The following is a 72089-nucleotide window of genomic DNA, read 5'->3' as shown; positions in this document are numbered from 1 at the left end:
CTGCTAATATCTGTTGGTATTTTGCACTGTAGATCTGAATTCCCATTTGTTAATTTTGCAACTGTTCTAAACAGTACCTGAGGATTTTTATTATTGCTATCTATTATTGTAGAATAGTATTCTGAGCGAGCTTTAAAGAGAGCTTTTTTTATATTTTTTAACACTCCCTATCCATGCAATTTTTGAAAGACATGTAACTTTGCTATTCGCCATCTGCACTCCAGTTTTCGACACTCTAATTTAAGAGCTCAAGTGTTTTCATTAAACCAGAGAGAGTATCTATGTGCTTTGATCACTTTTGTTTTAAAGGGAGCCACTGCGTCCAGAGCATCTCTCCAGGTCACATTATAATGTGATGTTAGCTGATCTAAATTGTTTTCCATGTTTACATTTGATGTTAACTGATATAAATGGTTTTCCATAATTACACTCGACTTACTCAAAGTATCTATACATTTTGAAGCAGAATTACAATCTAGATGTCGCACTGTCTTTGTTTTAATCTGTGAGTGCGTTGAGTGGGCAGGCCTAAATCAAATGAAATTAAGTAGTGATCACAAATAACTTCATTGAGTAATATTTAAATTTTAAATTTCAACTTTGTAAGTTATAATTAAATCTATTGTGTGGTTATGATTATGAGTTGGACCTTTGACAATCTGACAAAATCCAACTGAATTTAACAAATACGTAAAACATTTGCTAAAAGTGTCAGTTTCCACATCAATGTGTACATTAAAATCCTCCATCAGTACTGCGTGATCATAATTTATAACCAAATCAGATAAAAGGTTGCTAAATTAAGTCATGAACAATGAATATGGCCCTGGTGGTCTGTAGACTAGCACTGTAATTGTGTTGGAATCTGTTTTAATGTTTAAAATGAATGCCTCAAAGGATGTAAAGTCACCTACATTTTTAGACGTGATTTGCATTTTGTTACAATAAATTATTCCAAGGCATCCTTCTTGACCAGAATCTCTAGACTTATGAAGGAACAAGTATCTGTTGACGCCTCAGCTAGGAGAACAGTGTCACATTTATTAAGCCAGGTTTCAGTGAGAAGACACAAATCAGATTTTGTACTTAATATAATATCATTTACCAAAACAGCTTTACTGCCAAGAGAGCGAATGTTCAATAAGCAGTATTTAAAACTGCATGCCTCTTTCTGAACTAGTGATATATTTTTTGTTTTAATTTGAAGTAAATTTCTATTACAGATGCTCCTGGTGGAGGGTCTAGTTTTATCCCTTGGTCTAATTATACACCTTATTTTTTGGTTATCAAGTAATTTAAGGTTTGCATCAAGACTAAATTTACTGGATGCCCCACAACAGGGATAATGGGTAACAGCTTCAGGATAGTAACAGGTGGGATAAACAACAGCCTGTGACTTAAGATCACATGACTGCAACATGGATGGTGCTCTAATCAGTCAACCAGGCAGTTTTGCTGCCATATTTTGGGATAATACATAAGATCCCCTCCAGTTAGGATAAAGACCATCTCTTTTGAAAAATCCAGGCCTTTCCCAAAAATCATCCCAATCGTTCACAAACACTATGCTTTATTTGCACACCAGGTTTCTAGCCAGCAGTGAAGGGAATTCAATCTGCTATAAATCACATCCCCTCTATATAATCTTAGTAAGGGGCCAGAAACAACTAAATTCCGACATTTTCTTTTAGCTTTGGTGCATAGAGAGATGAAGTTCCTCTTTAATACCTCAGGTTGCTGTAAATAAATATCATTAGTGCCGACATGCAGCAATAAGGTAGATACTTCATCGTCGGTGACACAGTCCAATGCGGCCTCTATGTCAGAAATCTTGGCCTCTGCGAGGCATTTAACATTAACTGCTGGTTTAACATAGATTGGAATTCTAACATTCCACACTATGGAATCGCCAATTATGAGCACTTTCTTATTCTCAGTTTCCACAGGCGCGCTGTTCTGTGTCTGAATTGGTGACCTGGGTGCCAAGGGACTAAATTTTGGCTTCTTAGACCTCCGTCTTACTGTTACCCACTCGTCGAATTGGTGGTGCTGACTTCGGCCGTGCACTGACTACAGTGGGACCTGGAGAGACGGAAGCCGAATCAGAAGTAGCCGAATTGTCTAAACAAATCGAGTCGATGCAATTTTCGGTTTGTTTAATTGCTATCAGGTTCCTAATGTGGTCCTCCAGTTTGTGTATTTTCCCGACCAACTCTAAATTAACTAAACACTTTTGGCAGGTGATGCTATCTACACTGTCAGCCGGAAAACCTGAACTGTACATGCTGCAGGACACACAACATATAAACGTGCCCTCAATGGGCAGAGGGCAGATAAAACTTATATTTAGCTCTGATATCATCTTCTCCATTTTTGTAGTAACTTCGGTGCTTCGGCGCTTTCTGCGTTCAGCTGAATCACTAAGAGACCGTCAGCTTTAAGTTTCCACCACCCGCTGAGCAATTGACTTTGATTTCTCACTGCCAGTTATTTCTCCTGGTCAGCTGTCGGCTTTACTTCAGTTGAACTTACTAGGGTGTTTGCGAAGGGCTACATTACATGCCTGTGGGAGACGCTGCTGCTCTGTGTTTCCGCTGCTTCTGCTCGCTGCTACTCCGAAGAGGTGGGGCCTGAAAGAGAGAGAGAGCTGTTGATTTCCCTGTAAGATGGAGGACAGTTTGCAGGGCCAGATGCTGTTTAACGTCATACCCAGGACACATAAAGAATGAAGAATATTTTTCATTCTATACTGAGCAATGAGATAATTCTAAATTGGCTCATCTTCTTAGGATCCACCTCCTTAGGGAACCACACTCCTTCCACACACGTCCACTACTGTGCTACTTTGCCTCTTCTCCAGGTGACCTTAAGGATCCTCCAAAGCCGGTGTAGCAGTTTGGGAAATGCTTGTACACCTTATAGGTTGTCAGACTTTGTCCTGGTGCTGACTTAGACCTTGCTTTCCTCACCAATTTCTACACTTCCTTCAGGGATGGCTCCCTCGGGTCAAATGCCTCGACAGGCTCTGGTGGTCTTATCATGGCCCCACGCTCCCCTAGATCTTGATCTCTGCTGTGGTCACTAAAGGTACTTTGAAGATGCTGATCCACTTCTTCCTTCAGACACCCTAGGCGTCCACTGTGTTTCTGCCCTAAGAGCTGCCTAAGAGCTGTTCATTAACAAACAGGTTGTTAATGAAGGCCATCCACTTCCTAGCCCTCTCCCTCCACCGCCTCCTATGCTGCTCAGTTCTAGGCAGGTTTAGGAGCCTCCTTCTAAGTATGAAACCGAGCTCTGCCAGTGGTACCCTTTCTTCTTCAGTAGCCACCTTATGTTGTTTCTTCAAGGCTTTTAATTCTTTCCTAGCCCTCTGGTTCTTATTGTAAGGAAACTTAGCTTCCGCTTCCTCACCGAACATTTCAGCAGCCACACTCACTATGATAGATGTCATCATCTGCAGCCTCCTCTCCACATCTCCTCTAACTGTTACTTCCAGCACCTTATCTACACCCTCGTCCAACTTGTGCCACTCTGATGTTTTGAATGCCTGAGGCCATCTGATCCTCCTCCTCTTGGATTGCATACCTAAAGGAACTGCTGGCACCATACGGAGGCTCTGGGCTCTGTAGGATGCTTCCAGGCCCGGCTCCTCCTCTGTCTCACCAGGTACTCGACCTATGCATTGTGGTGTCTGCAACCACCCCTTGCATTTAATTTCTGTTTCTCCAGATGTCACCAACCTATTCTTGGTTACTGGTAGTCACTCCAGTCTAACATTGCTATGATACATCTTTTGATGCAAGCTACGGCATATCATCAGTGATAAGGAAGCTTGTCCATTGCATCTTTTATTTCTTATCATGAACACGGATACACTCCATCACAGCTTCCTGCTGTAAAGACAGAGATATATATTTAAAGATAAATTAATTTACATTACAGTGTTGAATTAATGCTTACTCTGATTGTTTCACTAGCTTGCATTCATTCGAAGACATGAGGTATTTAAACAGAGAGCATTAACCATTCTTGATACTTAGAATACTTTTCAATACACCTTGAGTTCCTGTGTGCGTGACATATGTCAAATCTTACTGGGTACAGGATGATCAGCCAATTTCTTGTACCATCTCCAGAACCTTCTTGTTCTTTGTTGTTTACTTGTCCTTTATCTGATTTCCTGATATGCCTGAGCAAGTTTCTTACATTCATTTACCCTTTTATTATAAGATAGATGCTATATTTTAATGTGGAAAGTATACCAAAACACTTTATGCGCAATAACTATATTACCCCTAAGTCTCATTTTCCTTCCACACTTGTTAAACGGCACAAGGTTGGGTTTGGTATGGGAGTATCTAGTATGTACGACTGTGTAACCATTAGCAGCACATATTCTGCCACGGAAATAAAATGCAGGTCTTCTTCAGTATTCATCCTCACTGTAGCACAAGCACGCATTATCAAATTAGTGGCAGCAAGCAGTATCTTTGCAAAGTAAAGAAAAGGGCTTTGGCAAAGTGAAAAATATAGGCAGTCATGTAACTTTTTTTAGTTATTATTGTCTAGTTGTATGAAGAACTGACACAGCAGTTCACATCTGGGCATCAACACTCATTGCCAATAATGGCATTTGGCTATGAATCTCTAAGCTGACTCCACAACCCAGGCCCTGAAGGGTGCAGTGAAAGAAGATGAACTTGGGAAGGTGAGGCACAGAGTATGTCTTCTTCTAAAATAGCCAAGTCTCCCAATAGTTTGCTTTTAATTCTTCTTAAGATGACATGTATACACTGTTTTGCAATATGTGCGTAAATATCAATACATGGATAAATAACTGATAACATATTTGGTTAAGTTTGAAGGCTTTTCATCATATTGGGACTCCAGTACCATTAAGCTCCATTATAAAGTGTAAGCATGGGCTAGTTATTTTTCAAAATCTATAAATATATATTTCAGTTTAGAATGTAATTTCATGAGGCAAACTCATTACATACCATGACAGTAAAGAAATAATTTTAACTTAAAAAATACTGAATTTGTTCTTTAATCTTAATTAATAATCATCAGAATCAAAACAACTATACAGTATCTCTAGCTACTTGTCATCTCCTTATTAACACACTACAGAGTTTTTTTAGAATTTCCTACTAATTCCAGCTTTTGGGATGTACTTGTCCTTTGCTGCATCTGTTCAAAATTTGCCCTACCAAAGTTAAACTTAACAGTTTTAGTCTTTGCATCTGTGCACTTCCAAAACACTGAGAATTGTATTATATTATGTTAACTTGATTCTAGTGGTTCAATCACCTCTACACCCTAAATTATACCTTATAACAAAATACTAAAGCTAAAAAGGCTACCCCATGCATTGGTGTGTTAACATATTGTATTAAAAATAAGTTATTGATTACATCTAAAAACTCTTGCTGTTGTACTTGGCGAATTGCAAGGTTAGCCCAGTTAATATTTAGGTACTTAAAAGTCCCCCATGATTATAAGATCTCCCTGTAAGCTTTCCTTTTTAATATCATTAAAACAATGTGCATTGAAAATATTGTGTGCCTTGGAGGGTCCATAACACACTCCTAAAATAAAGCCTTTTTCCCTAATGCTTTCCAGATGAATCCAGATGCCCTCACTAAATTGTGCCTCATCATCCAACTGAAAAAAGATTTGCATTTAAATTATGTTTAATGTAAATGGCACTCCCTTCACTTATCAGTTCTGTTTATCCTTCCTTAAAAATGTGTAACCATTTATGTTATACTAATTACCATCTTTGTTACTTAGCCAGGTTTATGTTATTGCACCCCCTGCCACCCATTTCTTCTGGTTCAAGCTTGAGGCACTGGATCAATTAGAATCTCTAGCTGATGTAAGCTTCAAGGAGGACTGACTTGTTCAAGCCACCCTGCAAAAAGTCTAGCATTAAACAGGACTTAACTTGTACTGGACTCATTTTTAAAAATTTGGATTTGGACTACTAAACTGCTCAACCCATTTATTAAAATTAAATGATTCAACTTAAGTTATTAAAATGAATACAAGATTAAATAACTACTGCAATTATTTATTTTCACCTTCTCTGCCTAAACAATTTGTGGTCCTTCCTATTAATTCTTATGCTGTTGTCCTCATAATAGTGCTAACTTTCCCAAGCACTAAAAAACTGTTCTATAAAACTTTTTGCACACTACTTCCTTCTTACTAAGAAAACTCTCCTTCTGAATACTATCCACCAATGGGTGTTTACTGATTTATGTATTTGTTTTTATCGTTGCTTGTTCCTGCTTGGCACTACCTCACTAGATTACCTGTCTATGTACTGCAGAGCACCCCTCTCTTTACCAGTTTCAAGGCCAGTCACCTACCTGAACTTAAAATGTTTTTTTCCTTATGAATGCATATGCCCAAACTCTCTACAATCATATATATTGTTGTATACAAATATTCTTTATATACCTTAACTTCTTCCCACTAAGAAGTCTGAGATACTTTTAAGAGCTCTTCGCTATGATGCTGGTTATTTACTTACAGATTTGATGGTTTCTTTAACTGTTTTCTGTGATTTCTGCACACATTGTTCGTGACATTGCAGACAATTTTAAAAACAAGTAACGTTTCTAAACACTTTTCTAAACATTCAGCTACCTTTGCTCCTGTGAACAGAAAAAAGCATGAAAAAAATTTCTGCATAGTCCTTTAGTGGCTACCAAAAAACAAAAGTTTATAGGAGCAGAAGTTGTATTTTAATGAACTCTCACACAGTAGTAACACAAAAAAAACGCTTAACAGTACTCCTACATCCACTCGCAAGGATGACATCAGCATGTCAATACATCAGTCTCTATCTCCAATTGGTGGGACTAAAGTTTTCAGGGTTTCTAATGTAAAACTGCATGATTACATACAAATATTAATAAGCAATGAGGAATACATCCATTCATTTATCTTCTAATGTACCTGTTTATCCAGAGCATGGACACAGAAAAGCAGGAGGCAGGAACAATAACAGGAGAAAGAAAAAAAACCACCTCTACATTCACCTTTCTCCAGCTGTCATATCACCAAATAAGGCACAGCTTTCTTTTCTCGTGAGACTTCATAATACACACGCTTCTTGACTGACTACAAAGGCTCATCTCCATGCCAGTTTTAAATCAGTCGGCTTTTATTTTCTGGTTGTTCTTATCTCCACAATTGTGCTATTAGTGCAGTGTTGACAAAACCTTAGAGGAAAAGCACCATCATTTGTCTCCCTGCAGAAATCAACATGGAAGATCAAATTACCTCCTTAATTATCGACAATGGTTCTGGTATGTGTAAAGCAGGATTTGCTGGTGATGATGCTCCTCGAGCTGCTTTCCCTTCTATTGTTGGTCGCCCAAAACATCAGGGCATCATGGTTGGCATGGGGCAAAAAGACAGCTATGTTGGTGAAGAGGCCCAGTGTAAGAGAGGCATACTGACTCTGAAATATCCAATTGTGCATGGCATTGTTACCAATTGGGATGACATGGAGAAAATCTGGCATCACACCTTTCATAATGAGCTGCGTGTTTCCCCTGAAGAGCACCCTGTCCTTCTTACAGAAGCTCCACTGAACCCCAAAGCTAACAGAGAAAAGATGACACAGATCATGTTTGAAACCTTCAACACCCCAGCCATGTATGTTGCTATTCAGGCTGTTCTCTCTCTCTATGCCTCTGGCCGTACCACCGGTATTGTCATGGACTCTGGTGATGGTATCACCCACACAGTTCCAATCTTTGAAGGTTATTCCCTGCCTCATGCCATTGTTCGCTTGTGCTTGGCAGGTTGTGACTTGACTGATTACCTCATGAAGATTTTAACTGAGAGAGGCTACAGCTTTACCACTTCTGCTGAAAGAGAAATTGTTCGTGATATTAAAGAGAAGCTCTGCTATGTTGCACTAGATTTTCATCAAGAGATGACTACTGCTGCCTCTACACCTACTCAAGAGAAGACCTATGAGCTGCCCGATGGCCAGGTCATCACCATTGTAAATGAGAGATTCAGATGCCCTGAAGCTCTCTTCCAGCCCTCCTTGCTGGGGATGGAATCATGTGGTATACATGAGACTACATTCAGCTCCATCATGAAATGCGATATTGATATCCGGAGGGATCTTTACTCAAACATTGTTTTGTCAGGTGGCACTACAATGTATCCAGGTATTTCAGAAAGAATGCACAAAGATATCACAGCCCTGGCTCCAAGCTCAATAAAAGTAAAGATCATTGCCCCTCCAGAGCGTAAATACTCAGTCTGGATTGGAGGCTCCATCCTGGCCTCCCTTACTACCTTCCAGAGGATGTGGATCACCAAGCATGAGTATAATGAGTGTGGCCCATCTATTGTCCATCACAAATGTTTCTAAAAGTTGAATTAACTGCTTGGATTTTCTCACTATTAGTGCTTCAGTTTAAAAATGGCACCAGTGCATTTCATATAACTTTTGTAATTTGAAAGGGTATTGACTTTTTTTTTCTACCCAAGATTTAAAACACTGGAACAGAAAGGTAACTATTTTGGAACTAGATGTAAGTTCTCAGTGATTCTAGTTCAGGATATATTCTTTACTTTAATGATGTGAATCTGTAAAGGCCAACTCATAAATCGGGATCACATGTTCATACTTACACTTAAATTATGTTTCAGAAAGTAGATTTTATTGAATGCTTTCCACCATTAAAATATATATAAATGTATTTATTTAGTTTTGATTTATATTGGGATTACTCTCATTTAAAATAAAAGTTAATATCTTACTCGGCTGTTTGGAATCAATTTCTACTGGATGAGGCAGAGATTCTTGAATATGAATAGTGATAACATTTTTATTAGAGAAGCAAAAAAGGATGTAGAATTAGGTTTTCAGTGTTTATGGATGGCTACAAGAATAAAGGTTGGGATCTATTAAATATATATCAATGCAAAACATCCATCCATCCATTGTCCAACCCGCTGAATCCGAACACAGGGTCATGGGGGTCTGCTGGAGCCAAACCCAGCCAACACAGGGCACAAGGCAGGGAACCAATCCCAGGCAGGGTGCCAACCCACCGCAGGACACACACAAACACACCCACACACCAAGCACACACTAGGGCCAATTTAGAATCACCAATCCACCTAACCTGCATGTCTTTGGACGGTGGGCTTTATGTTATATATATGTGAGATGTAGATATATAGAAGTAGTAAATGCATTTATATTTTCTTATCTAGATGCAATGGATTGTAAATGCATATGCTGGAGTAAAATGTGTATTAGCCTGTCCATTTAGTATAATCAGTGGCAGCCAATTTGTCTTATACCAGTCACTACTATGCCTAAAGGAAGTTTTTGTTGGTCTATTGTCAGTGATTAAATGATTGAAAACAATAAAGAGTTGAAGTAAACCTTTCAATATTTCAGGAAGAGAAGGTAGGAATAGCAGTACTGTCACGATGTACTGTGAAATTTTTATAGGCAAGATATTAACCAAAATGTTCTCAGCAAAACTTGGAAAATTTTGATCTAGACTGGGGATGGGATAATGACATGAAAGGAAAAGATACTGTGTGATGCATCTAGTGAGGACTGAGTCCAGTTCTGTTGTTTCAGGCACAATGATGGCTGAAACAAAAAGCTTGGGTATGATCAGATCTGAAAAAAAAAGGATTTTAGAGGTCCTTATTGTTACATGTACAGAGTACAGTGAAATTCACACTTGCATGTGCTAATCAGCATTGTCTTCATTAACCTGCTTCTTCAGTATTTTGTGTTTTAGAAGAAATGGAGATTTCACTTTTTTTCTTTGACCGTCATAAATAATTAAGGTCTTATGGGAGTTTTCCAGCCCTGCCTATAAATGTTCTGTTTATGTAAGAGTGGCTTATGACAATCAATGCACCCTATGGTATCTTGTGGAAAGTTCTAAAAGAGAAAGAAGTTCCTGAGCTACGACTATACCATATGCACCATTCAGATTTTGTACTTGTATATCAAGAGTTGTATTTGCATACTTACAATCAAGTCTAATCCCTTTAAAATACGTGTCCCATTTTTGAGTTTGTAACAAAACAAGGTACCACAGAGGCTTGGAGATTATCCAGAAAGGGATCTGAAGGTAGCCTTTCTTCATCTTGTGGATGATGCAGTTTTCTGGGCCTCATCATACTCTGACCTTCAGTTTGCACCACCAAACTAAAAGCTATTGAACTACCATGGTTCCTTGCTGTCTACAGTTTAGTGGGGAACAGTTACCCCAAGTGAAGTAGTACATTTATTTTGGTGATTGTTTACAAATGACGGTAGTGGTGATAAATAGATTAGCCTTCAAATCTGTGGTATTCAGGAACCAGGTTTTTGGCCTAAATGTCATCTTCCTGGTCACAAGCTGTAGGAAGTAATGCAATAAATGTGACTGTAGGTGCAAGAGGCCAAAGAGAAGCTTTTATGGATTACTGGTAGACTTCACCCTCCATTAACAAGGAACTTAAAACTATAAGGATCATGATGCTTTTCTAGTTGAAGAAGATCCATTTTGAATGTTTTTCACCTCACTAGGAGGACATTTACTGATAAACTCCCTTGGATATGCACCAGATGTGGTTGACTGTGAGAGGGCACAGGAGTACACCCAGGACATGGGAGACTGTTTACATAAAATCAGAAAATTTCTCAAAAATATCTGGAGACTGTTTCTAGAAATAGGGTGATCTAGCCTGATGTTTCCATGGTGTCCTTTGCTAAGAAAAGATGAAGAATAGGCAAGTCACATTTTCTTTCGCAATTTTCAAAGAATGTGAAGGCTGCCATAGTCAAGGACCAAATTACACTGATATGAGTAGCAGCCTGGACAGGAGATCCATTTTAATCTGACCTGACAACCTCTCTCTCTGACATTAATAAAGTATCTATTGATACCAAGTTACTGCGGTGGGTTGGCACCCTGCCCAGGATTGGTTCCTGCCTTGTGCCCTGTGTTGGCTGGGATTGGCTCCAGCAGACCCCCGTGACCCTGTGTTCGGATTCAGCGGGTTGGACAATGGATGGATGGATGATACCAAGTTAACAGCAGAACAGTGGAGAACGCATCATAAGATGACATTTTAACACCCGAGCTGAGAATAGCCATCAGCAAGCTACTGGCTTATTCAAGGTTACTTGGTCATTCAATGATCTATGGGTCAGTATGCTTGCAGAAATACCAGAAGTGGCCAGGTTATGCTCTAGGAACAACATCTTGGGAATTTAACAAGGCCATGGGTGGTAGGGTTGTGGTACTGCAGGGTGATTAGGGCTAGGGAAAGACAAAATCTGTATTATTCATAACAACTTCTTCAGTATTATCTTTCCTTGTGTGTCTTTTTATTAGGCAGCAACTCACCCTTTTTGTACACCTGAGCCTTACTTGTGTCATTCTGGTTACAGAGTCTGCAGTGTAAACATACCCTGAAAATTGTATCATCTTAAAATAAAAGTTAAATGAATCAAATTCCCTGAATGAATTTATAAGTGACGCTATAAAAATATCTATTAATCATTTCATGCTTTATCTCTTTTGAAGTCACTGAAAACAAGGTGTGTATCCCAGCACCAATTATAAGGAGTCCATAGTTATACTCTTCATCAGTATCAACAACTTGGACTGCTAAGTCTGGTAGCAACGATCATCTATGACCATGGTTTGTGGGAAAATGTCACAGATCTGCTTTAACAAAAATAGGTAATAATGGGTAGATATTGCCTTTTACAGTAGCTAACTGGAGGATGACAGTTACTACATAACTGAATGTTTTGTGGTCTGGAGTCAGGTTCCCAGCAATAGTCATTGAAGGGCAGTGAAGAAAAGAAGGAAACCTTTTTATCTTGGTGTTAATGGCTATAGTAACAAGTCAACGTAAGACATCACTACTTCATCACAAGTTTACAGTCCTCCATGGTCATTATTATCTAATGTAGTACAGTGAAATCCTTACTCTTATGTGCTAATCAAAATGCAATTAACATGCAACACATTGTCATATCACTGGGCTAAGATGATTACTGAGTAGAACTGCCTTCCCTTAAAATGTCTGTCTCCCTTACCTGAAAGAGCTCTGAATGAACTTGTCATTAATAGACCGAGGCTGCATCTGAAGTTTTGCTTGCAATTATAGTCACCATAAAAAAAGACAGCACTGAAAGCCGATCAGCAAAGAGCAAGCAACAAGTCTATGTTTAGATTAAAGGGCATAATTTTTCTAAGACAAACTAAAGGTACTAAATGGCGTTAGTCTTGAACAGTGAAGATATAACAGAGATAAAATGTTGTGCTTTTTACAGTTTGTGAAACTTTACTCTTAATATTTAAATTGTGTGTTTTTATTACAGGATGTTTTAGATAAGACGTTTGAATAAACTGGGAAAGCTAATATTGTACTTGGACAGAATGTTTGGTCTGCTTGACAATGACTTATAGGAATGGCAATTTGTTTTTCAGGAGACAAAGTATTCTGGAATGTATGCAAATAAGATAGATGATAGACATGCAAATGTTAAAAGTAAATATTATTTTATCTATATTTATGTTTAAGCACAGATAAACTAACCATTGTGCAAATGCACAAAAGATGTTTTTCCAATTTAGACCTTAAAAAAGAAAGGGTTTTACGAGTACTTTGACACACAATTTGGATACAAGGGAGATGACACACAGGTTAATATGAGACTCAGTGAGACACAGTGTTTAGTAGGAGAGAAAAAGAGGGGGTAGACCATATATAAGAGAGTGGGATTGGGCAGTTTTGAAGACATATCATTCTGTCAAAAGTTCAGCACCACTTTCAAAATGAAAACAATTCTATAGAGAAAAGGAAAAGGGAGGCACAATGGAATGTACTTCTAGAGAACACCACAGTCTGATTAAGAAGAAAGGACTCACTGAATGAAATTATTCAGATTGTATATTTTCTTCTATTTTGACTTCCAGTATTTAATATACCTGGTTTCTCTGCAAATAAACATAAACTTAAAATGAAAGAAACTTTGTGTATTATCTCACTGAAACTGCCTTGTTTATTGACTTCAGCATTTCTACTCCAAGTGGTAAGTGTTAATATAGTGAGTTGTGCTCATTCAGAATAAACTCCTTTGGAGGCAGTGATCTGGGAGCCATCAATCACTTGTCCATCAATAGAAAGAACTTTTGGAGTTTAATGTGCCTTTTATGGAACCCAATATAATGCAGGTCTTCAAAATTTTTAAACCCAACAACAAACTTCACCCCCCAGAATCTTTTCAGTTAGAGAATGATGCACTACGTAACACAAGCAGAAATTAATAGGAACTGCGTTCAGCTTTGAAGCCACACTACAAAATCCATAAAAATATGATAAAGGGGCCAGTTTTTAAAAGTAATTAGCTGTATATAAGATTATAAATTCCAGACTAACATGCCAAATGGTTTTTGCTTTGAGTGATCTATAATGTGTGTGGCTTTTTTGTTATGTTGTTTGTGCCTTTCGTGACCCCGAATGTAAATAGGTCATGAACAGAGTTCAGTTCCAACCCAATAATATCCTCTTGTCTTCTATCCAAGGAGGCAGGTGCGCTATCAAAGCAAACCACAGTGGAGGAAGCCAAGATGCTTCCAGTCAGTTTCCTAAGGCCCTGGATTGGCACTGGCACTTTTAGATGGTGGAAGAAAAATGAACACTGTAAGAGCAGTGCCTAGGAATATAAATGATTTCACCCCTTTAATATTGACAAACTTTATAAACTTTATAAGCATGGGAGAAGCAGGAGAGGTTAGTCTCAATGAACACTGTAAGAGCAGTGCCTAAGAATATAAATGATTTCACCCCTTTAATATTGACAAACTTTATAAACTTTATAAACATGGGAGAAGCAGAAGAGGTCAGTCTCAATAAATGTTTGGAGTATTCAGTTCTCTGTTGCTTTGGGCACACTCACTGGCCAGGAATTCCTCCTCCACTGGATACGGCGCATCACACACAATTGTAATCATTAATAATTGAGAGAGCTGTAATTGTACCTCAACTTTCATTTTTTACAAATTCAAATGAAATCAAGTGAAGAGCTGTACAACAAAAAAGCCTCTGTAGATGCTAAATGGTTTGAGAGGACATCGCAGCTGAAGTTTTAAACCTAATGTTGCAATGGCAACAGCAGTTTGAGTACTGCTTGTACAAGTCTAAAATTATGCCAGATGGCTTGCAGGCTTCAGGAGGCAAAATCTGCTAGCAGAATCTGGATACTTTTAGTTCCGTGTGCTACTGCACATTTAAAGGACAATCAGAGATTCAAATTGAAGACAAGCAGTATTCATGACAACAGCCTGATACAGAGAAGCTGGTGAAAAGAAAAATGTAAAAAAACAAATAAATTGAATTTACAGCATGAACCGGTCACTAAATATAGCAATAAGCAAGTTCAAAACATGCCACGGTGGGCTCTACTCTCCAAAGTTACTACTTTGGTTGCATGACTGTATGACACCCTCACATAATAATTAACCCATTGTTAATAAACGGAATATACTGCCATTTTCTGCATCAACCAATCAATCATTGTGGCGGGTTTGCAATATTTTTGCTCACAAGTCATCTGTTCTGTACACTAATTTTCATGCTGAGTGGATCAATGCTTGTATGTGTAACCATAATGTAATTTTAAAAAAGGAGAAAATGGGTTTAAAATAACTAAATTTGGGTGTTTAGGTTTTGTTTTCCCATACTGTATTATGAAATGCTTTTCATAAGTAATCACACTAAACATGCATTATACCAAAGCCAAATGTTAAATTAAGTTTTCTTGAGTTTGGTTTTTAATTACTTTACATCTAAGGAGGATTACATTTTTGATGAAACACTGTGAGCACACTAAACATTCACCTTAGAGATGCAAATATAGCAAAATCCTTTAACACAAAAACAAAATTGAGATGATCCAGGTGTAGCTGTTTTCTCATGACAAATGCCTTGTTTTTGGAGGAAATGCTTTAATAAAATGAAAAATATATTAAAAATAAATTAATAATAAATTAAATTAAAGCCAAAATCCAATGAGAAACTGTAATCTTGTGCCTCAGACATGTCTTTAATACCAGACACGGAGCTCCCCATCACATATCATATCCCTGTGCTCTTTTTTTTTGATTTCTGCACGAATGCATATACCGTACAATATTAGATTTCATAAATCATTCATCATTTCCACTAACAGATAACTCATATTCTTCAAGTATCCCATCAACCTTGCAACTTTCTGAAATACCTTTATCCAGTACAGTGATATGGGAAGCTAAGCCATTTACTGTATTAGTAGATAGAAATTGTAAGGGACCTAGCATCAGTCCATTTCAGTATGCAATTCTGTACCTAAACCCATAAACACTCAGGCTAACTTTGATCTGACAATTGCATTAATTTTATGAACAATATGCACTCCAATTGAGAATCAAACTGGGGTTAGAGAAATTTGAAGTGGAATGTTACCTACCACTAGGTATTTTGCAAGCAAATATTTGAAATTATTTACAATTAAAACAAATATGATTTAACAGAAAATGAGCCAGGCTTCATTCTACCATGCTAGCAAGATTACTTTGAATTGAACACTTTTCACTTATAGTACAGACTAGCTCTAGTACAAACAGAATATTGACATTTGTTAACTATAGAATATTGTATCTATGCACTAAAGTAATCTTACAATCATTACAAACAGTTACATCCAGACTTCAAAAAATAAAACATTTAGTTTACCCAAAATCAAAATGGAATTTAACTGGGTATGTGAGCAATGAAAATAATATAACATTTCTAAGGTACAGCAGAGAGTTGTATTGTAGTTCCAGGATACAAACCTCCTTTGTATTCGTTAAATGCTGCCCTCTCAATGTGTACAAAAGGTGTAACTATTCAAGTGTGACTGTTGACGATTCTTATTTATGGAAATCTCTATTATTTTAACTTAGAAAATTGGCGGTTAAAAAAAAAAAAAACTGGGTGTCACCCTCAATACATCATTTTCTTTTGAAATACTTACATAAGCGATAAATTACTCAGGAACTATAATGACACTTAAGAGTCAAAAGAAGACACCATAATAGGTCTTGTTGACAAGTCTATACTGTTGCTGTCAATCTGTCCTAAGCTATGTCAACAATAGTGCTTAATCTCATCAATACTTCTATTTAAATACCCAATAGTCTTTAGATAACATCTGCTGACAGAACACTGCCTACTTGGTCTGCACGTCAGTCTTACACGCTGTTTAGCCATATGCAGCACTGCTGCAACCTTTTTCTCATAGGTTGGATTAAATGTGAACATGGGTTCCAATCGTAAAAATGCTGCTTAGAGCAACCACCAAGTTCAAAATAAAAGAAAACTTTGCAACATATGGAACATGTAAATAGTGACGATACCAAGATACATATGCCATGTATTATATTTTAAGTAAATTTCCAAAGATGTAATTTTTGCTAAACTTGACGATGTTTTGTGTTTTTTGTTTCTAGTTAATCATATATGAATCATTTCAAATATAGGAGGCTGACCACAGATGCAACTTACAAACTATGTAAACAGCAGCTTTATTTTGATTTTTTTTAACTTCATTTAATTTTAGGCTGGCCTTTTCTATTAAGAAAAATTATATTACGCTACTTCCACAAACTGCAAACCTTTACAAAATAAGTACACTTTTACTGTTCATAGGAGCAAGTTGTTACTTGAGCTATCTCACTGGTTTACTAACTTCAACAAGATGCAAAATAGCACAGGAATAAAACCAGTCTTTAGGATTAGTCCTTAAGATCAGTGAGCAGGTCCATCCCATCATGATGAATGACATAGGTGTTTGCACCTCATGAAGTAAAATAGGTGTTTGCACCTCATGAAGTAAAAAAAAAAAAGTGAATTATGGTAATGGTGAGCCATCCTCAGAAATGACTTCTTCATATGTGTTACCATGAACTGAAAATTATTTTTTTGATAAAAAGAAAATTTGGAAACAATACTTCGACATTAAATTAAAAAAAAAAATTGTTTACTATTTTATCATAAATTTATAAGAGAAGGTAAGCAATATAAAGTGAAGAATCATGGATATGGAAGTGTCTGGATGGAGGAGAAAAGAACAAAGAGAAAGTGGATGGACTGTAAAAGGAGACCTAGAGGAGAAAGGGGTATCAGGCGAAGAAGTATAGAGACCCCACATGAAAGTGGAAAAAGCTTTAGAAGAAGAGGTGTATTTACTTGTTAAATTAAATATAATATTGACCACTTTCAGTATTGTTAATTTGCTAACTATATTTCTACATGTGAAAACTTACACCAAGCTTAGAAACACTCAATCAATAAACCATTTGTTACCATCTTCCACATTCCACTGATTAAAAACTAGTTTTTTCTGTTAAAACATAGAATCAAATAGGATTGAGAATGTTATTTTATTGAAGGTTACGGGGTGAACATAAAACACTGATTTAACAATATCTAAAAAAAATCCCCAAACATACAAATTTGTTTTTTCTTCCTGCAATTATAATTGTCGGAAATATGAATCACAAAGGTCCTGTGATGGACTGCCACCCAGTCCTGAATGTTTTCCTGTCTTTTGCCCAGTGCTGCCAGTGTAGACTCCAGCCCTACTCCAATTCTGAATTAAATGGGTGGTTTGAATATGTTAGGTTATAAACAGCAGAAAGTAAAAATAACTTTTCAGAAAAATTCATGGCACCTTGGCTAAAGAGTAACACTGACACATCCCAGCACTTAGACCTCATTGAGAGTCCATACTGCAAAGTGACTTTCACTACTAACTATAGTTTCCTACTGGTGACTGTAAATTAACCCTGGTTAAGAGAAGGTTAAAGAGAGTACAAAGTGTGAGTGTGATTCTTGTCCACCAGCCTTGCTGCTGGGATACTGATCCTATTCAACTTTTCACAAACCGATGTTTTAAAATAATCAAAAGAGGCTTCAGCACACTAAGCAGACAACTAATCTGAAGAAAAAAGTAATCTCTTAATTTCTTACTCGGATAAAACCCAGCAGTTTTCTAATTCAAGCTGCCAATCAATTTTTAAAGGTAGGACTTTGTCCTTAGATGGCATCCAGCATGAATGACAAGACTATGCTACTCTCAACCTCCGCTGCTGCTTTTGATTGTCTTTTACAGTTTCAACATTATTTCCACTCAGCCAATTTGAAAATATCCCTGTTTTTTCATGTCAATGTTCACCATCATTGCCAAATGTGTAATTTTTCACTGCAAGTCTAATACTGCCCCCAAATTAATACTGAGCAAAATTAAACACTGGACACCAGAACAGAAAAAACAATTAGTAGTATGTATCATGTAATTCGGTTTGATAGTTCCTATTTTGAACACTAATTAAAATGTAAGGGATATTAAGTCGTCCAATGATATAGATTCTTTTAAATTGTGCAAAAGCAATAAAATCTATCAAACGTAGTTATCACTTGTTTGTATATATGAGGGTAATTAATATATAGTCTTTTTAGAAACATTTGTGATGGACAATGGAAGGTCCACACTCATTATACTCATGCTTGGTGATCCACATGTGCTGGAAGGTAGTAAGGGAGGCCAGGATGGAGCCTCCAATCCAGACTGAATATTTACGCTCTGGTGGAGAAATGATCTTTACTTTTATTGAGCTTGGAGCCATGGCTGTGATCTCCTTTTGCATCCTTTCTGAAATACCTGGATACATTGTAGTACCACCTGACAAAACAATGTTTGAGTAAAGATCCCTCCGGATATCAATATCGCATTTCATGATGGAGTTGAAGGTGGTCTCATGTATACCATACAATTCCATCCCCAGCAAGGAAGGTTGGAAGAGCGCTTCAGGGCATCTGAATCTCTCATTTACAATGGTGATGATCTGGCCATCAGGCAGCTCATATGTCTTCTCTTGAGTAGGCGTAGAGGCAGCAGTAGTCATCTCTTGATTAAAATCCAGTGCAACATAGCAGAGCTTCTCTTTAATATCACGAACAATTTCTCTTTCAGCTGAAGTGGTAAAGCTGTAGCCTCTCTCAGTTAAAATCTTCATGAGGTAATCAGTCAAGTCACAGCCAGCCAAGCACAAACGAACAATGGCATGAGGCAGAGAATATCCTTCAAAGATTGGCACAGTGTGGGTGACACCATCACCAGAGTCCATCACAATACCGGTGGTACGGCCAGAGGCATAAAGAGAGAGCACAGCCTGGATAGCAACATACATGGCTGGGGTATTGAAGGTCTCAAACATGACTTGTGTCATCTTTTCTCTGTTGGCTTTGGGGTTTAGTGGAGCCTCAGTAAGGAGGACAGGGTGCTCTTCTGGGGCAACACGTAGCTCATTGTGGAATGTGTGATGCCAGATTTTCTCCATGTCATCCCAGTTGGTAACAATGCCATGCATTATTGGATATTTCAAGGTCAGTATACCTCTCTTACACTGGGCCTCTTCACCAACATAACTTTCTTTTTGCCCCATGCCAACCATGATCCCTTGATGTCTTGGACGACCAACAATAGAAGGGAAAACCGCTCGAGGAGCATCATCACCAGCAAATCCTGCTTTACACATACCAGAACCATTATCAATGACCAGGGAGGTAATGTAATCTTGCATTGCAGGCTGTTAGTATCTAAATTTAAACAGCTTGGAAAATGAAATAACTGAGGATTGTGCTTTGCCTGTGTATCTTTGTAAACACTAACCAAAGGAGAAGAGAACAAGCAGAGCACAACTGCGGAATGACTCACATTGGAAACTGATGTAAGTACTTGTAATGATTCAAGCACAGCTCTGTGATTTCAAGTCTCACGAGAAGATTAGTGTCTCATGAAAGATTAATGAAATATTGTCAACTTTTAAAAAGCTTTTAAAAAGCTAAAGGCAAAGAAATACAAAGGTGTTTTAGTAAAACAATGTATACATCTGTCATTCTAAAACTGTATTAGTATTGAGACAGTAACTCTTTCTTTTTACAGAAATGTTAAAATGTTTATTGCTGTCTTAGCAGAATCTCTCATAGTAGCATTATGTTCTCTTTGAATCTTAATCGTTACGATGTAATTAATCATGAATGCATATAAATCTGTTCTTAAAACTAATATCACCATCATTTGCAAAATGAAATTATCAGCATTTACTGAAGAACAAATTGCACTTTATCAAATCTAAGAATATATAGATAATGGACAAAATGAACAAAAAATCTAAATAAAAAGAATTAAATTTTTTGCCTGGAATGATCATTTTAAATGGCTTGTATCTTTATTATGCTCTTTAAATAGTTCCTTGAACAATGACGTCCTGCAAATGTCATCCAAGGAAATTTACTATACAAAGGACAGAATTTCTCACTAAGTAATAAACTTAATCCTTCAAAATTGTTTTGAAATTACTGGCACTTAGTACTTTGAAGGAATCAATGAATAAAAACTTTACTATAATATACCATTCTGAAACCTGAGCAATTCAATTCAATAGTGGAGGCCCGTCACTTACTTCTGCAACATTTAGGGGTAAAACAGGAACCAGTGCTCAACGAGCCTTAGATCTCTGTGTTCACACTTGGGCACAGCAATATAGGACACCAATCAAGTCACTATGATAGTAGATCTAGCTAATTATATATTTAATTATGTGTCTCTGTCTTGGATCATCACCTAACAAACTGGTAACTCAACCATTATTTAAATTAAATCCATGTAGTGTTGCTCATATTCACACATACTCCCTGTTCTTATAGCCTGTTACAGCATACTGTACAGGTTCTTTGCATTAAACATACAGATGATTTGCAAATGTCAATCACTATTTGTGGGCAATGGTACAACATGATTTGGATGCTCCCAAAATGTCTTGGCTTGGCAAGTTAGTTAGTGGATGACTACTAAGTGATAGCAGGTATCCCTTTCACTTATGTCTGTTGATTAACTAACCCTCAGACAGTGACAGAAGAAAATACAATATATCCAATCAATAAACTGGTACACAAGGTGTAGGCATAGCTATACGGAAAATGTGTTTCACAAGATGTTTTCACAAATCATTGGGGTACTTCAGACACTTAAGCCTTGCTGCACTGTGATAGCTGTATATATAATGCTGCATAACTTTGCTATAAGGGGCCAGTGTTATCTTAAGTCAGAGGGTTTACTGTATATCAGGCTACACAGTTATTTGTATTGTCCACCAGTTTTAAATCAGAATACTTTGTTACCATTGTACTTGAGTTACCCCCCAATATATTCGAGAATTAAACACACTGTGAACTGTTTAAAGAAGTGTGGACATTTTTAATACATAATGGAATTTATTTACTTCATTCAAGGACTGTGGAAAAATGACTGATTACTGTATATCAAATATATTCACAAAATATATTCAGATAGCTCCCAGGTTATCCAGGTGGGCTCTAGAAGACAAACCCATCTTTAAAACTGTAGTTGAATTTTGCCTGGGCCAACACAGGTACATGGATGAAACTGACTGGCAAAGTTGTCATACTCCCATGTCTAATGATTGAGATTTACTGTGATGTGTAATGGGTATTGCACAGGATTAAATGCCACTGGGCCAAACTAATATTCACAGTTTAGAGAAAAGACAAAGCACTTTGTTAAAATGCCATTTTGTTTTGCCTGACTCAACATGGGTAACTGGATTAAACTGACTGGCAAAGCTGGCATACTACCATTGCTAATGAAAAAAATAATACTAATGTTTAATGGATAGTCTAAAGGGTTAAATGCTGTTGGACCACCCCAATTTTCACAGTTTTGAGGAAATACAGATGCCTTTGTTAAGTTGCAGTTGAGTTTTCTCAGGCGCAATGCAGGTTCCTGGGTCAAAGTAACTGGCAAAACTGGCATATTCTCAAGTCTAATTGATGGGATATACCGTTATGTTTAATGGGCTCAATTGTGTTAGACTACCTGAATTTTGAAAGTTTCGAGAAAAGACAGACGTCTTTGTTAAACTGCAATTGAATTTTTCCTGGCCAAATGCAGATTCCTTGGTGAAACTGACTGGCAAAGTTGTCATACACCTGTGTCTAATGAATACTGTAATTTGTAATGGGCACTGTAAAGGCTTAAATGGTGCTGGGCCAACTTAATCTTCCCAGTTTAGAGAAAAGACAGAATACTTAAGTTAAAATGCAGTTTAGTTTTGCCCAGCACAATGAGTTAAATAGACTGGCACAATTGGCACATTTCAAAGTCTAATGAAAAGAATTTGGCGTGATATTTAATGGGCACTGTAAAGTGTTATGTGTACCTGGATGAAATTCTAAAGTGTTATATGGCATGAGGCCATCTTAATTTTCACAGTTTTGAAAAAGACAGATGCCTTTGTGAAATTGCAGTTGAGTTTTACCTGGCTCAACATGGGTACCTGGGTGAAACTGAATGGCAAAATTATCATACTTCCATGTCTAATGAATGGGATTTATTGTAATGATTAACGGGCAATCTAAATGGTTAAATGAATTTGGGTCACTCAACTGCTTTTCTCTTGAGAGTAATGACAAGATTTCAATTCACTGATGTTTAGAAAGCATTCATTATTGGAACACATCTCTTTAGGTCAAACTGCAAACGTCTATGAGTTTGAGGTCAGGAATTTGACTTAGCCATTTTACACCCTTGATTCTCTTTTTTTATCCATTCGATTCTAGACTTGATGCCTACTTTTGATCATTGTTCTTGTTGAATCAACCAGTTTTTCTAAGGTTTAGTTGTTGAGCAGATGGCTTTACAATATTCTCTACATTTATATAAAGACGAGTTTGTATGGGACTCAGTAACTATGAGGCATCCAAGTTCTGTGTTAAAAACCCAAATCAGAGAACATTGTTTAAATAGTCTTGCGGTTTGTTCAGGTACAACTTTGCAAACATAAACTCTTCTGCCATATTTGTCTAGAGAAACAGGCTTTCTCCCAGGTATCTGCCCACAAAAGGCATACTGGTTTAATCTTTTTCTATCTGACGATAGACTCCTGAAATGTAACAGAGGCCATCAGTTTTGAATGTTTTTCCTTTAAAAATAATAATTGCGACCCTTTAAAGACCAATGAGCAGTTAACAGTTGTTTCACTAAAATCATGGCACATGCCTTGGTATTTCTGTGTCCTTAATGCCTTTTACTGAACAGACAAAGTTTCTGCCTTTACAATACTATATGTTGAGGTTGTAGCATTTAAGTAATTATCAACTAATCATGTACTTGATAAGCAGTGTATGGCTTTTTAGTACCTTTTTAAATGATGTGTAAGCAGTGAGGGTGGACAAACTTTTTCACAGATGGTTTCTGCATATTGTGACATATGCTAGTAAAGCATTTAACCAACCAGTGATAAGAACTTTCTGAAAACTGCAAGACTGTCAGTTGGGTCTCAATTATAAAACCATGCATTTGAAAAATGGTGTACTGATGTTTTTCAAATCACTGTATACACCGTGCACTTCAATGTGCATATGGCGTCATCTTTAACTGCAAGCAGAGACATCTTCATCACTAATTCCTCCTATCCATTTAATTCCAGAGACACATTTGCAGGTCTTTTTAGATATAAATTGCATGGTTTAAAATACCCGACTTCACAGGTTTTTTTTCCCCCCTGACAAAGGCCAGGTCAACATGCTACAAGTTACAGATGCTATGCCATCCAGCAACAAATTAGTAGACTACATAATGGTCAATTATAACAATTATTTTGGAATCATTTATATTCCAAACTTTACCTTAGGGAAAATAATATAGAATCGATAAATACAATAACAAGGTGCCACCCCAAAAACAATTTTATTTTTATTTGTTTAAAACTTGTTACATAATTGAATTCAGTGCACTAGGAACTGAATATGTGTTTATGAGTTGACACATTACCTCCAAATATGTGCACAATAGAGTAACTGGCTTATTAAAATTTTGCAATTTGTTAATGCTCTCACATCTATTTCTGCATTGAGCCATAGGCGATTGGAAAGGCTCCAGCTTCCTGTGGCATTTTAAGTATATACAGAGGAACAGAAAATAGACAGATGGATGTAAATTAACCTAATTATACTAAAATAGTTAACATTTTATAAAATCTGAAGTGTAGCTGGATATGTGTATTTCTTATACTGCACCACACTGTATGCTTCAAAAGATACTGAAGATTTACTATTTACCCTTATATTGTAAAACCATATACTTGTGATAATACAGTGCTGATGTGTTACATGTTCAATAAATACTACATGCCCAGTAACGGCCTATGGCATTTGCTAACCATTATATTCTAATTGCAAACTGACAACCTGAAAGCATCTTTCTACGCAAACTTGCATCATTTGAGTCATTATGACTGTGTCAATGGTTATGAATCATCAGAAAATTTGCAAGTTCAATGACCAGGTTACCTACAGTCTTTGCTATAACACACATGTAATATGTTCTAGAAAACTTATAGATTAAGCAGAGCTGTTGCTATGGATTCAATTGTGACCCTCAAGATCATTCCTTTATGACTAACATCTTACAACATGTTTTGCTTGCTCACTTTTCTGCTTTCCTGCAAAATTTCTTTAAAAGTGGTCAAACTGAATGATTTTCAACTTTCAGTATTCAGAGTTTGGTTATAAAATACAATCTTTTTTTTTTGAGAAAATGATTTTTTAAAAGAAAACAGTCATTACTATTAAAAAAATTATTGCCAATTCACTACCAAATGCAATATATTATTAGCAGATGACCCTACACAGTATGTCCTACAAAAATCCTTCAGTGATCAGGCATCTACAGAAATAAATATCATTGAACTTCTTTAGCCAAAACTTGTTTTGTTGGACCAGAAAGGTAAAATTCCATCCATCCATCCATCCATCCATCCATCCATCCATCCATCCATCCATCCATCCATCCATCCATCTTCTTCCGCTTATCCGAGATTGGATCGTGGGGGCAGTAGCTTGAGCAGAGATACCCAGACTTCCCTCTCCCCGGCCACTTCTTCTAGCTCTTCAGGGAGAATCCCAAGGCATTCCCAGGCCAGCCGAGAGACATAGTCCCTCCAGCGTGTCCTGGGTTTCCCTGGGGCCTCCTCCCGGTTAGACGTGCCTGGAACACCTCACCAGGGAGGTGTCCAGGAGGCATCCTGATCAGATGCCCGAGCCACCTCATCTGACTCTTCTTGATGCGGAGGAGCAGCGGACCCTGCGGAGGAAACTCATTTCAGCTGCTTGTATTTGTGATCTCGTTCTTTCGGTCACTACCCATAGCTCATGACCATAGACATACTCTTGACATACAGTTCCTTCAGAATAACCCCTACACCATTTCTCCTCCCATCCACACTGTGACAGAACAATTTGAATCCACTTTCGATCCACCTGGCCTTACTCCCCTTCCATTTAGTCTGTTGCATGCACAATACATCAACCTTCCTTCTCTCCATCACATCAGCCAACTCTCTTTCCTTATCAGTCATACTGCCAACATTCAAAGTTCTTACCCTCAGTTCCGCTCTCTTTACCTTTCTCCACTCCTCCTCCCTCCAGACATGTCTTCCCCCTCTTCTCCTTCCGCCAACAGTAGCTTAATTTCCGCCAGCACCCTGTTGACTAACAGTACTGGTGGCAGCCATTATTAACTCAGGCCTCGGCCGATCTGGTATGGAAGTCTACATTGTTGTCCGCATGTTGATCTGGAAAAATTTTACACCGGATGCCCTTCCTGGCATAACCTTCCCCATTTATCCAGGATTAGGACTAGCATGAAGAAATACACTGTTTTGTGCATCCTCTGTGGCTGTGTTATTCCTGTGAATGTTGTAAACATAAAAATAATAAAGATCCAAGATTATTAGAGAGTTTGGGCTTGTCAAAACTGAACTGTATCTTAACTAAGACATCTGTCTTGTATTAAAAGTGTGAAAATGAGGTTGACCCAATGCCATTTACCCCTTTAGAGTGCCTTTTAAACACTAAAGTGAATCCCATTCATTAGCTACAGGATAGTGTTAACTTTGCTACTTAATTTGACCGATGTACCCACATTGGGCTTGGCAAAACTTAATTGCAATTTAACAAAGACAGCAATCCTTTCTCAAAAACTTTGAAAATTATGTGGCTGAAGATAACTATTGCAATTATACTCTCCATTCCCATAGGAAGAGTAGAAAGGTATGTGGATAAGATGGCATCAAGCAGTGTCTGTCACTTAGTAACGTACTTGATGTCCACTTGGTGTATAGTAAGTGTAACATTGGCTTTAAGGTTTCTCTAAACCACATTGGTGAAATAAATTTTCTTGAAACTGTGGAGCAGCTGTAACTACCTACTGTATCTGTACACAAATATACTATTATGTAAACAAGATGTTTTGATTTTTGTTTTGGCTTTTGACTAATTCTCTGTTTTCCTTCCAAATGCCTTCAGGTTTGATTACCTTTTCACCAATGTTTGGAGGAAGGCCAGTCACTCACACTTGTACTTTCATTCAGATATCTTCCAACTCTTTTGGTTCAAGTGTCAGATTTAAAAAAAAACTGTAAAACTTGCATATGCACATAAACAGGCCTGAAATGAGCATATACAACTTTCCACACAAAATTTAGGATCTATAAAAGAAAGCAGATTGAGCAATTTTCATATATTTATGCCAACTTTCACCCTTCTGTATGCGACATTATGGAGAAAGTGGCAAATGATGACACCCATGATAAAGTAGGAAATTGCAGTCAAACCAGCTAAATAATCAAAATAACCAAACTGTTACTGTAATGTGCACTGATGTGAGAAATATATCACACCTCAAAAGTGATGAGCATGATGCACAGTTTCCTCAGTTAATATTGGCTTTCTGTTGTCAATTATTGTATTAAGTAAAAATACATGTGGGATTCACTCCCTGTGTGCAGAAAGCTATAAACCACATGCTCTATACTCTATTCATAACCTAATGGTTTGACACAGCATGGCACTGCTTAAAGAAATGTGAATAGTCATATATAAAGGGAATTAACTTTTGGGGACCAACAGAATTTTTTTCCCATGATGATGACTGGCTACTGAGTCAATTTAGACTTCCACTTCCAAGATCCATTCTCTTTGAACTAAGTGCTGAATTTTTCCCAGCAATAGAAAGACAGACACCTGTTCATATCCAGGTTTTAACAACAGTTGGCGTTCTGGAAACAGGCACCTACAGGAGGGAACTGGCTGACAGGTCAGGAATATCCCAGCCAAGCTTCAGTTTCATCATACCCACTGTGCTGGAAACCATATACCAACTGATGAGGCACTACATTGAGTTTACATATGGTGTGGGTGTACAAGCTGGCATAAAAAAGCAATTTGCAGAACTGACTTGTTTTTCTAATGTAATCAGAGTAATTGAGAGGACCTAGTGAGAATGAAGTGTTTTTTTAACACTAAGTGTTATGAAGGAAAGGGATCCCAAGTCCAGAAGAAAATCCAAAAATGATCACTAGAGGGTATATAATCTCTTAACCTTGGCTTCTAATGAGGATGTAAAAAATCTTCCATCCATCAATTTTCCACCCCGCTGAATCCAAACACAGGGCCATGGGGGTCTGCTGGAGCCAATCCCAGCCAACACAGGGCACAAGGCAGGAACCAATCCCAGGCAGGGTGCCAACCCACCGCAGGACACACACAAACACACCCACACACCAAGCACACACTAGGGACAATTTAGAATTGCCAATCCACCTAACCAGCATGTCTTTGGAAGGAAACTGGAGTGCCCGGAGGAAACCCACACAGACACGGGGAGAACATGCAAACTCCACACAGGGAGGACCCGGGAAGCGAACCCGGGTCCCCAGGTCTCCCAACTGCGAGGCAGCAGCGCTACCCACTGCGCCACCGTGCCGCCCGTAAAAAATCTTTGTAAGTAAAAACATTTATTTTAGCAAAAAAATGATGTTAAACAAAAATAAGCTCACAAAGACACGGAAAGCAATACCTTCAAAATAGGAAAACCAGAGAGAAACAAAGTCACAATACACTATACAAAGAATAGTCGAAAAAAAAAGAACGAAAGAAGTCAAAAATAATTAAAAGAGCAAAATGGAGAGTAGCAGTCACCACCACCATGAACAAATTTAATGAACCACAAAGGACTGTGGGTTTCCTCAGCCTTTAAAGGGCTGAGGGCAATACCCTGCAGTGATGGAAAGTTAGCCCCATCTCTTGGGGAGCCACCCACAAAACACAGGTAACATAGCAGAATATACATTGATACATAAAAAATAAATAACCCCCACAGGTACTATTTCAGAAATGAACAAAACAGACACAAGTTAGACATCTGAACCCCAGATTTATATTCCATTAAGGCCAATACTCTTTAAACTCAAAAATCACAAAAGAAATATTTATCTTTTTAAACAGCTGCTTTAGCTTTGTCTCAAAGTCCATTAAGGAAAAAGAAAAGTATCAAAGATTATGGTCAACACAATTAATGTAATAAAAATATTTATGTAGATTTTAGTATTGATCCAATTTATAAATGTTATAATTATCCAATACCTAGCAAGAGGCAGTGCACAGTTGACCACATAACCTCACATATACCCACACTCGCTTATCCAACAAGCTATTAATTTTCAAACTTGCTTAATCTATTTCAGGGTTTCATGGACAAAAAGCTGTCATGGCAACACTGTCCACTGGAATTGAACCAATAAGTGATTTACCTTTAAACATTCATTCACACTCCTGCACACAGCTACATGGGATCAGAATCAGTGGTTTACCCAGAAATCAATTTTAGAGGTGGATTATAATTACTGTGATTAGTGGTCTGTCATGAAATGCATACATGGTCTACACCCTAAATTCCCCTTCTTCTGAGGAAGCAATATAGATACAATTATAAAGCCCTATCTGTACAAACCCACTTTCTTTGGAAGTAAACACGACATGGTCAATATTACACATTTGACTACCAGGTGTGGTTTAATTATGATTGCTTATAAATACTATCATGGATAAAGCCTTCTCTGAAATCATTTGTGAAACATAAATTTCATTGCAGAAACATTCTTTAAAGTGGACAAGGTAGGAGCAGGTTATTTTATTATTAAGAAAAATTTTAAAAATCAAACTCTCTAATAAAAAAGTCAAATGTATTTTCAATATATATTTTTTTTTTTGCAGATGTTCTTCCAGACTGGGCTGTTTCTTTACACTCTGATTCTTTGGGCTAGAATTAGGTGCTCCAATGCTGGAAGGTCTCACAGGATTGTGTTACAGTATTTGTAATAATCAGAAAATATTTGCTTGTTTTGTTCAGTTAAGCATATTACTAGAAAGTGTATTCAATTTGAAGTAATATTTCAGTTTGGCATAGATTGTATTTTAAAGCAAGTGGAATAAGAACTCAAATAATAAATGATTTGAATAAGATGATGGTTTGTTATACATTTGTTTACATGAAATAACTGATGTAACTAGGATAAATTGTTACTGATAAAGTCCTTATTCTTTATGCATATCACAACTTCAGCTTTGTTAATGGTAATCCATAAATATTTAAGAAACTCTGAGTACAAGCTTCTGTGTCTATTTCAAAACATCCCCATAAACATTAACAAATCATTTTTTAAGAAATTAGACTGAATCATAACCTCATTTATTTGGAATTCGATATATCCACACATCCAAAGGAGGACCCTACAACTACCTAAATCAGAAGGTGGTATGGCTCTACCTAAAAACCTGGACACTAACAAAAATAAATGAACACACACTAGCTTGGCATCCAATAGAAATTAAATTCTGCAGTACCTCTATATTCCTTACTTTTTACACCAGTAAATACATGTTATCGTCAATATACTAAACCCAATTATCCTTCATTCATTCAGAATATGAAACCAATGTAGGAAGCACTTCAAGTTATTGAATATTTTATCTGCGGCACACTTACATGATAACCACCTTTTCCCACCCTCTGAAAATTACTGTTTTTAATGTTTGGAAATGTATGGGATTAAATCATTTAGAGATTTGTATATAAATAATGTCTTTGCATCCTATGAACAATTACATTCTAAATTTAGTTTTCCATTAACACAAATTTTCCACTATCTCCAAATTAGAAACTTTGCTAAACAAATTCTGCCCAATTTTCCTCATCTTCTATCTAGTTCTATTCTAGAAGATATATTGATCAGTCTTGAAGACTCAGACACCATTTCTATAATATATAAAGCCATTTTAAAGTCCCTTCCTTTTAAAGATCCCAAAGTACAGTGTGAAAAGGATCTCTTACTCAACATTTCAGAAAAAGAGTGTGAGGAAGCCATGCAAATAATTTACACTAGCTCAATATGCGCAAAGCATCTAATTATTCAACTTAAATTTTTTTTATCGAGCACATCTGTTTCATTTACAATTGTCCAAAATGTTTCCAGGGCAAGATCCAACCTGAAAACATTGCAATTGAGCTCCAGCTTCATGAGGCCACATGGTTTGGGTGTGTCATTCTGGACAAAAAATTTTAAAAGCCTATCAGACAGCCTTGGTGTCACAATCAATCCAAATCCATTACCAGCTATGTTTGATGTACTCCCAAGTGGGCTTAAAGTGGAGAAGGACTAACAAAGTGCAATTGCCTTTATTTCACGATTAGCACGTAGACCTATCCTGCTCAACTAGAAGAATCCTAACCCACCTCTGTTAAGGCAGTGGGAAACCGATGTTATATACTATTTGAAATTGGAAAAAAATAAAATTCTCTCTTAAAGGATCTGTTGAAAACGTTTTTTAAAACCTGGCAGGATCTAATCAATAATGTTTTAGAATAAGCACTTATATTTGGGAGAAAGACTCCTTTCCCACTATACTACTCTCAAAAGTTTTACTCTGGCTGATAGCCTTTCTCTCTTTCTCATGAGTGGGGGTTGAATTGAATTGGGTAGTTTATTACCTATTCCTTTATAACCCAGCCACAGGGGATGCACAAACCAGTGTGTTTCTTTGTGCTGGTCCCAACCCTGGATAAATGGTAAGGGTTACATCAGGAAGGGCATCCGGTGTAAAATTTTGCCAAATCAATATGCAGACAAAAATACAAATTTTCATACCGGATTGGTCGAGCCCCAGGTTAACAACAACCGCCACCAGTACTGTTAGCCAACAGGGTGCTGGGGGAAATTGGGCTACTGTTGGCTGAAGAAGAAGAAGGAGAAGAAGAGGGGGGAGATGTGTCCGGAGGCAGGAGGAGAGGAGGAAAGTAAAGAGAGTGGAACTGAGGGTAGGAACTTTGAATGTTGGCAGTATGACTGGTAAGGGGAGAGAGTTTGCAGATATGATGGCGAAAAGGAAGGTTGATATATTGTGCGTGCAAGAGACTAAATGGAAAGGGAGTAAGGCCAGGTGGATCTGAAGTGGATTCAAATTGTTCTGTCATGGTGTAGATGGGAGGAGAAATGGGGTATGAGTTATTCTGAAGGAACAGTATGTCAAGAGTGTTTTGGATGTGAAAAGAGTGTCAGACAGAGTAGTGATCATGAAGCTGGAAATTGGAGGTGTGATGATGAATGTTGTTATTGCATATGCACAGCAAGTTGGGTGTGCAATGGTTGAGAAAGATTTTTGGAGTGAGTTGGATGAAGTTATGAACAATGTACCCAAGGGACAGAAAGTGGTGATTGGAGCGGATTTCAATGGGCATGTTGGTGAAGGGAACAGTGGAGACGAGGAGGTGATGGGTAGGTATGGTGTCAAGGAGAGGAATGAAGAAGGTGAGAGGATAGTGGATTTTGCCAAAAGGATGGACATGGCTGTGGTGAATACGTATTTTAAGAAGAGGGAGGAACATAGGGTTACCTACAAGAGTGGAGGAAGATGCTCACAGGTAGATTACATCCTATGCAGAAGAATTGATCTGAAGGAGATTGAAGACTGCAAAGTGGTGGCAGGGGAAAATGTAGTTAAGCAGCATAGGATGGTGGTCTGTAGGATAATGTTGGAAATCAAGAAGAGGAAGAGAGTGAGGGCAGAGCCAAGGATCAAATGGTGGAAGTTGAAAAGGAAGACTGCAATGTTGAGTTTAAGGAGGAGGTGAGACACAGCACTGGGTGGCAGTGAAGAGTTACCAGACAGATGGGAAACTACAGCAGATGTAGTAAGGGTGACAGCAAGAAGGGTACTTGGTGTGACATCTGGAAAGAGAAAGGAGGAAAAGAAAACCTGGTGGTGGAATGAGGAAGTACAGGAGAGTATACAGAGGAAGAGGATGGCAAAGAAGAAGTGGGATAGTGAGAGAGATGCAGAAAGTAGACAAGAGTACAAGGAGATAAGGCACAAGGTGAAGAGAGAGGTGGTGAAGGCTAAAGAAAAGGCGTATGATGAGTTGTATGAGAGGTTGGACACTAAGGAGGGAGAAAAGGACCTGTACCAATTGGCTAGACAGAGGAACCAAGCTGGAAAAGATATGCAGCAGGTTAGGGTGATAAAGGATAAAGATGGAAATGTACTCACAAGTGAGGAGAGTGTGTTGAGCAGATGGAAATAGTACTTTGAGAGGCTCATGAATAAAGAGAGAGAGAAGAGGTTAGATGATGTGAAGATAGTGAATCAGGAAGTGCAGCAGATTAGCAAGGAGGAAGTAAGGACAGCTATGAAGAGGATGAAAAATGGAAAGGCTGTTGGTCCAGATGACATACCTATGGAAGCATGGAAGTGTTTAGAAGAGATGGCAGTGGAGTTTTTAACCAGATTGTTTAATGGAATCTTGGAAAGTGAGAGGATGCCTGAGGAGTGGAGAAGAAGTGTACTGGTGCCGATATTTAAGAATAAGGGGGATGTGCAGGACTGCAGTAACTACAAGGGAATAAAATTGATGAGCCACAGCATAAAGTTATGGGAAAGAGTAGTGGAAGCTAGGTTAAGAAGTGAGGTGATGATTAGTGAGCAGCAGTATGGTTTCATGCCAAGAAAGAGCACCACATATGTAATGTTTGCTCTGAGGATATTGATGGAAAAGTTTACAGAATGCCAGAAGGAGTTGCATTGCGTCTTTGTGGACCTGGAGAAAGCATAAGACAGGGTGCCTCAAGAGGAGCTGTGGTATCGTATGAGGAAGTCGGGAGTGGCAGAGAAGTACGTAAGAGTTGTACAGGATATGTACGAGGGAAGTGTGACAGTGGTGAGGTCTGCAGTAGGAGTGACGGATGCATTCAAGGTTGAGGTGGGATTACATCAGGGATCGGTGCTGAGCCCTTTCTTATTTGCAATGGTGATGGACAGGTTGACAGATGAGATTAGACAGGAGTCCCCTTGGACTATGATGTTTGCTGATGACATTGTGATCTGTAGCGATAGTAGGGAGCAGGTTGAGGAGACCCTGGAGAGGTGGAGATATGTTCTAGAGAGGAGAGGAACGAAGACCAGTAGGAACAAGACAGAATACATGTGTGTGAATGAGAGGGAGGTCAGTGGAATGGTGAGGATGCAGGGAGTAGAGTTGGTGAAGGTGGATGAGTTTAATACTTGGGAACAACAGTATAGAGTAATGGGGATTGTGGAAGAAAGGTGAAAAAGAGAGTGCAGGCAGGGTGGAATGGGTGGAGAAGAGTGTCAGGAGTGATTTGTGATAGACGGGTATCAGCAAGAGTGAAAGGGGAGGTCTACAGGTCGGTAGTGAGACCAGCTATGTTATATGGGTTGGAGATGGTGGCACTGACCAGGAAGCAGGAGACAGAGCTGGAGGTAGCAGAGTTAAAGTTGCTAAGATTTGCACTGGGCGTGACAAGGATGGATAGGATTAGAAATGAGTACATTAGAGGGTCAGCTCAAGTTGGATGGTTGGAAGACAAAGTCAGAGAGGCGAGATTGCGTTGGTTTGGTCTTGTGCAGAGGAGAGATGCTGGGTATATTGGGAGAAGGATGCTAAGGATAGAGCTGCCAGGGAAGAGGAAAAGAGGAAGGCCTAAGCGAAGGTTTATGGATGTGGTGAGAGAGGACATGCAGGTGATGGGTGTAACAGAGCAAGATGCAGAGGACAGAAAGATATGGAAGAAGATGATCCGCTGTGGCAACCCCTAACAGGAGCAGCCGAAAAAAGAAGAAGAAGATTACCTATTCCTTTATGTTGCACTGGAATCAAAACCAAGCTTTTAAAACAGTGAAGTAATATATCACTTAATATTAACTCCTAAAGTCTTTCCTTAAATTACCTTTGAAAGGTTTATTAACTGAAACATGGAGTGAACCTGGCATGGTAATTAGCACCAAAAATGCACGGTCTCACATTATTATCGAAGAGTGCCTCCTTGCTCTTTTCTTTTTCAGAGAAGATTCTCCCGTTTTGCCTATTATAGTTATTATTTAAAGTTCAAGCTCAGTGTTTTGAAACAATGGCAAAAGTAATATCTAGATTCTGAATATTACAACATTTTAAAATTCAGAATTCAGTATCAAAGAAGACTTTGCCTGTTAATAAGAAAACTGAATCACTGTTATACGTTATGTAGAAGGGCAGTGTCAAGTACTGAAGCAGATGCTTTTATATTATTGTTTAGAGGGGATTGATATGCAGAGCCAGGTTAGTTAAAGGTTAATAGTTAAATGAGGCATATATGTTTTACAGGTTCTAATTGTCTCTTTCATTTAACATTGTTTTGTCAAAAATATTTTACATATAAAATAGATATATATATATACAATGAAAAGCACCATTACCATTTTGAACCACATGAAAATGTTTACCAGTTGACTTGAGTCTATTCTATGTCCTTGGAGTATTTAATACTTGATCTAGCTACCTTTGTGAGATGCAAGTCGGTAGTCCCTTAAAGTAATAGCATTAATGGGGATACTGAACAGATTTTGATGTTAACTTAATACACACTCAACTCATAGTATTTTCAAAAGTGATAAAAAGCAAGATTTCAATTTGAAGAAATGTGGTGGTTGAGATGGAATAGTAAAGCTTTGCAACACTTAAGACACATTGAAAAGTAAACAAAATGATTTTGTGAGCCAAAAAACTGCTAATTGGACTTTTTTGTTGTAAAAAGAACATTTGGGATGAAGCTTCATACCCGCAGCATGCAAAGATGTGTTGGAATTTTGGAAGAAACAGAGAATTTGGCTAGTGCCTACATTCCCATGTAGAATTTATACTGTGAACAAAAATAATTTACAATGGATAAATGTGAAATGGATAAAGGTGGAAGTCTGGATCTAACTTTTCACTGAAGTTATACAGTAATAAGAACTCTCTTTAAAATCCTGTAAACTGTAATTTTTCAAGAATGCTGTTATGAAACTATTCAATTTCCTCTGTCTTGTGCAAAAATAATAATTAAAGTTAATTACAGATGAACAGACAACAAAGATAACACAAGGGTATTTTTTTTTTGTTTTAAAGGCAATTCTGCATGCAAGTTTGACTTCAGGAGTTTGTTGTGGCTCAAAGTAACTTTTACTGGTAATATAAATATAACAGTTTTATATAGGGCATTAGTCCATTGCCGACACCACTCACGCACCAACCCATATGGCCCAGTTTGGAATTTCCAGTTAAACTGACACACACTTTTAGGAATGTGTTAAGAAAACCAGTATACCCTGGGAAAAACTTGAGGATGTGTATAGAATGTGTAAACTTCGTGTGGACAGTGACTAGGAGAAGGATCTGAACCCAGGAAGCTGGATCCATGGGGCAGCATCTATCTACTGTACCACTATATCGCTTTCTTTACATTTATAATCAATATTAAACAATATTCAATGTTTCCACAAATGTTTGTCCTTTGTTTTTAGCTTGTTTTAACAATCCTGGTGATTTTTCGGACAGGTTGGAAACATTTAGTTATGTTGGCCAGAGTTGCAAGGATATAAAGGAGAGATACGGAGTTCAAACAGGTATGGAGAAATGATTTTATTTTTTTATCATGACCAGTTATGTGGTAGACTTAAAGACCAGATTGCTTTTGAAGAATTAGAAGCTGCTTATAAATTAAAATGTAAAAAAATTAACAAAACAAAAATCACTTAATATCATCGAGTTCCTTATTATCAATGAAAGGAGCTTTTTTTAGGGTTTGATTTAGACTTTGTTTGTTATTACAATATTTGTTGCTAAGGTGTGTTTACATAGAATTTCTCCAGTTTGCTTATTATTTCTACCTACATATCAGGTAGATAGTTTTTTCCACTATGATTTTGTATACAGAGCTTTTGCGAGAATTCTGTTTACATCCTGTTCAATAGCAATCACTTATTACTTATTTATGATGCTCTATCATGTTCCTCCTAACGTTAACACAGCATGCATTGGTTAGAACAGGAAGACAATGTGGAATTCAACTTGTTCAACAGGACAACACTATTTGTCTGTTGTTTTAAATACAGTACATGTCTACAGTATTTTCTAAGTGTAAGTATGTAGAGTTTGGATGATGAGTTTAATTGAAAGTACACAATGTACAAAGTAAAACAAGAATCAGTTTGTCAGACTAAATAGTTATGTACAGCATCATAAAACAGTTATTTAATATTGTAACATGGAAAATATATATCACATAATATTTAGGATTTTGATAACCTCTAGTATTGAATTTTACTGTAATGAATTTACCCAATGAAAATTTTTGTCTTTTGTTTGTCTTATGATTAATGAAACAAAGCATAGTCTGTGAGTTCAAACATTTGTGTTGAATTTCTGTCCTCTCAATGCAGTTACAGCAGTAACTGGCTTGTTGTCATACTAATTAAAACTAAAATTAGTATACATTTATTTATATAACTCATGCCCAAATGTGGATATATATTTAAAAATTGTCAAATTTAGGAAAATTGGTGACTTTGTTATCTGTGTCACTACTGATCTATGAATTACTGTATGTATTAAGAAATGCAGATGAGAAAGGAACTAAAAACCAAACATTGAAGAAATGTTTTTGATATATGACAAAAAAATATTTAGCCTTCATATTCATTTTTAATAGTAAAGCATAATGTTTTAACTATTCTATCTATGTTTTTCAGATGGACATTATTATTTAAAGTCTAAAACAGGAATCATTTATGAAACCTACTGCGACATGACCACTGATGGTGGAGGCTGGACTCTAGTTGCCAGTGTTCATGAGAACAATATGCATGGAAAGTGCACTGTTGGAGACCGCTGGACCAGTCAGCAAGGGTGTTCGAGTGTTTTTCCTGACGGAGATGGTAACTGGGTTAACAAAGTTACCTTTGGAAACGTTGAGGGGGCAACAGGAGATGACTACAAGGTGAGACCTCTTTGGTTTAGTTCTGACATTATTTGAAATAATTATTGAATCCCCACCCATCATTTACCTATTTCGTGTCCAGATAAAGTTGACTTGACATTACAGATAAGGCAAAATAAACCTCAATTGTCTCTATACAAACTTCGCTTTATGCATATCACCCTTTATCAATAACATCTCTGGTATAATTGTTAGTTTGTCCCAAATCTGTTTCTTCTCACTCACCCTTTGAGGTGAGATCCATACTTGCCATATCATTTGACATGAAAACAGTCAGTGTCTTTAAGCATACTCACTATGCAATTAGTAACTTGTGAAGTTTGTATTTGCATCCACCAGTGAAACAGTCATGGCGCTCTGCACCTGCAATTAGTGAAGAGTTCTAAACAAAAATAAACTGAATTGAATTTGACACCACCCAAAACAATGTTTACTTTGGTCTCAGGACTTGGACCTCATCAGCTCCACCTCAATCCTGGTGCGCCTCTTCACCCAATCATCTTCTGCTTTTCACTCCAAACACCTAAAACATCTGAAAAGGTTCCTCCTCAGTAGAACGCCTTTTACCTCCATACCCAGTCTCTCTCTTAACTCGGCATTCAACTATCTCTTACTCTTTGGCACGCTATACATCTACTTTATCATTCTCATCTCTGTTCTTTCCAGCATTCTCATCTCTATTTGGCTTTTATAGGCTCCCACTCCATAAAACATTCTACTTCTCACACAGCTTTCATTAACTTTTCACTTTGATGTTAGAGAGGTTTCTTTAGAAGTCACCCTTGATGTCACTGATGTGCATATACCATGGTCTGCAAGTAACACTCAACATAAGTGCCTGAATTTCACTACTTTCTCCAATGATACAGTATCTAAATTTAAACTTACTATCACTACCAAGGTTGTGAAGTCTGAGTTGAGGAATCTATTTTTTGACAGAGTTAGAGAGGGATCAGAATGTTTCAACTCTGATTCCAACTCCAGCACTCGAGTCTCAAGTGCTTTAATAAACAGGACTGTACAGTAATACCAATATTGAAATCTGTCAGTTGTTCAGTGACTAACACACTAAAAAATACATACACACTGATATGCTACCTGCAGAGATAAGCTGGTTTAAACTAAACTAAACTACTTTACAGGAATGTTGACACCAGCACCAAACTAAGCGACAGCAGTTATTCAGGGGTTGCTACAGGATTTAAGCTAAACAGCACAAGTAAGACATGCAGCTCCAGAGTATACAATATGTATGTTATAAACACATTAGAGCTGTATGCAGGACTGTATTTTAATCTTGTTCTCATAAATATTCTGATTGCTCCCATATGCTGCACCATTTTTTTTTTAAAGAACTTGGTCCTATTTCTTAAGTAAATAAATAAGAAAGGTGTTTAAAATCTGTTCACAGAGGATTTCTATTTTAATGGAAATTACAGGGACATATTGGCTGCTTGAACTTTATAAATGACTGTCTGCACTAAATTTGTTGGGGGAAAAAAACTGCAAGCCATCTATCATATTTTATAGTTGTGTCAACAATGTTTTGAGCAAGCTGTACAAACCGTTTAGCAGCTGCAAAATCATGTATACAAATGTCTTCACACTCATTCAATACAATTTACTATTTTTTCTTGTTTACTGATAGCTGACCACAAATCTTGCTTCTTTCTAAAACACAATTTGGTTTAGCCAGAGAGCAGTAAACACATCAGCGAAAGCCTGCTACAACTTGCAGACTTCTCTGTCCTTTTACAGTGTTCTGCTGTCCAGCTTGTATTGTTATCTGCACATGTTAAATTTGGCTTCTCATGCTCTTCCCCATTGTTTTTGAACTTAGCTTCCTCATGGATCACCCTGCCTTAGTTTTCTGCCACTACTTATAACATCTCATGTTTTCTTGAATTGTCATCTCTAACTCAGCATTCTACCAACATGTTTCCTTGTACCTCTGTGGTTTCTTGGTCTAACTGCAGACTTTTTTTTCCCAAAAAGTTTCCAAAAAGTACTTCCTATTTACTATTCACACCTGATGCTTATAAAACCTCACTCTTACTACCAATGTTCAAGCAAATTTACTTCTCACATGCTTTTTCTACAAATTGCAGACTTTGTCTTACTACATACTTCGTCTAAATTTTCTTCATGCCTCCAATTATAAGATATCCTATGATCAAACAATGTTTCAATACACAACCTTCTCAACTGACTACCTTTACATTTTTCATTATGCCCTAATCAACTACTCTAACCAACAAACTGTATATTGTGTTTCCTACGCTACCAGATTCATATTGTTGTTTTAAATGTTCATAAATGTTTTGTAGTGGTACGGACCTGGGGTCCTATCTTCCCTTTCATGCTCATTACTATGTGCCTCAAGTTTATTCTTACCAGTCTGTTTACTGTTAGGATCAGTAATATTGTAGTTAAATACCTTCCTCTTTCTTTTACATCTATAAGTCCAGGCAAGTAGAATAGGTCAGGAGAAAAAGTTAGATATTTTTCCCCATCTCTAACCACACTGTTTTGATCTCGTGGCCCTTTCAGCCCCCAGGGCTCCTCAATTGCTGTATATGGGTCATCAGTGAACTTAAAAAGATAAAAGTGGGTTCTGAGGCCACAACGTTTGAGAAATAATTCCAAATTTCCATCCCACGTGCATTAAAAAAACACTTGCAGCATTAAAAGTACGGCCACTGAATAAATATAATAATGATTCTTGTGCAGAACCACATAGCTAATTATACATGTAAATTATCCATGTGCCCAGCAACATCTCAAAACAAACTTTAAAGTTGCCTTTCCTTCCCCCCCCCCCATTAGAAAACACAGAAGACATTGTGAAATAATAAAAACAAAAGATTGACTTATTTTATTTATTTATTTACAAAGTGTTTTTTTTTCTTCTTGATGGAAAAAGAAAGTGCGAAGCACCTGCACAGATACATGGAAATCAAAAAAGATATTCCTACCGTACCTGGAATCACGAATTCAAACACTGGAACAAGCCAGTCTCAAGCTTCTGCTACACAGCGCAGCTTATGTGTGTCCCAAAATTGTAACTCTGTGAGTGTAATAATCTACACTCACTGGCAACTTTATTAGGTACACCTTGCTGGTGTCGGTTGGACCCCTTTCTGTCTTCAGAACTGCCATAATTCTTTGTGGCATAGATTCAAAAAGGTGCTGGAAACATTCCTCAAAGATTTTGGTCCATATTGACATGATAGCATGATACAAATTTGTTGGGTGCACATCCATGATGCAAATCTCCCGTTCCAACACATCTCAATGGTGCTCTATTGAATTGAGATCTGGGGCCTCATGCATAACGCCGTGTGTAGAATTCACACTAAAACACGGTGTACAGACAAAAGTGGAAATGTGCTCAAAAAAATCCAGATGCATAATTCTGTGTGTATGCCAACTTCCACATTCTATTGCTCCATAAATTCCGGTCAACGTGAAAAGTAACGCCCGTGCACGTGCCTGCTGCCCCACCCCAACTCCTCCCAGAATTATGCCTCTTTGAATACGCGAATCAATATAAATAGCCCCTTATGTTTTGCGTTCTATGAAAAGACAATGGTAAAAGAACTGGGAAAAAGAAGAATTTCAGAGAATACCAAGTAGTCCATCCATCCATCCATCCATTATCCACCGCTTATCCGAGGTCGGGTCACGGGAATAGCAGCCTGAGTAGGGAAGCCCAAACCTCCCTCTCCCCAGCCACCTCCTCCAGCTCCTCTGAGACGACCCAGAGGCATTCCCAGGCCAGCCGGGAGATATAATCCCTCCAGTGTGTCCTGGGTCTGCCCCGTGGCCTTCTCCCAGTAGGACATGCCTGGAACACCACCAAGGCAGGCGTCCAGGGGACATCCTGTCCAGATGCCCGGACCACCTCAACTGACTCCTCTCAATGCTGAGGAGCAGTGACTCTACTCTGGGTCTCTCCCAGATAACTGAACTCCTCACCCTATCTCTAAGGGAAAGTCCAGCCACCCTGCGGACAAAACTCATTTCGGCCGCTTGTATCCGTGATCTTGCTCTTTCGGTCACTACCCAAAGCTCGTGGCCATAGGTGAGGGTAGATTGACTGGTAAATCGACAGCCTCGCCTTTTGGCTCAGCTCTCTCTTCACTACGACGGACCGTTGCAGAGTCCGCATTACTGCGAATGCCGCACCGATCCGTCTGTCAACCTCCTGCTCCATTCTTCCCTCATTCGTGAACAAGACCCCGAGATACTTGAACTCCTCCACTTGAGGCAGTAATGTGTTCCCAACCCAGAGAGAGCATTACACCCTTTTCCGGCTGAGAACCATGGCCTCGGATTTACAGGTGCTGACTCTCATCCCCGCCACTTCACACGCAGCTGCGAACCGCTCCAGTGAGAGCTGGAGGTCACTGTCCTATTAAGCCAACAGAACCACGTCATCCGCAAATAGCAGAGATGAGATTCTGAGGTCACCGAACCAGACCCCCTCCGCTCCTTCGCTGCACCTGGAAATTCTGTCCAGAACAGAATTGGTGACAAAAGGCAGCCCTGGTGGAGTCCAGCTTCAATAGGAAACAAATTCGACTTATTACCGGCAATGCAGACCAAGCTCCTGCTCCTCCTGTACAGAGACTGAATGGCTCGTAACAACGAGCCTTGTACCCCGTACTCTTGGAGCACACCCCACAGGATGCTTCAAGGGACAGCGTCGAATGCCTTCTCCAAATCCACAAAACACATGTGGACTGGTTGGGCAAACTCCCAAGCCCCCTCCAGGATCCTGGCCAGGGTGTAGAGCTGGTCCAGTGTTCCACGGCCTGGACGGAATCCGTATTGTTCCTCTTGAATCCGATAGACATTACCGGGGAGGCTGAGGAGTGTGATTCCCCTATAGTTGGAGCACATCTTCCGGTCACCCTTCTTAAAAAGGGGGACCACCTCCCTGGTTTGCCAATCCAGAGGCACTGCCCCCAATGTCCATGCGATGTTGCAGAGACGTGTCAACCAGGACAGCCCCACAACATCCAGAGCCTTGAGGTACCTAGGGTGAACTTCGTCCACCCCAGGGGCCCCACCACCTTCGGAGGTTTTTAACTACCTCGGTGACCTCGGCCCCAGATATGGATGGGCCCCCCCGGAATCCTCTAGCTCTGCTTCCTCTAAGGAAGACATGCTGGTGGGATTGAGAAGATCCTCGAAGTATTCCTTCCACCGGTCAATAAAGTCTGCAGTTGAAGTAAGCAAGGCCCCTTCTCCATTGTACACAGTGTTGGTGGAGCACCGCTTTCCCCTCCTGAGGCGCCTGATGGTTTGCCAGAACCTTCTCAGTGCCGACCAAAAGTCGTTTTCCATGGCTTCCCCAAACTCCTCCTATGCCCAAGTTTTTGCCTCTGCAACAGCCGATGCCGCCACACGCTTGGCCCGCCGGTACCCCTCGGCTGCCTCTGGAGTTCCACTAGTCAACCAGACCTGATAGGACTCTTTCTTCAACTTGATGGCCTCTCGAACCTTAGGTGTCCACCACCGGGTTTGTGGATTGCCGCCACAAGAGGCACCAATAACCTTGTGGCCACAGCTCCATTCTGCTGCTTCAACAATGGAGGCTCGGAACATGGCCCATTCAGACTCAATGTCCTTTGCCTCCCTCAGAATGAGGTTGAAGTTCTGCTGGAGGTGGCAGTTAAAGATCTTTCTGACCGGTTCCTCCACCAGACATTCCCAGCAGACACTCATTATACGTTTGGGTCTGCCTGGTCTGTCCGGCAGCCTCTCCTGCCATCTGATCCAACTTACCACCAGGTGGGGATCAGTTGACAGCTCAGCCCCTCTCTTCACCCGAGTGTCCAAGACATAAGTTCGCAGATCCGATGACACGATTACAAAGTTGATCATCGAGCTGCGACCTCAGGCATCCTGGTGCCAAGTGCACTTATGGACACCCTTATGCTCAAACATGGTGTTCATTATGGACAATCCATGACCAGCACAGAAGTCTAACAACTTTGCACCACTCAAGTTTAGATCAGGGAGGCCGTTCCTCCCAATCACACCTCTCCAGGTTTCACTGTTGTTGCCGACTTGAGCGTTTAAGTCTCCCAACAGGACGATAGAGTCCCCAAGAGGCGCGCCTCGCAGCGCTTCTTCCAGGGACTCCAAGAAGGCTAGGTACTCCGAACTGTCATTTGGTGCATAAGCGCAAACAATAATCAGAGTCCTTTCCTCAACTCGAAGGCACAGGGAAGCAACCCACTTGACCAACGATTTCATGATGATAGAAATTAAACCATGTATAAAACATTGAGGCACGTTGTTGCAGTGGTAGCAACAAGCTGACGCCTCTTCCAGAGATTGTTCTCTCCTCCCACAAGATGCTTGCTGTGCAACCCTCAATAAAATAATTTATGGCAGCAGTACTGTCTCTTTCAAACATACTAAACCCTGATTCCTGTCCTTCCTTTTCTATCTCCAAATAAAGAGCTGATTGTGTGGCAGTTAGTTAATAAATGTCAAGCCATCTGTACGCTTAGAACGCTGATTCTTCAAAACTTTTAAGGAACATTGAAATATTTTCGTAGTACATGTTTAATTATTCCATCCATCTATCCATCCAGGGTTGCGCCAGTCCCAGCAAGCATTCAGCTAGAGGCAGGCACAATCCCCAAACGGGGCGTCAACTTATTGCTAACTCTGTGCCACCGAGTCCTCACATATTTAATCATTAACAATATACAGGGGGTCCTCAGGTTACAACGTCTCGACATACAACGTTTCGAGTTTACAATGCTCACTCCCATAAAAACTTGAAAAAATTGAGATGTGAGTGTTTCAGCTTACGCCGTTAGCGTCATACTTACAAACTACGTGGGCGAACTAGTTTGGTTGCGTGCGGTGGAAGTATGCGGTATTTGAGTGATGGAGTTGCCGAACTAGTTTGGTTGCGCGCAGCACAAGTGTTCCATTTGTGTTGCTTTGTTTGGCGACTTTTTGGCCCTTATCATGACTCCTACATGCAAGTCAGAGTCTTCAGATGGTAGTGCTTCGAAGAAGAGGAAAGCCATCACAATGGAAGTGAAATTAGACATTGTAAAGAGATCAGAAGGAATAAAGGTAAGGAATTTTTTTACACTCATTTTTGTCATTTTTTTCTGTTACTACAGTACAGTATATTTATGTCCTTTTCCTTTTTCTTTGGCTTAATTGTGTTTTTATGTTCTAGATTATGATTTTGCAAATGTGTTAGGATAGGTAAGTGACTTAGGCTAGGGTGTGTTTCGACTTACACCAAAATTCTGGTTACATCACTGTTGTAGGAACGGAACTGTGTCATAACCCCCTGTACATTACTTAAATGAAATTACAAATGTATCTGTAGAATGTAATATATACAGTATATACTTTACTGCATTTCATCTTAAAAATGATATCATGAGCTCCAAGTAGATAGTGCCTAGAAGCCAGTCGTCACCATCTGTAAATACGTGTTCTGTTCTATTGAACTGAATTGAATTCCTTTATTGTTAATGTATGGTACAATGAGATTCAATATGCAAATCCTCCATAGACTTATTTTCCTATAAAATGGTAAGATAAAACAACAATAATAATAATAATAATAGGATAAAAAAACTGAAAAATATACAATATGAAAGCATAAGTGGCTCAGGTTGTGCAATATTACAACTTCAATGCAAGTTTACAGTGAGGCAATTGTACTTATAAGTACAAACAGTTCTACTGGGAGCACTTGATGGACTGATTGAGTGCGTTTATAGCTCTTGGGATGAAACTGTTTCTGAACCGCAAGATCCATACAAGAAAGGCTCTGAAGCATTTGCCGAATGGAAGAGGTTCAAATAGACTGTGCGCATGGCTAAGGTAGTGTGTGCTAGAAGCTCTATGTAGATATTTCTCCCTGCTCTTGACACAATCTGCCATAGAGCTTTCCAATCAGCTGCATCAGTGATTCCACACTCAGATACACTGGGTTAAAATACTCTGAGTGGTGCACTGAGAGTAACAATGCTAAAGTGGCTATGGTATTTGGAATAGTTTGGCCATTCGGTGCACCATTATATGGTTACAGGTTGATTACATTCAGATGACTTGAACTACAAAACAATATGTGGTTAATTTCAGTGTATTTGATAAAGCTGCATCGAGGATGTGAATCTAAAAAATAAAGGGAAACCACACAGGAACAGTACTTTGATGCTGGATGCCACCAGTTTGCAAAACCAAGCAGAGAACTGGCATATGCAAGGGATTGAGCTGGCGTGAAAATGTGCTTGGCTTTACACCATGTCTAGATTTTATACATGTCAGTGTGGAAACAGGTGTACACAACATTTTTGTGTGTATGCACCATTTATACATGAGGCCCCTGGTGACTTTAGAGCCTATTTGAGTACAGTGAACTCATTGTCATGTTCAAGAAACCAGTTTGAGAAGATTAGAGCTTTGTGACATGGTGTGTTATCCTGCTGGAAGTAGCTATCAGAAGATAGGTACACTGTGGTCATAAAGGGATGGACATGGTCAGCAATAATAATCAGGTAGGCTGTGGTATTTAAACACAGCTCAGTTGGTACTAATGGGTAAAAAGTGTGCCAGGAAAATATCCCTCACACCATTACACCACCACCATCAGCAGTAGCCTAAATCATTGATACAAGGCAGGGTGGATCAATGTTTTCATTTTGTTGATGCCAAATTCTGACCTTACCATCCGAATGTCACAGCAGAAATCGAGACTCATCAGACCAGGCAACATTTTCCCAAACTTTTACTGCCCAATTTTGGTGAGCCTGTGCAAACTGTAGCCTCAGTTATAACATTAGAATAATCTAGACGAGAACAGGCCATTCAGCCCAACAAAGCTTGCCAGTCTTATCCACTTAATTCTTCTAAAAAACATCAAGTCGAGTTTTGAAAGCTGCTAAAGTCCTAGGGCCTCATGCATAACGCCGTGCGTAGAATTCACACTATAACATGACGCTTACGCACAAAAAAATCCAAATGCATAAATCTGTGCGTTCACCAACTTCCACGTTCTTCTGCTACATAAATCCCAGCCAGCGTGAAAAGTAACGCACGTGCACGCGCCTGCTGTCCTGCCCTGTCTCCTCCCAGAATTACGCCTCTTTGAATATATAAATCAATATAAATAGCCCTTAAGCTCAGCATTCTGTGAAAAGACAATGGCAAAACCATGAGGAAAAACAGAACAATTTCAGCGAATACCAAGTGGAGGCAAAGAAAAACGTACTATTTAGATAGATAGATAGATAGATAGATAGATAGATAGATAGATAGATAGATAGATAGATAGATAGATAGATAGATAGATAGATAGATAGATAGATAGATAGATAGATAGATACTTTATTATCGAGCTGCAGCCAGTGATGATCTTCAACCCATCCCACACTTCCTTCATGCTGTTATTCTGCAACTTCTGCTCCAGCTTTCTCCTGTACTGCTCCTTCGCCGCCATGAGCTGGACTTGGAGTTCCTTCTGCACGCGCTTGAGCTCATGCTGATCACCGTCTTTAAAAGTCCTTTACTTTTGGTTCAAAAGGCCCTTGATGTCACTTGTAATCCATGGCTTGTTGTTAGCATAGCAGTGTACTGTTCTTACTGGAACTACAATGTTCATACAGAAGTTGATGCAGTCAGTAGTGCAGTCAACAACCTCCTCAATGTTCTCACTGTATGATCCCTTATATTTATATTTATATTATATTTGCTGTTTAAACAGTGGTATAAACAAGAAAAGGAAGTTGATCGAGTGACATAGTGTGTCGGAGAAACTCGAAAGCTCAAGTTCACAAAGTCGCACAGTGCCCAAAATATAAAAGAAGTTATCACATATCAAAGTCGCCATGAAAAGCCGAGTTGTAGCCCACCGTCTTATTAGGGTACAGAGAAAAAAAAATAGGCACACAGTGGGAAAAAAGCACAAAATGTCAACTTTAATCTCGAAATTTCCACTTTAATCACGTAGTTTATTTTGTCATTAAAGCAGAACATCATAAACTTCATCTTAAAATTGTTTAATTTACTAGTTTCTCAAATCCCATTGTAACTACAGTAGCACGTTAAATGCTTTGTTTTGTATTTGATCTTCTATGTGCTCTGTGTGTGTGAATCACTATGTGCTTCCGGGTTTTCTCTTCCTCCGACAGGACACAGAATCCATTACATTTGTAATATTCCAGCTCACTGAATAATTAAAATACTGAGATGTATACTTGATATAATTTTCATGATGATAGGAGTTAAAGCATGTTATTACACATGGGAACACGGTGGCGCAGTAATTGTGCGCAACCTTTGATGGTCCAATTCCTGTCCTTACCTTTCTTTCTCCAAATACCCAATCACCACACAATCAGCTCTGTAATAGACGTTAAGCCATCTGTAAGCATGTAGCAGCAACCCCAGCACTGACTCCTGTCGAACAACAGCCAACTCTGATAAGGTTTCTCGCACCATCACCCTCTGCTTTCCTGTGTCTGAGCCAATTCTGCACCCATCTAAAAACATCACCCTGAACTCCCATTTCTTTTAGTTTGATACCCAACACTCTTATGTGGCACTTTATCAAATGCTTTCTCAAAGTCCAGATAAATAATAAGCTCAACATTGATGATATCCTTTTGTTGCCTCCTAATAGAATTCCAGCATTTCAGTAAAACATGACCTTCCTCTTCCTGTGATGCACATTAAGCTTACTGGCCTATAGTTGCTTGGATCTGTCTGGTCACCCTTTTTATATGACAGGATAATTTTGCAATTTTCCAGTCCTTTGGAATTTCCCCAGTGTGCAATGACTTCCTAAAAATATGCATCAAGGGTTTATATATGTACTCACTATCCTCCTCTCCCTTACTGACTATTACACTCTTCTCCATTGTTCATGTTGTATCTTCAAGTAGACACTGTTATACCTTTTTTGACTATGGATGACTCAAAATCAGCTATAAAACATGTTTCTCCAGGTAAATGCACAAACCTTTTTAAAAGCATGCTTTCACTTGGTCACTGAATGTAGATTGATGGAGAAAAACAGCAAATTTAAAATTAAATCTACAACACAATAAAGTGTGCTGTAACACATATCTATAATGCATGTAATCTTTTATTTGGAAACACCACAAAATGTAGAAATTCCCCAGATTCACCATTTAATATATGCTGCCTTTTACGTAAAGATAAAACACTTTTTTTTTCAGAACCCAGGATATTATGACATTCAGGCCCAGGACTTGTCAGTGTGGCATGTTCCCAACCTAGTTTTGATGGAAAACTGGAAGAAATCTGCCATTGCAAGGTATCACACAAACAGTAAATTTTTCCCAAGGTATGGAGGAAATCTTCATGGACTCTTTCAGGTAAGTACAGTAACACTTTACTTAAATATGCAACCATCTAGTTCTGATAGACTGGGGGCAAAAAGTTATCTTTATTTTATTCATACAGTGAATAAACTGACTTTAAAATTGTTGTAACTGTTTTTAATACATCTGTTATTTTAATTTACAGTGCAAAACAAATTTTAAGAATGACCAGAAATTAACAGTGCTAGTTTTTTAGTCATACTACCGTATATACTCGAATATAAGCCGAGTTTTTCAGCACCCAAAATGTGTTGAAAAACGTCACCCTCGGCTTATATTCGAGTCAGGTCCTGCTGTGAGCGAGAGAGAGAGAGACATACAGACACACACATGCAGAGAGAGAGACACACACACACCTGCGCCGAGAGAGACACACACGCACGCACACCACGAGAGAGAGAGAGACACACACACACACACGCGCACGTGTCGTGCGAGAGACACACACACACGCACCATGCGAGAGACACACACACACACGCCTGTGAGAGAGACACACACGCGCGGTGCGAGAGACACGCACACACGTGCGCGCACACGGCGAATGAGAGAGACAGCGAGCGAGAGAGAGGGCTGGCTGCATAAGGCAGAGAAGGCATTTAAAGAATGCACAGGGCTTGTTTTTAAAGATTTAAATTAATATATGTTAATTTTATTGGTACAGTGGAACCTCGGTTCATGACCATAATTCGGTCCAAACCTCTGGTCGTAAACTGATTTGGTCGTGAACCAAAGCAATTTCCCCCATAGGATTGTATGTAAATACAATTAATCCGTTCCAGACCGTACGAACTGTATGTAAATATATTTTTGTAAAGATTTTTAAGCACAAATATAGTTAATTACACCATAGAATGCACAGTGTAATAGTAAACTAATGTAAAAAACATTGAATAACACTGACACAAACACCCAGGTTCCCTGCTGAGCTGCACGTGCTTTCTCTCTCTCTCTCTCTCTCTCTCTCTCTCTCTCATCAGCATGCGAGCCCGCTCTCTCTCTCTCTCTCTGTAACATTGCAGCAGTTCGCGCTGTAGCCTTACAACCCGATCGCTGTATAAACACTCTTTTTAATGAGTTTTAAGCACAGGGGGAAAAAAAAGGAACATTTGAACAAATCCGAACTTTATTTAAAAACCAACCACAAGCAACCAAGAAAGTAACATTGCAACAGTTCCCGCTATAGCCTTGCAACCCGATTGCTGTATAAACACTTTTTTTAATGAGTTTAAAGCACAGGGGAAAAAAAAAGAACATTTGAACAGTGTATTCTTTAACTGCCTTCCTACCTTAATGTGTCCAGCTCTCTCTCTCGTGCTGCCTGTGTGTCTGCGTCTCTCTCTCTTGCACTGCCTCTGTGTTTGTGTGTGTGTGTGTTGCGCTCTCTCTCTCTTACTCGCTCGCTCGCTGCACAGGAAATGCACAGGGAGAGACTGAACATGTACAAACTGAAAGGGAAACTGGCTTGTTCATATACCGAGTGTGTGGTCGTGAACCGAGGCAAAAGTTTGGAGAACTTTTTGGTCGTAAACCAAGTTGTACGTGTACTGAGATGTTCGTGAACCGAGGTTCCACTGTATTTATTTTGATTATTGAAACTTGCCAGTAGCTGCTACATTTCCCACCCTAGGCTTATACTCGAGTCAATAAGTTTTTCCAGTTTTTGTAGGTAAAATTAGGTACCTCAGCTTATTTTCGGGTCAGCTTATACTCGAGTATATACGGTATATGGTGGTTTGCAAAATTTAAAAAAATTTCTTAGCATCTGTCAAACAGATGTCTGTTTAGATTTAAAAGCTAGTAATTTTAGTTGTCCCATTCACCTCTACCAAAAAAAATTACTGCATCCAGTGATATTACCTCCAGATGCTCTGATGTTGATGACGTGAAACATACTTTTAGCACTTGGCAATAATTACAGAAAAAACATTAATCTTTAATAAATAAATTGGAATAACTATTGTCCATCACTGCTCACCTGTTGCATTGGTAGTGCCCATTTGCCATAAGGCAGTGTAATCATAATTCTAGTAATGTTTCATGGCATTGTTTCCTTTTTTTTTGGATATGGTACATTTGTTGAGTTAGGCCAACAAGTGACACATTACTGCATGTCAAATTATAGTTAAGGACATTCAAGCAGAATAATACAATTGATGCATAACTTGACTTTCTGATTATATTATTTAAAGTTGGACTTTCTCTTCAAGTATGGTTTATACTGCTGTACATGTTATATTAAAGTATCTATCTATCTATCTATCTATCTATCTATCTATCTATCTATCTATCTATCTATCTATCTATCTATCTATCTATCTATCTATCTATCTATCTATCTATCTATCTATCTATCTATCTATCTATTTATTTAATAGTGATTACGTTCTGACAGTCAATCTCATCTATTGGTAGTGGATTTTAAAAAGCAGGTTTGAAAAAATGAAAAGCTACACAAAATACTGAATATCTATAACATATAAAAGTGTGCTTATCTTAGTCTTATTATCTTACTGTATGTAAAAGGTTTTGTAAAATTTATGTGAAGAAAGGTGCATTTGAGTGGTAGCAATTTTCCTTTCCTTAATACTACATGTGATATTTTTTGTTTTGTGTTTTGTAGCATTTTCCATTGAAATACAAAGGTGGTGTGTGCAAAACTGATAATGGGCCTTCTATTCCTATTGTTTTTGAAAAGGGGGATGCAAAAAATTTTAAAGAAATGTATGGGCCAGAAACATATGGTAAGAATATGCTAATTTAATAAGAATGTAAAACATATTGAAAAGGTAAAAATGAATGCCTCTAATACATGATTACAATACATTACCGTGTTTAAAGTATGTTATAAAGTGATTCCATTACATTTTGTCTACATTTCAAATTTATCATAATCACATTTATACAAGAAATTAGTCTCCGGTTTTGTTGACTCTCCAAGTATAAGTTGCATAATTGACATACACACAACAGTTAATCACACACCTGCCATAAAAAAAGACAGAGAATGTAAATATACAGGTATGTATGCATACAAAGTGCAGAGTGTAACTCAGATCAAGAAACACTGAAATAAACACTGCAAAACAAGAATTAACAATATGTGAACAGTTTTGCAAGACCCTGGGAGGCCGGTGAGTGGGGTACCCAACCTGATTAAGCTGAATTAACCATTTGTTAGCTTGATGGCCTGTGGGAAAAACTGTTCATATATCTGCTTGTTTTGGCATATATTAATCTATAATGTCTGGCTGGTGGAAGAAGTACAAAAAGGTTGTGGCCTGGATATAAGGGAACGGTGGTGATTTTCCGTGGCCGTTATGTTTATTGTATTGAATTGCTAAGAATTTATACATGAAAAAATGTAATGAAAACCAAATGACTTCATAATCATTGAATAGAACATGTTACAATAACTCAGAGTGCCTATAAGTATCCATCCTTTTGCACTTTTTCACTTGTACCACAGAACAATTCTTGTTACACATACCCCATCAAACACATGGGCCATTCTTGCTAGAAATCACCTTAAATGATTCCTTTCTGTCAGAAAAGTATGTCAAACTCCTTACCAAATCATAGATTGGGCCTTTTAACCTATCAAAGAAATCTCAATTGCACCATTAGTACATAGGAATTCATTTAAAATATCAGTAACCTTACATAAGTATTGAGAATATTGAGCAAATGAAGAGCTGTAGGATGTAGATCTTACTTTACCACTACTCTGTAGATTAATTAATTAATTAAATACATTTGTCTACTCACTAACTAACTTCTCATGAGTTTTAGGGGGAAAGGGACCATGAGCTCTGATTTGGAGATGTACAGTCTCAATCCAGTGCCGCTGTGCCTTCAGTCAATGTATGTATTCTAGCATCCTGACAGTGACTTTTCCAGGAAGTCTGTGGAGTATAGTTCTTTGATAAATAGAATCCCTCCTAATTTCCTAATTTTAAAAAAGTAAACTACCAACCCCATAGCCCTGCCATTGAAATGCTTTCTTAATACTACAGTTCTTCTTCATCTTTCGGCTGATTCTGTTAGGGGTTGCCACAGTAGGTCACCTGTTTCCATACCTTCCTTCCATTGCATCTTGCTCAGTCACACCCACCACATGAATGTCCTTTCTCACCACATCCATTGACCTTCTCTTAGGTCTTCATCTTTTCTCCTTGCCTGGAAGCTCCATCCCTAGCATCCTTCTTCCAATATACCCAGTATCTCTCCTCTGCAAATGTCCAAACCAACACAATTTTTCCTTGTCTCCAAACTGTTCAACCTGAGCTGATGTACTTGTTCTTAATCCTGTCCATCCTCATCATACCCAATGCAAAACTTAACATCTTTAACTCTGTCACCTTCAGCTCTGTCTCCTGTCTTTTTGTCAGTGCCACCATCTCCATTCCTTATAACATAGATGGTTTCAATTACCGTCTTATAGACCTTCCCTTTCTTGCTGATACCTGTTCGTTATAAATCACTCCTGACACTCTTCTCCACCCACTCCACCCTGCCTGCACACTCTTCTACACCTCTCGTCCACACTCCCCATTACTCTGTACTGTTGATCCGAAGTATTTTAACTCATCCAACTTCGTCATCTCTACTCCCTGCTTCACCATTCCTCTGACCTTCGTTTCTTTCACGCACATGTATTCTGTCTTGATCCTACTGATGTTTATTCCTCTCATCTCTAGAGCATATCTTCACCTCTCTAGGGCATCCTCAACCTGCTGGCTACAGATCACAATGTCATCTGCAAACATAATAGTCCATGGGGAGTTCAGTCTAATCTTCTCTGTCAATCTGTCCATCACCATTACAAATAAGAAAAAGCTGATCCCTGATGTAATCCCACCTCCACCTTAAATGCATTCATCACTCCTTCCACCCTGTCAAATACATTCTCTAGGTCCACAAAGACACAATGCAGTTCTTTTTAGGCTTCTCTATACTTCTTCATCAACACCCTCAGATCAAGCATCGCATCTGTAGTGCTCCTTCCCAGCATGAAACCATACTGTTGCTTGCTAATCATCACTCCTTTCTTAACCTAGCTTCTACTACTCTTTCCCATAACTTCATGCTGTGGCTGATCAATTTTATCCCTCTGTAGTTATTACAGTTCTGCACATCACCCTTATTCTTAAAAATCTGTGCCAGTACACTTCTACTCCACTCCTCAGGCATCCTTTCACTTTCCAACATTGCATTAAACAATCTTTGGTTAAAGACTCCACTGCCATCTCTCCTAAACACTCTGCTACTTGTACAGGTATGTCATCTGGACCATTAGCCTTCCCATTCTTCATCCTCTTAATAGCTGTCCTTACTTCCTCCTTGCTAATCCATTGCATTTCCTGGCTCACAATCTCCACATTATTCAACCTTCACTCTCTCTCTCTCATTCTCTTCATCCATCAGCCTCTCAAAGTACTCTTTCCATCTGCTCAACACACACTCCTTGTTTGTGAGTATGTTTCCATTATTATCCTTTATCACCATAACATGCTGCTCATCTTTCACAGCTCAGTCCCTTTGACTAGCCAAGTGGTACAGGTCTTTTTCTCCCTCCTTAATGTCCAACCTCTCATATACAGTAACTCATCATACACCTTATCTTTAGCCTTTGCCACCTCTCTCTTCACATCACGCCTTATCTCTTTGTACTCCTGTCTACTTTCTTCATCCCTCTTACTATCGCACTTCTTTTTCGCCACCCTCTTCCTATGTAAACTCTCTTGTACTTCCCCATTCCATCACCAGGTTTCTTGGTCCTCCTTCCTCTTTCCAGATGTATCATCAAGCACCCCACTAGTTGTCTCTCTTGCCACTTCTGCTGTAGTTGCCCAGCTATCTGGTAACTCTTCACTACCACCTAATACCTGTCATACCTTTTCCCTGATCTCCACTTTACAGTCTATTTTTTTCAACTTCCACTATTTGATCCTTGGCTCTGCCCTCACTCTCCTCCTCTTCTTGATCTTCAATGTCATTCTACAGACCACCATCCTATGCTGCCTAACTGCTTCATCCTCTGCCACCACTTTGCAGTCTCCAATCTCCTTCAGAGTGACCTTCCTGCATAGGATATAATCTACCTGTGTGCATTTTCCTCCACTCTTGTACATCATCCTGTGTTCTTCCCTCTTTTAAAAATACATATTCACCAGAGCCATGTCCATCCTTTTCAAAAAATCTACTACCACCTGACCTTCTTCATTCCTCTCCTTGACACCATACCTACCCATCACCTTTTCGTCTCCTCTGTTCCCTACACCAACATGTCCATTGAAATCCGCTCCATTCACCATTCTCTCTACCTTGGGTACACGTTCACTCTCCACTACTTCATCCAGCTCACTCCAGAAATCTTCTTTCTCATCCATCACACACTCAACTTACAGGGCATATGCACTAATAACATACATTATCACACTTTCAATTTCCAGCTTCATAATCATAACTCTGTCCAACACTCTTTTCACCTCCAAAACACTCTTGACATACTGTTCCTTCAGGATAACCCCTACCCAATTTCTTCTCCCATCTACACCATGGTAGAATTTGAACCCGCCTCTGATACACCAAGCCTTGCTCCCCTTCCATCTAATTTCTCACATGCACAATACATCAACTTTACTTCACTCCATCATATTGGCTAACTCTCTCCCTTTAAAAAAAATTCCGCCAACATTCAAAGTTCCTACCCTCAGTTCCACTCTCCTTCCCTCCCTCCCTCCTCTCCTCCTGCCTCTGGACACGCCTTCCCCCTCTTCTCCTTTAACCAACTGTAGTCCAATTCCCCCAGCACCCTGTGGCTAATACTACTGGTGGCAGCTGTTGTTAACCTGAGCTTTCACCGACCTGGTATAGAAATCTATATTGTTGTCTGCAAATTGATCTGGCAAAATGTTATACCAGATGTCCTTCCTTATGTTACTGTCCCCATTTATTTGTGCTTGGGACCAACACAAAGAAATACACTGGTTTGTGCATCTCCCGTGGCTGAGTTTTTCTTAATACTTTGATTAACAGGCAATAAAAGTAGTTTTCATCCTATCTTTTGCTAATACGTTGTTTTTTATGTGTACACAACAGCGTTTAAGCCACAGCAATGTGCACTGCTTCACCAGATTCTTCTACCACTGCCTCTTTTTAGAAAGATATGTTCTTTTGATTTTGGGATTCTTCAAACTGGTCTATGAACATCATTAGCATTAGACTCAGGCATCACTCGGACTGTAAAACAGTGCTAGAAGCTTTAATTCCGAGCGTCACTTGGTCTATAAAAATGCCAACAGTGTTAATGCAGAGCATTGCTCAGGAAATAATATAGGCGTGTTTTGCATAAGCAACAGGCTTGAGTGTTACTTGGGCAATGGTGCAGACACATCTTCTCCTAGCCTCATAATGGTGTCTCATAAGAAACATTTTTCAGCAGCCTAGGGGTTGCACGCTCTTGACAGTGATACGAGCAGTGATGACGAAGTGAATCTGTTCTCAGGCAGTGAAATTGAAATGGACTGTGAAATTGAAAGTGATTCTGATGAATCCAAAAGTGAAGTCTCATGTCAGTCACACATGTGCAATGTGCTGTTTAAAAGCTGATCATTCTGGAAAGAAAATCTGCAAGGAATCATGCTACTGTTGTCCTTACTGTGATGTTGGATTGTGTCTTTGACCATGCTTCAAGATATGCCACACAAACAACACATTTTGACAGTATATACAGTATTAGCATTATTTTTATTATTATTATTATCATTATTATTATTTGTATCATGATTATACTTTATACACTTCTGACTTTGTACTTTTAGTGTTTTGCATGTTTTACAGTAGAAAGATGAGATTTAATAAATACGTAATTTTTCAAGCCAAAAACTGCAACACCTTTTATATGCTTTTTAAAGAAAAAATGTAACTCTAAGGAGGCTACACATCCCCATAGTATGCACATCCAAGGTAATCACTTTCCCACACTGAGAACAACCATTGTAACATCTTGCCTTACCTTCCTGAGTGTGGAGGATCTTCCAACAGAATTTAGGCTTACCTCAATGACAGGTATTTAACCATCTTTGGTATCAGCTACTTGAATACACACCCATTACTTAGATCTAGATCCAGACTCAGTGTCCCCAGTTCCTTCCAAGAAGCAATATCAGTTTTTCCTGACTTGCCAGTTAAACCCACTTCTAACTGAGGCTTGATGCATAAGATGACTATATCACCCACTGTCACAAGCTGTAACACAGAACACAAAGTTTCAGAAAAGTAATTTATTAATTTCATGGTAGAAGCACTAAACTTCAAGAATTTTTATAGTTACAGCATTATTCCTTAGTTTCTTAAAGTCTAAAAAAATCTGAAGAAATACATTGCACTACATTGTACACAGAGAAAGCACAGTATGCATATAGCAAGAGATGATTTCCACACTCACTGAGCAAACTATTGGGAAAACTATACTAACACTGGCAAGGGCCTCCATTTGCTGCAAAACAGCCTAAATTCTACATCACAAGGATCCAACATGATGTTGGAAATATTCCTTTGAGGTTCTGGTGCATATGTATATGATTGCATCACAATTTCTGCAGATTTGTCAGCTGCACATTCATGCTGCAAATCTCCTGTTCTACCACATCCCAATGGAGTTCTTTTGCATTTCGATACAGTGACAGAGAAGGCCAATGAAAAACAATGAACTCATTGTCATGTTCATGAAACCAGTTTGAGAACATTTTGTTTTTTTTACATGGTGCATTATTATGCTGGAAGTAGCCATCAGAACATGGGTAAATCATGGCCCATGGTCAGCAAAAAAATTAATATAGGTCATGGGATTCAGGCAATGATTGATTGAAATTAATTGGGATACAGTGTACCAAGTAATCACTCCCCACGCCATTTCACCACCAGACTGGACTGTTGACACAAATCAGTTTTCATGCAAGGATTCATGTTGTGGTGCCAAATTCTGACCCTATCATCTGCGTGTCTCAGCAGAAATCGAGATTCATCTGATCAGGCTATGTTCTTCCAATCTGCAGCTGTCCAGTTTTGGCAAGTCTGTGCCCGCTGCAGCCTCAGCACTATGTTCTTGGCTGACAAGAATGGACCCAACATGGTCTTCTGTTGTTGTAGCCCCTCCACCTTCAGGTTTGACATATTGCTTTTCTGCTCACCACAATTGTACAGAGTGGTTATCTGAGGTACTGTGGTCATTCTGTCAACTCAAACCAGTCTGGCCATTCTCCTCTGACCTCTCTCATCAAAAATTTGTTTCAGTCCACAGAACTGCCGATAACTTGTTGTTAATTTTTGTACCATTTTGAACTTTAGAAATTGTTGTACATGAAAATCTAAGAAGATTACAGAAATACTCAATCCAGCCTGTCTGGCACCAACAATCATCCCATGGTTGAAATCACTAAAATCACATTTTTTCCCCATTCTATTATATGAGGTGAATATTAACTGAAGCTCCTGGCTTGTATTTGCAAGATATTTTGCATTGAGCTGCTTCTACATGGACTTAATAGATAATTACATGGATAAGCAGGTGTACATGTTCATAACGACTTTTATTATATTACTTATGGGTACTATAATTTACCTGATTGAATGTATTGCTTTTTAAATCTTCCTTCAATACATCCTGAAAGCTGACACTCACATAAGTTTTTAACGCAAGTTCAGTTTCCCTGAAATACAGTACAATGGCTCTTTTCAGAATAAAAGGAAAATCTGTAAGCATTTCCTACTCAAGGAGATATCAGTTTAGATTATTCATTTATCTTCTAACATGAACTCATAATCTCAAAGTACCAGTATGTATTTCAGCAGCACCTGGCAAAATATGGAAACCAACTTTAGACAGAGTTCTATTTCATTGCAGGATACACTCATACATATCAATACTGAACCAGTTTTGTAATATGCACATCTTTAAGATGTAGAAATACCCAGGCAAAATCCCACACAGATACTTACAAGAAAATGTAGTGTTCTGGCTGAGTTTCAAACCCAGGATTTTGAAAATGTTAGGCAGCAGCACTACAAAAGCACCAACATGGAATTAATACCTATCATTCTCTTGCAGAAATATAAAGAAATGTCAAATCAAGAAGAAGACCAGTATAGTAGCAGAAACATTGGCAACATTAGCAGTAAAAATGTGTGTGAAGATGCATTGCAGAGTGGCTGTGGTGGGTCTTTGGGGGGCATCTGATCTAAAACAATTGAATTCTTAAGCTATAATTTTTGATTGCTTGTTAGAATATATGTGTACATTTCTGTGTACAAACTGCATTACTGTATGTATTTTGTTTGTTCAGGGCAATGTGATTGTTTTAGTTGTATATAATTTTATGCTTGAAATCATTTATTGATTATTTGTAGTTTGTGAAAAGCACATAGGACTTATATGAGGAAGGGCTCTTTATAGGAATAAATTAATTGATCAACAGTATTTATATGATCTTTGTAATGTTGGTTAAAAAATAAAAATAAAAAAATAAACATATTAAAAGCACCCGGTTAGGAAGAGATTGTAACGGGTGAAGGAAAGATCAGAATGTTGCTGGGAACCCCTTTAACACTCTACCATTAAATGCCAAATTTATGTTCAGTAATGCATCATCTCTGGTACTTTGCCTGCAAAGTCTCTACTCTAATAATGCCAGCCAATCTGTCTTTATCATATATAGCATATTTCAGTAAAGAAGATCGTAACACTTTGACAATGCTGGTAAGCACAGAAAATTTAGTTCCAGTCAGTGTCTGCTGAAAGAAAAACATCTATTTGAAATCAAACTGTGAGAAATTGTCTCCATAGAACTTGGATTTTTTCTAGAGCTGTACTCATGTATGGATTTCATTCCTTTCTTAGTAATGAGTAGATTTTGCGTCAACTTTCATGTGCATTGTGGAGACTGGCTCGGACACAGACAGGCAGACACGTTCATGTCACCCAACACATGTTTATTTACAATATATACATTGTCCATACTGTGCTCACAAGCCCCAAAGACCCCAAAGTCCTGGCCACAACACAATGCCTTCTTCAGGCCACCTCCTTGTCCTCCTCCTGACGTCATCCTACTTCCTCCCGACTCTTGTCAATGACTGGAGGGAGGCGGCCCCTTTTATACACACCCGGATGTGCTCCAGGTGCTCCCCGGCAATCTTCCACAGACACTCCCCAGTGTGGCGGAAGTGTCGGCTGTGTACCTGGAAGCACTCCGGGTGTCCCCTCTTCTCTTCCACCCAGCATTTCCTGGTGTGGCGGATGCGCTGGGGTCCAGGGTCCCCAAGGCATCAGGGCACCCCAAGGCATCAGGGCACCCCCTGGCGGTGGCCACGGGCCCCTACAGGGTAGAGCTTCCAAGCTCTGTACCCGTGGCCCCCAATACAACCAGGGAGGACGCCCCCTCGTGTCCTGGAGGAGGCACAAGCCCTCCTCCACTCCTCCTTTAATAGTAAATTTTGTTAGTCATTAAGTTAGCACAGTAGAACATATGAGTTCTTGAAGACACCAATTATGTTCATGTCAGGTGAAATTTATAAAACCAAGCACAAAACTTGGTAATAAAGCAATTCTAAGTTTTTTACATTTGGTATATTTACATACAATTGACTGCATTTGCTTTTTACTTTGTACAGTTGTGCAGCTGAAAAATTATGGGGAATTACAGGATTGATTTTTTTTTTTTTTTTGCAATTTAACAGGTGAGACAGAACCTGGCTATGTCACCTTTAGAGTGTTTAATTTTGAACAAGCAGCTCTGGCAATCTGTTCTGGAGTCAAAATGATTGGGTGTAACTCCGAACATGTGAGTACAATCCAAAGGCCAAGTGTTGTTAAAGTGCATACTTGCTGAATTTTAGTTAGACCTCTGTTAGTAAATTTCTATTGAATTTTTCAAGGACATGCTGTACATACCAGGTGTCTGCAGTAATAAAAAAAAACAGACTCCAAAATGAAACTACTTAACACTTTCAGTTACAATATTAGGCAGCCTGAATTCCACAGACAAACTATCCTTCTGAGTATTTTATGTAGTCGCACCTACCCGTGTAATAAATGCAATGCTCTTTACAAGTGCAGGGCTATGTAGAGTTAAGTGGTATACTTGTGAAATATAGTGAGTTGTAGGTGAAAAATGAAGTTGATTATTCAATTGAAATCAATGGTTCAAAAGTCCAATACCATTTTTTTAGATAAAGTAAAGAACTAAAAATATTATCTTACCTTATTGCCTTGATGTTCACTTCAGTCCCACATAATCAGAGGTGGGTAGACTAGCCAAAAATTGTACGCAAGTAAGAGTAGCGTTACTTCAAAATAATATTACTCAAGTAGAAGTAAAAAGTAGTCATCCAAAAAATTACTCAAGTAAGAGTAAAAAAAGTACTTGATGAAAAGACTACTCAAGTACTGAGTAACTGTTTGATCATAATAAATTATTTATTTTTTAGAAATGTAATAAGACAGACAAAAATATAAAATAATGTGCAAATTCTGCTATTTCCAAATAATAAAATAAAAAATGATTAAAAATAAATAACATCTTTACAAAATAAAGATGCACAAATAACACAAAGTTCCAAATCTCAGTTTTTCACAACAAAGCTTTTGAAGCCAATACCTACAGTAAGTAACATGTATGTTTGAACAGTGCAAACTACTTACAGTGACAAGATATACTGTACACCAGGGGTGCCCAATACATCGATCACGATCGACCGGTAGATCGGAAAGTTAGTGCAGGTAGATCGCGTTGCATTTAAAAAAAATTTTTTTTTAAATGTTAGTCTACACTTGGCATTTCTTTCCAATCTGACCAATATGTTGAATAAGCTTAATTTACAGCCGCAAGGAAAAGAGAAAACCATGGTCAATATGATTAGCTCAGTTAATGCTTTCAAACGAAAAATGCAACATCTGTACTCAAAGCTGCAGCGCTTTGATTTGGGGAGCACCCAAAACCTCGCGTCAGAGCTGGAGAAGCAATGGAAGGCATGTGCGCAACTTGACAGCGTACGCTACACAGAGCAGATTGAAAATTGTCTGTCAGACTTTGACAGTCGGTTTCAAGACTCAGCTTTACTTGAGCCAATCGCTACATTTAAGTGCTATCCATTTAGGGAAGATGTTGAGAGTGATTCACCCGCATCAAAAATTGCAACACTGTTTCACCTAAAACTCCTCTACTGTGGAGGATGAGATTTTGACATGGACAGTTTTGAAACTTACTCACAGAGGAAAAGTACCCAAACATGAGGAAATGTGCTACCTCCTTGACTGCATTATTCGGCTCTACTTATTTATGCGAGTCAGCCTTTTTCCCACATGAACATTATTAAATCCAAATACTGTAGTGACCATAAATGTATTGAATTCATATTGTGCCATAAGGGTTATTCAGTTATGCAAGGTACCACAACATATACTGTATATTATGTATAAAGTATACTCAGTATATATATATATATATATATATATATATATATATATATATATATATATATATATATATATATATATATATATGACAGCAACACTCATAACAATGACAACACAATTACATTGACAATCATGTTACGTTATTTTTAAAATGTTTTCTTTACTTTTTCATAACCTCTTTAACACACTACTTCTCCGCTGTGAAGCGCGGGTATTTTGCTAGTATATATATATATATATATATATATATACACACATACACATATATTATATATATATATATATATATATATATATATATATATATATATATATATATATATATACACATATATATGTATACACACATATATATATATATATATATATACATACATATACACACATACATGCAGTTTCAATAACATAGAAATCAATAGAAACAACATTAACATCATTATCATATGAGAATATGAAGTAATATATAAGAAGCACATTTCATATAAATATAAATTATTAAACAGTAAAATCTTCTTCTGTAATTTGCTACCGTGGCTATTCGTTTGTCTGTCCAGGATTTTAAATCACCTGTAGCTGGCAAACCGTTTCACCTATTGACTTGAAATCTGGTACACATATAGTACGTCACGTCTACTATCCGCTTTATGGGTGATGATTGTATTACTCTTTTTATCTTTATTTTATTTTATTGTAGAATCAACTCCTATCTGCGCACACCAGGGCAGCCGTGGGCGGATGCGTATGGTGTATTCACTCCACGTTATCGTGCATTGCGCTGTCACTGGTATTTTGATAAAAGAATTGGAACAACATATAAGAAGCGTATAAATTATTAAACAGTAAAACATTAGCATTTAAGAAGTAAAGTTACATTAAGTACTACTGCAGTGCCTTCGGGTATACCTCATTTTTTGTTTGCCCATTACATGCTTAAATGTATACATTTTTTGGTGTACCTACCCGAGAACACGCGACATATAACCGAGCGTGGGAGAAGCATGGATTTTAAACACGCGTTGAGTTCATCTGCTGGTCTCCCTCGTGAAATAACTGGTAATGTTTGACTAAAATCTACAGCGAGTAAAACGACATTACCTCCTATTTTTTTTTACGATCTCTGAGATCTTGCTTTTTTCGGTTCAAGGCTTCATAAGCTCTTTTATGTTCTATGGTGAACTTATCCCAACCCATCATCTTTGAATGTTGCAAGACTTTCGCCTTGTATGTAGATCGGGGTAATTACATTCATTGCATTCCTAGTCTGAATCACAATCTGATTGTATGGGCGGTTACCTGGCACTGTAGGGTTGCCACCCGTCCTTTAAAATACGGAATCATCCCGTATTTGAGAATGAAATTGCGTGTCCTGTTTTGAATCAATACGGGACGGGATTTGTCCGGTATTTTTTTTATCATTTTTTTTAAAGCAGCGTCTCATGCAAATCATCCCACACGCATTTTATGAAGATGCCTCCTTTCCTACTTTTGATTGGGTAATACTTGATGTCATCGTTAGTTTGATTGGTCTTTTTAACTGTCCAGTGAGGAGGGTGGGTCTTTTAAGTACAGTCTGCAAAGTGTTGGCACTGGGATGTGGCACCCGCTGCAGTATGCGTCCCTTATTTTTTTGTATTAAAAGTGGTAACCCTACCTGGCAGGTAACACTTATGTTTGGTCATGAAGTCGTCTAAAATCCGCCACGTGCCCTCTTTTAATTGCGAGAAGCAGATATATATAGCCAAATTCTCGCGCTTCGTTGCGGCGAAGTACTGCTTTTAATTTTTTAAGAAGAAAAGAAAACCTTTTTAAACAGATCGAAAATATACCAATAACAATTTGTTAAGGATCTGTTTTTTTGTGAACCTCGCTTTTCACAGCTGTCGCGCTACAGCGTGTGTTTTGTTTATTTGACAGTATGTAGATCGTGGTAATTACATTCATGGCATTCATTTTCTGAATCACAATCTGACTGTATGGGTGGTTACCTGCCAGGTTACGCTTGTGGTTGGTCAGGAAGTCGCCTTACATCCACCACGTGCCCTCTTTCTGTTCCCAGAAGCTGATCATAGAATGGTTTTAATAGTTTACTTTCAAATAATGCAAAGAGTATGCGACACGTGTTTCTCCCTAATTCTGGGCTCATCAGGCATACACACTCACTGCATCCCCTCTCGGGAATCGAATCTCTATCGTCAGTGCCAGAGTTGAAGCCCCTAACGTTGCGGTCAGCAAGTCGGCTAACATCCGCCATGTGCCGTCTTTCAGTTGCGAGAAGCAGATCATAGAATGGTTGAAACTGTTGCCCGTAACGTTGCGCTACGGCGTGTGGTTCATTTATACCTCGTGTCTTCTCATTAAACTTTTATCTCGCGAATATGTTATTGCAATCCGCAGCGGGAGCGTTTCTATAAACTTAATTTAAACTTACGTTTTACACCGTGCTTTGTTTCCCTTATGAACATGCTTGTATGCTTCACTCGCTCGCTTCTTATTGTTGTTTTGCTCCCTTCTCAATTGTTTAATGAATTTTTTGTTCTTCGCTGTTTGCGGCTCTTCCTTCATTTCTCCCTACTGCGTTCTTTTATCTCGCGAATATGTTATTGCAATCCACAACGAGGAACGTTTCAATAAACTTAATTTAAACTTACGTTTTACACCGTGCTTTGTTTCCCTTATGAAGATGCTTGTATGCTTCACTTGCTCGCTTCTTATTGTTTCGCTCCCTTCTCAATTGTTTAATGAATTTTTTGTTCTTCGCTGTTTGTGGCTCTTCCTTCATTTCTCCCTACTGCATTCACAGTCTTTTCACGTGATTACGTGGGAGGCGTGATGAAGTGACACTCAACTCCGCCTCCCACGGCCAACGAGCTGCCGTCCATTACAGTATATTGTCAAAAAAGAGGTTCCAGTTATGACCATTACGCGTTGAATTTCGAAATGAAACCTGCCTAACTTTTGTAAGTAAGCTGTAAGGAATCAGCCTGCCAAATTTTAGCCTTCCACCTACACGGGAAGTTGGACAATTAGTGATGAGTGAGTCAGTCAGTCAGTCAGTCAGTCAGTCAGTCAGTCAGTGAGTCAGTGAGGGCTTTGCCTTTTATTAATTAGTATAGATATATATAATTTTTAATGTAGGCACATCATTTCGACCTGGTAATTTTAAAAGTAGCTCGCAAGCCAAAAACAGTGTGGGCACCCCTGCTGTACACTGACAGTATAATACTGCATATTCACTTGCCCTCCAAATAGCACAGCTGATAGAAAATAACATTAGAACAAGGCAGCTTCTGCACGTACAAGAAGTCTCACTTTACCTTGACTGTCTGTGTCTGTGCATGTTTGGTTAAAACGTGCTTGTTCTTCACTCAGTGAAGTGATAGTTAAGCTTCAGCGGAACGTGGCTCTCATTTTTCATGTACAGTATTCTTTCTTTCTCTGTCCGCTGTCTGTGAGTAATTTGTGCCGCTAGGAGGCGACAGTTTGTGTGTGGTCATGTGACTGCATGGCTACGTCTGATTTGTGAAATGGAGTCTTGTGATTATTGTTGCTAAGTCTGATTGGTGAAACAATCATGTAGTAGATCCACTGGCGGATTCTCTCTGGCAAAAATATAGCGTACTGTGTCTAATGGAAAAAAAGTAACGATTCGAGTGTTGCCCAATGTAGCAGAGTAAGAGTAGCGTTTCTTCTTCACAAATGTACTCAAGTAAAAGTAAAAAGTATGGTGCAGTAAAACTACTCTTAGAAGTACATTTTTTTTAAAAAGTTACTCAAGTAAATGTAACGGAGTAAATGTAACTCGTTACTACCCACCTCTGCAAATAATGTATAGGTTACCCACATTTTTTGAATTTATATCCAGTTTGGCAGGTTGCTAAGACTTACAGATAGTCTCCATCACATAGTCTTTTATTTCAGCAGAGACATAGGGGGTAAATTAGGTAGTGGGAATTTGAGTAATACGTAAGGGCATTTTATATTGTGCGCCAGAAACCTTCCAGGTTCCAAGCTGATGCCATCAGTTTATGGATTGAACTTCTCCTAGTATTGAAAATTTAAAACAGAACTTCTCAAGGGCACAAAATTCATAGAAGATTTTAAAAATTATTATCCAGTGTTGTAAAGAACAGGCCATATTAAATAATGTATTTGGGAAATATTGGTACTTTATGACATAAAAAAACTGGCTATTAAAGGAGTTAAGTAATTATCTATATATAAAATGATAAAAGATGATAAAATTATTAAAGAAACTGTAGAAATTACCCAGTCCAACAAAGAGAAATGTTACAGTTGAAGATAAAGCTAAAGCAGAATTTATAACGTCAAGGGAAAAATGGATGAAACAAGGAGAGAACAATACAAAGTACTTTTGTAAATTAGAAAAAAAGGAACATAGAGTTTATTTTTTAGATAAACTATGAATTAAAGATAATATTACACATAGCATAATGGAAATTACTTCATGCATGACTCAGTTCTATCAAACATTATACAAACATTATACAACTAGAGCACTTACAATCTGAAGCTAATATTGATGCATTTCTAAAAAGTAGTAAAGAAAGTGCAAGAAGCATAGATATTGATTATCATAAGTTGTGTGACAAACAATTAGCTATAGAAGAGATCAAAATCAGTATCAACAAAGTTCCATCCATCCATTTTCCAACCCGCTGAATCCGAACACAGGGTCACGGGGGTCTGCTGGAGCCAATCCCAGCCAACACAGGGCACAAGGCAGGAAACAATCCTGGGCAGGGTGCCAACCCACCACAGGACACACACAAACACACCCACACACCAAGCAAACACTAGGGCCAATTTAGAATCGCCAATCCACCTAACCTGCATGTCTTTGGACTGTGGGAGGAAACCGGAACGCCCGGAGGAAACCCACGCAGACACGGGGAGAACATGCAAACTCCACGCAGGGAGGACCCGGGAAGCGAACCCAGGTCCCCAGATCTCCCAACTGCGAGGCAGCAGCGCTACCCACTGCGCCACCGTGCCGCCCATCAACAAAGTTAAATATAATAAATCATGCACATCGTGCACCAGAAGACGTGAGCTTATTCAGTGCAGCAGGAACACTCAATAAAACTGAATAAAAAAAAATAAAGTGACGGTGAGATACAAAGAAGGCAGATTCAGCAGCGTTTGTGTGTCAGCTTTTATCCCTCCAGATCAAAAAATGTCCAGTTCCATTGCCTCAAAACACTACTCACATCCACAGTTATTCCCAGGTTCAAATAAAAACTAACAGCGTCCAATCCCTAGGGCGGTGTATGTATGGTGATCATGAGTGAGAGAATAAAAGTGAAAAAAAGGTAACATTTATAAGTACAGTACTATAAATGTACACGGTCTGTTACAGATGCAAACCAAATGTATGTGTGTACTGTATAATATTAACAATAAGAGCAGCTCACTACTGAAAACAGCAAATACAGGAGACAGTGAGGATCGAACCGGGGACTCTTGATTATAAGTCGACAAATCTTACCACTATGCCACAGAAGCCGTTGTATTGTCCTTGACCCTTTTGTGAAAGTGTTTATTTGATCTTTGGAATTCAGGCTTCACACATTCTATAGTTTATGCCTACATTTTGTAACATTTATTACTAAAATATGAAAAAGTTTCTATTTTAACAATGTGTTTTACACAGATTACTGTAGAAATGGAACACACATGAAATGCATGTGTTCCAAATAACAATCTATTATTTCCACTCTAAAACTCCAGCAGTTCACTCACTCACAGATAATCAAACAAGGCATAAGCTGGGAGAATTTTGTGAACTTTCTGCGACGGTGTGGGGATGGAATAGCCAGCTGCATGCTGCTTGTCTTAATCTGTACATTTACAGGACAAAAGACGCTGATGGAGAGGTGTGAACGGATTTAAGGTGGGCCGGATTTACGAGTTTTCTCGTAAGCTCTGGTAATTCTAGTGTTAAAGAAAACACTTAGGAATATTTGTTAGACTCAAAGGTAAAAATGTTATATATTAAATAATTTAGTAATTAGCAAACAGGCAAGATTCATCATCATTTTTAATGTTTGGCGCTAAGCATCTTACTGATATGGTGTGAACACTGTTGTCAACAATTCGGCTTATGGCATTGTCCTTTAAGAACTAACTTTGCAGGTTCAATGCTGGACAAATCCTATCACAACTGTCCTCTTAATTCATTCCTTTGCCCACGGATTCCACCTAAGAAGATACATTTGTTAGCAAATCTAAAGCTCATTCTCTGATTATTTGTTTCCCTTTGGTAATGGTAGTCTGTACCAATGAACATTACTTTCGATTTCAGTTGTAATAGCTGATTCACTTTAACTTTTTAGCTTTGTTTATATTTAACAATTTAGGTTTTTGTGTTGTTACATCCCAATAGGCTGCATTATTTCAGTTTTTCACTAACTTAAAGATGTTTTAATTTATTACAATTAAATATGTAATGTAGACCTATTAAACATAACTGAGTTATTGTTGTGTCTACTAGTAATACTGACTATTCATTCTTTTGATTGCTAATGCAATTATTTTTTGTAAGCTTTCACAATTATCCTTTTGATGTTTTTTTTTTTACATTTTTTCCATCTTAATGCAGGGTAATAAGCAAAAGAGTTACCTAAAAGTTAAGCTATTTAATGCATAAAAAAGTTTTTTTTGAAAATGTACAATACATTATCAGTGAAAATTAACTGAAAATTGTCACTTTGTACTACATTCACAATATCGTCAATAATGTGTAACATATAATTTGTGATTATACCAGTCCTTTCTGTGAAGTCTTTTTTTATGCAAAACATAAATGTCCTAATTTGTATTATTTTCTTCTATTCTAGGTTTGTTTTGGTGGTACCGGGTTCTTTCCTGAAGGTAGCCCTAAGCAATGTGGAGAAATTGCAGGTTGGGACTGGAGTGGTTATGGAACACACGATAGATGGAGTGCAACGAAAACAATAACTGAGTCAACTGTGTTGCTGTTCTATCGCTGAGCTATGTTTAGATCTCAGATCTTAAAATTTAATGAAATAAAACATGGAGCATATGCATTCAAATTTTGTGGTACTTTGATATTATACAAATACTGTACTTTTTTTTGACTCAAATAAAATGAAAAGCATTAAATCAAAATGTTCAAGGAGTGCCTTGATGCAGTTAGAAGTAACTTTATCTCAAAATACAAGATGGGCAACCCTAAATTACACAAAGCATCCTCTGAAAGTAATTAGGGGGTTTAAAGTGATACAACATTTTCGTCCTTAAAAAGGGACATTTTGTGAACATTTTAACAAATAAATTTACTATTTATTTAAGTTTGGCACAACAAAGTCTGCTGGAAGATGAGGAGCAGTGCCACACATGCCCATAATGCCCAGACACCACTGGATATGCGTGCACACTGATACCAGCAACAACATTTATTACTACAGCATATTTTTCAAACAACACTTGGAGCACAAAGTACTTTGCAAGAAGTTAAAAAATAACAATAACAAATAATAAATAAACCAACTAACACGTAAATAAATGCAAATACATACGTAAGCAATAGAAAAATAGTCTTACTGATTATACTGATAAACTCATTTCTTAAATCTCTTAATTATTATAATAAGTCTGATGCTATGGTCAGATGGCCAGAGTACACAAGACAGGAAAATAAAAAATGCTGGATATGAATCACTTGGAAAATTAATTTGAACAAATGAACAAAATATAAGCCAATAAACTAAACTGAGTCACTTTTAGCTGTAATCTAAACATACCCTTAGTAGCCCATACAAATGTATAGACTCAAATGCTTCTGGACAGGAATTCTCTGTTTAACTTGCTATCCACAAGAAACCAAAGTGATTACCAATCAGATCCGTGAAGAAACTTGAGGGTAGCCATCTCTCAAAATTTGGGGGAGGGTTTATTCAGTAAGTATCTCATAACTGGCTTCTTGTTGTTATGTTCAGTTTTGAGTTCATACTATTATTTAACTGCGTGATGTTTCCTATGCTTTTGTTTGGATTTGTGTGAAGTGGCTGGGTAAAGGGTGTGACTTTCCACAGATTATTTGGGCTACTTTTGCACATTGGTTTGCATGAAGTCTCACATTTCAGATCTTTTCCTGCTGTGCAAGTTATCGAGCAGTAAAGATGCTGCTTTCTTTTCATCACAAAGACAGATGAATTCATGTGTTTTGTAAAACTTTGCACTAAAGAATTGATCTTTAATAATAATTAATATGATGCATTTATAACATTGTGAAAATTGATAAACGAGTAGATTTTTTTTAAATAAAAACTTTTAGGCCAAGTGAGCTCAGAAGTATTCTCCATGTTAGCTGATTAAGATGAAACTTTGCTGAGTCTTACAATTCAAAAGACTATAAACCCTGCAGGCCAATCATTTCATGCCTAACATGGCCATCGGCACAGAGTCTTGCAAAGTTTATTACAAGGACCAGTGTGGATTTAAGCTTTCTCCATGCATTTCAATTTTTCAATTTTACAGAAGGCAACCAGTGATGCCACTAAAAGCAGGTAAGCTGACATTTAAAACTGAGATTGTTTATGTATTAGGAAGATATTTGCTTTGTACTTTACTTAAGCTGACCATGTAAACCATTGGGCAATGGAGTTTGTCTACTAACTTGCTACTTTACTAACCTACATTGAATGTCTGTGTATTGTGTAACCTAATCTTTGAATAGTAACCTAATCTTTGAATGTTCTTAGTCTGGCACACTTGAATGATTAAAATCAGGACACTGCTGTTGATCAGTTCTTAAGAAGTGGGAGTTCTGGGTGTGGTGTGTAGATGAGTGCAAAACTGGCTCAAACACAGGATTATGATGTGAGGAGCCCTATCACAATTAACTGACATTAAGAATGGTGTTCCAAAGGGATCAATGCTTGGGCTGCTGCTACTTTTAATAGATATAAATGATCCGGATAGGAATATAAGTAACAAGCTGGTTAAGTTTGCAGATGATACCAAGATAGGTGGATTGGCAGATAATCTACAATTCATTGAATGATTACAGAGGGACTTGGACAGCATACAGGCTTGGGCAGATTGGTGGCAGATGAAGTTTATGGTCATAAAATATAAAGTATTATACACAGAAGTAAAAATGATAGGTTTGAATACACAACAGGAGTAGTGAAAATCGAAAGTACACTTTATGAAAAGAATTTAGGAGTTGTAATGGACTCTACACTAGCAACTGCCAGACAGTGTTCAGAAGCCATTAAGAAGGCAAACAGAATTTCAGGCTTTATAGCTTCTTGATGTGTAAAGTACAAGTCTAAGGAGGTTATGCTCAAGCTTTATAACACACTGGTTAGACCGCACTTAGAGTACTTTGTACTTGTGTCTTCAGGCTACAAAAAAGACATAGCAGTGCTGGAAAAAGTCCAGAGAAGAGGGGCTTGGCTGATTCAAGGGGTATAGGGGATGAATTATGAGGAAACACTAAAAGACCTGAGCATTTTCAGTTTAAACTTAAGAAGATTTAGAGGAGACATGACTGACGAGTTTAAAATTATAATAATAATTCATTACATTTATATAGCACTTTTCTCAGTACTCAAAGCGCTATCCACACAGGGAGGAACCAGGAAGCAAACCCACAATCTTCCGCAGTCTGCAAAGCAGCAGCACTACCACTGCACCACCTGTGAGGACAATTATGAAGGCAATTTGTGGTGGCTTGAGACTTATTTTAAAATGAGTTCACGAAGAACAGGGGTACACAGTTGGAAACTGGTTAAGGGTAAATTTTGCATAAACATTAGGACGTTTTTTCTTTACACAGAGACACGTGGAATAAGTTGCCAAGTATTTTGGTAGACAGTAGGCCTTTTTGGGACTTTC

At 38.3% G+C, this 72089-nt stretch overlaps 3 protein-coding genes across 8 annotated transcripts; 2 read left to right on the top strand and 1 right to left on the bottom strand.

The window, feature by feature from the left end:
- Positions 1-5705: 5705 nt before the first annotated feature.
- LOC114655779 (actin-like) lies at positions 5706-8508 on the top strand. 5 transcript variants are annotated; one of them, XM_051930834.1, is made up of 2 exons: positions 5706-5718; positions 7728-8508. In XM_051930834.1, the coding sequence occupies exons 1-2, from the start codon at positions 5706-5708 to the stop codon at positions 8405-8407; spliced, it is 693 nt and encodes a 230-aa protein (XP_051786794.1). In that variant the 3' UTR covers positions 8408-8508. The 5 variants fall into 5 exon arrangements, with proteins under 5 accessions (XP_051786794.1, XP_051786790.1, XP_051786792.1 ...); XM_051930830.1 differs by lacking the exon at positions 5706-5718 and adding an exon at positions 7194-7529 and having other exon boundaries at positions 7641-8422; XM_051930832.1 differs by lacking the exon at positions 5706-5718 and adding an exon at positions 7265-7411 and having other exon boundaries at positions 7529-8422.
- Positions 8509-18533: 10025 nt separating this feature from the next.
- On the bottom strand, positions 18534-19679 carry LOC114655778 (actin). 2 transcript variants are annotated; one of them, XM_051930836.1, is made up of 2 exons: positions 19072-19679; positions 18534-18879 (listed from the first exon to the last, which is right to left on the bottom strand). In XM_051930836.1, the coding sequence occupies exons 1-2, from the start codon at positions 19677-19679 to the stop codon at positions 18552-18554; spliced, it is 936 nt and encodes a 311-aa protein (XP_051786796.1). In that variant the 3' UTR covers positions 18534-18551. The 2 variants fall into 2 exon arrangements, with proteins under 2 accessions (XP_051786796.1, XP_028662835.1); XM_028807002.2 differs by having other exon boundaries at positions 18534-19679.
- Positions 19680-35830: 16151 nt separating this feature from the next.
- On the top strand, positions 35831-69336 carry LOC114656701 (intelectin-2-like). The gene is made up of 6 exons (XM_028808329.2): positions 35831-35952; positions 37078-37325; positions 48560-48718; positions 51348-51468; positions 60467-60570; positions 69062-69336. Exons 2-6 carry the CDS (start codon positions 37134-37136, stop codon positions 69212-69214), a joined length of 729 nt encoding a protein of 242 aa, XP_028664162.2. The 5' UTR covers positions 35831-35952; positions 37078-37133; the 3' UTR covers positions 69215-69336.
- The last annotated feature ends 2753 nt before the right edge of the window (positions 69337-72089 follow it).

Source organism: Erpetoichthys calabaricus, chromosome 8, assembly GCF_900747795.2.
Source record: "Erpetoichthys calabaricus chromosome 8, fErpCal1.3, whole genome shotgun sequence".
Taxonomy (NCBI): domain Eukaryota; kingdom Metazoa; phylum Chordata; class Cladistia; order Polypteriformes; family Polypteridae; genus Erpetoichthys; species Erpetoichthys calabaricus.
This window is presented reverse-complemented; position numbering and strand designations above follow the sequence as displayed.

Bases quoted from the DNA above. Each gene is read 5' to 3' on its own strand.
- LOC114655779 (XM_028807004.2), top strand. From the start codon at position 7,280: ATGGAAGATCAAATTACCTCCTTAATTATCGACAATGGTTCTGGTATG.
- LOC114655778 (XM_028807002.2), bottom strand. From the start codon at position 19,679: ATGCAAGATTACATTACCTCCCTGGTCATTGATAATGGTTCTGGTATG.
- LOC114656701 (XM_028808329.2), top strand. From the start codon at position 37,134: ATGACCACTGATGGTGGAGGCTGGACTCTAGTTGCCAGTGTTCATGAG. The intron at 37,326-48,559 runs GTGAGACCTCTT...TTTTTTTTTCAG, and splicing joins CAACAGGAGATGACTACAAG to AACCCAGGATATTATGACAT. The intron at 48,719-51,347 runs GTAAGTACAGTA...TGTGTTTTGTAG, and splicing joins ATCTTCATGGACTCTTTCAG to CATTTTCCATTGAAATACAA.